Source organism: Heteronotia binoei, chromosome 1 (genome assembly GCF_032191835.1).
Source record: "Heteronotia binoei isolate CCM8104 ecotype False Entrance Well chromosome 1, APGP_CSIRO_Hbin_v1, whole genome shotgun sequence".
NCBI classification, from domain to species: Eukaryota; Metazoa; Chordata; class Lepidosauria; order Squamata; family Gekkonidae; genus Heteronotia; species Heteronotia binoei.
In genome coordinates, this window is record NC_083223.1 from 250355107 (window position 1) to 250423082 (window position 67976).

The 67976-nt window shown below is 46.1% G+C and overlaps 2 protein-coding genes across 2 annotated transcripts in view; one reads left to right on the forward strand and one right to left on the reverse strand.

Moving 5' to 3' along the window:
• The first annotated feature begins 5566 nt into the window (after positions 1–5566).
• LOC132587776 (uncharacterized) lies at positions 5567–39001 on the forward strand. Its single transcript, XM_060260147.1, has 12 exons — positions 5567–5603; positions 8744–8936; positions 11915–12070; positions 15529–15665; positions 19578–19723; positions 20036–20224; positions 31841–31930; positions 33563–33652; positions 34271–34393; positions 35985–36116; positions 37348–37464; positions 37948–39001. The coding sequence occupies exons 1-12, from the start codon at positions 5594–5596 to the stop codon at positions 38059–38061; spliced, it is 1497 nt and encodes a 498-aa protein (XP_060116130.1). The 5' UTR covers positions 5567–5593; the 3' UTR covers positions 38062–39001.
• Positions 39002–66209: 27208 nt separating this feature from the next.
• CD248 (CD248 molecule) overlaps positions 66210–67976 on the reverse strand; it is a 2031-nt gene continuing 264 nt past the window's right edge. Inside the window, exon 1 of the mRNA XM_060252209.1 lies at positions 66210–67976. This exon is cut by the window's right edge and continues 264 nt beyond it. Coding sequence (XP_060108192.1) covers positions 66271–67976 — 1706 coding nt within the window. The 3' untranslated portion in view covers positions 66210–66270.

Below are 67976 nucleotides of genomic sequence, written 5' to 3' on the forward strand. Positions count from 1 at the left end.
GTGTTCAGATCATGCAAAGTGATGGCATCACTTTACTCTGCTCTGGTTAGGCCTCACCTAGAGTACTGTATTCAGTTTTAAGCACCACAATTTAAGAAGGATACAGACAAGCTGGAGCACATCCAGAAGACAGCCACGAAGATGGTGAGGGGTCTGGAGACAAAGTCCTACAAGGCAGGTTGAAGGAGCTGGGTGTATTTAGTATGGAGAGGAGACGACTGAGAGGTGATATGATGACCAAGTACTTGAAGAGCTGTCATATAGGATGGTGCGGAGTTATTTTCTGTTGACCTAGAAGGTAAGACCAGAAGCACTGGGTTGAAATTGAATCAAAAAAGTGTTCGACTTAAACATTAGAAGAACTTCCGGACAAAGTGGTTCCTCCGTAAAACAGACTTCGTTGGGAGGTGGTGGGCTCTCCTTCTTTGGAGGCTTTTAAACAGAAGCTAGATGGACATCTGACAGCAATGCTGATTCTGTGAACTTAGGGGGAGGTATCTGTGAATTTCCTGCATTGTGCTGGGGATTGGAGTAAATGACCTGGAGGTCCCTTCCAACTCTGTGATTCTATTATTCTAATTAGAGATTCTGAGAGAGCTCTTCCCTGAAATTTGGATTTTACCCTCCCACCCTGTAGTTTCAGTAGTTTCCTCTAGGGTGGGTGGGGGTGCGTTAGAACATAAGAGAAGCCATGTTAGATCAGGCCAATGGCCCATCCAGTCCAACACTCTGTGTCACACAGTGGCAAAAATTTTTTTATATATTTATATATATACACACACACACACTGTAGCCAATAGCCACTGATGGAACTCTGCTCCATATTTTTCTCTAACCCCCTCTTGAAGGTGGCTATGCTTGTGGCCGCCACCACCTCCTGTGGCAGTTAATCACCCTTTGGGTGAAGAAGTACTTCCTTTTATCTGTTTTAACCTGTCTGCTCAGCAATATCATCGAATGCCCACGAGTTCTTGTATTGTGAGAAAGGGAGAAAAGTACTTCTTTCTCTACTTTCTCCATCCCATGCATTATCTTGTAAACCTCTATCATGTCACCCCGCAGTCGACGTTTCTCCAAGCTAAAGAGTCCCAAGCGTTTCAACCTTTCTTCATAGGGAAAGTGTTCCAGCCCTTTAATCATTTTAGTTGCCCTTTTCTGGACTTTCTCCAATGCTATAATATCCTTTTTGAGGTGCGGCGACCAGAACTGCACACAGTACTCCAAATGAGACCGCACCATCAATTTATAGAGGGGCATTATGATACTGGCTGATTTGTTTTCAATTCCCTTCCTAATAATTCGCAGCATGGCGTTGGCCTTTTTTATTGCAAATGCACACTGTCTTGACATTTTCAGTGAGTTATCTACCACGACCCCAAGATCTTTCTCTTGGTCTGTCTCTGCCAGTTCACACCCCATCGACTTGTATTTGTAGCTGGGATTCTTGGCCCCAATGTGCATTACTTTGCACTTGGCCACATTGAACCGCATCTGCCACGTTGACGCCCACTCACCCAGCCTCAACAGATCCCTTTGGAGTTCCTCACAATCCTCTCTGGTTCTCACCACCCTGAACAATTTAGTGTCATCCGCAAACTTGACCACTTCACTGCTCGCTCCCAACTCTAAATCATTTATGAACAAGTTAAAGAGCATGGGACCCAGTACCAAGCCCTGCGGCACCCCACAGCTTACCGTCCTCCACTGTGAAGACTGCCCATTTATACTCACTCTCTGCTTCCTATTACTCATCCAGTTTTTGATCCACAAGAGGACCTGTCCTTTTACTCCATGACTCTCAAGCTTTCTAAGGAGCCTTTGATGAGGAACTTTATCAAAAGCTTTCTGGAAGTCAAGGTAAACAACATCTATCGGGTCTCCTTTGTCCACATGTTTGTTCACCCTCTCAAAGAAATGTAACAGGTTAGTGAGGCAAGATCTTCCCTTACAGAACCCATGCTGAGTCTTCCTCAATAACCCGTGTCCATCAAGGTGCCTGCTCATTCTGTCCTTGATAATGCTTTCTACCAACTTTCCCGGTATTGAAGTCAGACTGATTGGCCTGTAATTTCCCGGATCTCCTCTGGAATCCTTTTTAAAGATGGGGGTGACATTTGCTACCTTCCAGTCCTCTGGAACGGAGGCAGATTTCAATGAAAGATTACAGATTTTTGTTACAAGATCCACAAGTTCAACTTTGAGTTCTTTCAGAACTCTCGGATGTATGCCATCCGGACTCGGTGACTTATTCGTTTTTAATTTGTCTATCAGTTGTAGGACCTCCTCTTTTGTCACCTCAATCTGACTCAGGTCTTTCAACACCCCTTCCAAAATTAGTGGTTCTGGGGCGGGCAAAAAGTTCTCATCTTCCACAGTGAAGACGGAGGCAAAAAATTCATTCAGCTTCTCAGCCATTTCCCTATCCTCCTTCAGTAATCCTTTTAGCCCATGGTCATCCAAGGGCCCCACTGCCTCCCTGGCTGGTTTCCTACTTCTAAGTGGTGGACTGGTTTTCCACCACTTAAAGGAGTCCTTCTTACCTTTTACAGCTTCCATTACTTGGTTTGTTAACCATGCAGGCCTTTTCTTATGCCTGTTTGTGCCTTTCCTAACGTTGTATGTATTTTATCTGAGCTTCTAGGATTATAGTTTTAAATAGTCTCCAAGCTTCCCCAAGGGTTTTGACCGTATGTACCTTTCCTTTCAGTTTCCTCCTCACATGCCTCCTCATCTCAGTGAATTTACCCCTTTTAAAGTTAAACGTGGTTGTGGCGGTCTTTTTGGACAACTCCCTATTTATACAAATGGTGAAATCAATAACATTATGGTCACTGCTCCCAAACTGCGCAATCACTTTTACATCTCTCACCAAGTCTTGGGCATTACTTGGGACCAAATCCAGGATCGCCCCACCCCTGGTAGGTTCTGAGACCATCTGCTCCATAGCACAGTCATTGACAGCATCAAGAAACTCAATCTCTTTCACCTTTAGCCCACTCAACCAAACAAAGAGCAAACAAAGAGCAGTTCCCCAGCTATCACAACTCAGAATTTTAGGCAGCCCCACAAACCTCAGAATGAAGTCTTTCAAAACTCAGAAATTCTCAACAACTTCTCCAGCTGTCTCAGCTATCAAAGCTGCTCTGCTCTGTTCTGCTCCTCTCAGACCTCTGTGAGATGTGCCTTATCATTAGCCCTGGCTATGAAAGAAGACAGGCCAATAATAGCAGCCATTTTTTTCCCTTCAAAAGCTAATCAGTGCAAGGAGATTGGTTTAAATTGGTGAAACTGTGAGAGAATGGTATGGTCTCTGACCTCTCCCACCCCTACGCTGAGCCTGGGTCGGTCTGAAACTGGGGTCTTGAAATAAACATCTAGTTAGGCACTGAGTGAGCAGATAGATACATCGAGTAGTGCATATCCCTGTAAATCCATCCATGCACATAAACCCTAAGACGTTATGCAATGCACAGCTTGTGAAATGTTGGAACATGTGAAGGGGGTGTGTGTGGTCTGACAGTATTAGTAACCAGAATGCCCAACTTCCTTCCTAAATGCTTGGATAGCATCCAGGAATCTTTTCTTGTGGTTTCAGAACCTTTTCTTCTGGGATGATTTCAGAGTGAACAGAGGGATACCCTTTGTACATGCTCAGATGCGTGGTTGCTTTTTGTAATCCTTGCCATGTGATCAAAACAATTCTACGATAAAACAATTTTAAAAGGAAATTGTGTGGTCTTATTTGCTCAGGAGATGGATGATTTAGGAACAGAGCTGATTTCATGCAAGCAAGTCTCTGTATAGCTTTCACAGGATTACCAACCTCCAGGTGGGGGCTGGAGATCTCCTGGGATTACAGTTGATGCAGATGGTAGAGATCAGTTCTCCTGGACGAAATTGCTGCTGTGGAGGGTGTAATCAGTGGCACTTAGGGTTGCCAGTTTCCTGGATCTCTACAGTCTGGAGATGAACTGTAATTCCAGGGACCTCCAGGTCTTACCTGGAGGCTGGCATCCCTAGGAGGGGAGGGACCTCAGCAGGGCATAATACCATATAGCCCATCCTTCAAAACAGCAATTTTCTCCAGGAAAGTGATCTCTGTTGTTTGGAGATCAGTTGGAATTTATTTATTTATCACTTTCAACTTTTATCCCGTCCTCTCCGCAAGCGGACTCAAATTCAAACAATACAATTGAAGTTTAGAACAATAAAATACAGTTTAAAACATTTGTGGTGCTATTTTGACTTTACTCCCTTCTATAGCCCATGCTTTCTGGTAGCCTTTACTCACAATCTTCTCTGCCATCTCTTTTGATCTTAGTCTTATAACAATGTCTCTTGGCAAACCTTTATTCTTTGCATATGCAGAGTTAACTCTATAGGCACCATCCAGCATCCTTTTGAATTCGTCAGGGTCTTCACCTAAGTATTCAGTGATGTTGTTCACCATGTATCCCATTAAGTCTGCCTCTTCCATTTCCGGTACCCCTCTCAGGCGAACTTGTGTTTCCATCATCTTACAGTCATGTATTATAACCTTCTCTTGCAGTTTTAACAAGGAGGAGGCCTGCACATCCACTTTCACCTCCACCTTCTCAACTCTATTTTGTATCTCTTCCTTGAAATCCTCTATATCTTTTTTAAGATCTCCAATTTCTTTTTTAATGTCTTTTTTTATTGCCACTTGCAATTTTTCCATAGCTTTTAACATTTTTGCCTCAAGAGCATCAAATTGAGACTGCATCTTGTCTAATGAATGGGTTCTTGCCCTAGTTGCTCTTCCTTCTGACATGGCCTCCGGGAGAGCATTTCACATTTCTGGTGCTGCCACTGAGAAGGCCCTTGCCCACGTAGAACACAGTCTGGCCTCTCTTGGTCCAGGGATGGACAGTAGATTTTGTGTCCCTGAACACAGTGCTCTCTGGGGAACATACAGAGAAAGGCAGTCCTGTAGATAAGCAGGCCCCTGACCATATAGGGCTTCAAAGGAATTCCAGGAGATCTCCCAGCCTCACCGGGAGGTTGGTAGCCCTACTTCTCCCCCCAAATCTCTAGAAGTTTCCCTACCTGGAGCTGGCAACTAGGGTTGCTAGCCTCCAGCTGTGGTCTGAAGATCTGGTTTTACAACTTATTTCCAGCTGGCAGAGATCAGCTCCCCTGGAGAAAATGGCTGATTGAAAGGTGAACTTTAAAGCATTGTACCATGCTGAGGCCCGTCCCATCCCATCCCATCCCCTCCCCAAACCCCACCCTCCGCTGGCTCCACTCCCAAAGTATCCAGGTATTTTCCAGCACAACCCTGCCTTCCAGCCCCAATTCTCCACTGGCCTCGTGTAGGTCTGAAAAGAATACTTGTGGGACTCCTTGCTGCAAGAAATTAGGATGAATTTGGGCATGTGGCTCTGGGAAACATTGCTTAACAAATCCAGAGCATGACATACATGTCTCCATGAGCTGAATGAGAGGCAGATCATACAGGTGAGTGGGTGATTCATCCCCACTTTTGCCAGCCTGCCCCTTTATCGGGATAATTGTTAATTAATGATTAATCTGCGGGGGTCAGGGAGCATTCAGACAGGAGCACGCTGGTCTCATGGCGCTGAGTGAGTGGAGGCTTCAGGGGATGGTCACTTTTTGGGGGGGAGATGCCTATATGGACTAGGATTTCCTGTTACAATTATTTGGGGGAAGGCCAGGTTGGGATCGGGGCAGAACTGGGCTATGAAATTTTTGTGCTGGGTTTTTGTGTGTGTCCCAGAGGGAGAGAGAAGAGAGTCTGCTGTTTCTCTCATACACTTCCTGAATCAGCCAAAAGAAACAAAGGTCTTAATTTAGGATGGTCTCAGTTGACAGAAGTAAAATTACTGATATCTGTAAAAAGCAAGAATTTCCACTAATTAGGAAATTTCTGAAGGGGATATGTGGGGAGATGACCTTCCCCACAGTCGAGTTGGACAGGTTTTATCTGCTTAAAGACAAGCTGGACAGGTTTCATCTGCTTACAGACAGCTATTTTATTTAAAAAAAAAAATCATAGCCGGCAGATGAAAAGCAGGGAAATACTTCCACAGGTTCTCTTTGCTCAAAGATCATGCCCATTTATAAGAATGAAATAGAGTCAAACAAAAAACGATTACTCAAATAGCAATTTTGAGATATATCTTAATATTGTGAGGAATGTTTACTATTTTAGAAGTATAATAATTGCATGGAGAGAACTTTCTCTTAATTTTTTTCATAGAGTTGAATACAGGTATTTATGATCACTACAGAATTATTTTATCATTTCATTCACTTATGATTTGTAAATTCTTATCTTTCTAATTTTAAAAAAAGAAAATACATATTGGACAAGGGAAAATCTAACTATCTCTCCAGAAATGTATTGTACCTATTTTTTTCAGTGGTTGCTTTGAATGTGTACCTATTTAGTAGCCCCATGATGTTATGGAGGGCACCCACACACCCCTAAAAAACCTACTAAGCCCTGCCCTCTCATTCTGACTTGAGTTGGAGCAGATTCTGTTTGCCAGGAGAAAGGAAAATGGAAATATTGTGCATGCTCAGAGATATCTATTTCTGTGCCATTATTTCATCTGGTCCAGCATTAAGCCCTGGCATTGAAAACTGATCTAAACCATGAAAGCAACTGATGTGGGAAGCAGTCTTCTGAGCCACACTTCATACTGCTCTGTAACTAACCATAACAGTCAGTGGAAACAGAAGGGACTGAAAAGGGTTCCTCTCCAGAAACTTGCATTTAACGGCCACTCTCTAGGCAGAAATTCAGAAGATGAAGATTTGCTTGCATGGTGAAGCTATGATGGGGGGCATGTTTTGGCATGGGCAGGAGAATCAAGATATCACAACAAAACAGCTGCTGGTGAACTCTGGAATAATGTGATCCTGCCCCCTCCAGTCATTCACAAGGTAGGGCCAGTTTACACCAGGGATGAGCAGATGCGTTTAAATCCACCTTTATTTGTCCTCTGGTTGCTATTCAGGTGCTGTGCTAAACTTTTACATGTAACTGTTTTTGTTTTTTTTATTTTCTTTCTCTTCTTATTAAACATTTTTTTCTGTTTTGAATGCTGGCAGTCAAACTCTGTACCACATAGATCCCAACCGCTTAGACCACGCAGCTTTATGAAGGGGGCCCCGGGGAAGGGGGAAGGCATGCAGTTGGATAAGGTGCCAATCCTCCAGGGGTTCCCCGAAGAAGTGCTGTGGTCTCTGTGATACCCAAGTACAGGGTGGCAGAGGACCTTGAGGCCTGGCCTCATAGCTGGAGAGGGGGATTGGGAGTCCTGTTCCTCTCAATCTGAACCCCTAGACTGAGCAGGTGGTGGCAGCGAGCCCAAGTGGCCGGAGGAGAAATAGTTCCCTCCAGGAGTTGGTGACTCTTGTGGATCAAAAACTGGCTGAGTAATAGGAAGCAGAGAGTGAGTATAAATGGGCAGTCTTCGCAGTGGAGGACGGTAAGCAGTGGGGTGCCGCAGGGCTCGGTACTGGGTCCCATGCTTTTTAACTTGTTCATAAATGATTTAGAGTTCGGAGTGAGCAGTGAAGTGGCCAAGTTTGCGGATGACACTAAATTGTTCAGGGTGGTGAGAACCAGAGAGGATTGTGAGGAACTCCAAAGGGATCTGTTGAGGCTGGGTGAGTGGGCGTCAACGTGGCAGATGCGGTTCAATGTGGCCAAGTGCAAAGTAATGCACATTGGGGCTAAGAATCCCAGCTACAAATACAAGTTGATGGGGTGTGAACTGGCAGAGACTGATCAAGAGAGAGATCTTGGGGTCATGATAGATAACTCACTGAAAGTGTCAAGACAGTGTGCGTTTGCAATAAAAAAGGCCAATGCCATGCTGGGAATTATTAGGAAGGGAATTGAAAACAAATCAGCCAGTATCATAATGCCCCTGTATAAATCGATGGTGCGGTCTCATTTGGAGTACTGTGTGCAGTTCTGGTCGCCGCACCTCAAAAAGGATATTATAGCTTTAGAGAAGGTGCAGAGAAGGGCAACTAGAATGATTAAAGGGCTGGAGCACTTTCCCTATGAAGAAAGGTTGAAACGCTTGGGACTCTTTAGCTTGGAGAAACGTCGACTGCGGGGTGACATGATAGAGGTTTACAAGATAATGCATGGAATGGAGAAAGTAGAGAAAGAAGTACTTTTCTCCCTTTCTCACAATACAAGAACTCGTGGGCATTCGATGAAATTGCTGAGCAGACAGGTTAAGACGGATAAAAGGAAGTACTTCTTCACCCAAAGGGTGATTAACATGTGGAATTCACTGCCACAGGAGGTGGTGGCGGCCACAAGTATAGCCACCTTCAAGAGGGGTTTAGATAAAAATATGGAGCACAGGTCCATCAGTGGCTATTAGCCACAGTGTATGGAGCACAGGTCCACCAGTGGCTATTAGCCACAGTGTATGTGTGTATATAACATTTTTTGCCACTGTGTGACACAGAGTGTTGGACTTGATGGGCCGTTGGCCTGATCCAACATGGCTTCTCTTATGTTCTTATGTTCTTAATAGGGAGTTGACGGGACCGGGTCTGAAGGCATAATCGGGCCAGTTCCGTCACATTGATTCTGGAGGACATGTTTCACACAGGCATTTTGCTTGGCTGATCTGGTCCTAATGAACTTGTTGGATTAGATTTTTAGGAGAGGGCAACAAAGTTGGGCCAACTGTAATATTAAGAATTCTGCTTAATTCTCCATGCACAGACAATCCAAACTCCGTCTCTCCTCGCATCTTGATGCACCAGTTCTGGCAAGAACACTCAAAGGCATCCTCGCTGGAAGAAATGATGTTGGACTCAAGTGCTCAACAATTCACGCAGGAGGATGTGGAGGAGATCCTTGCCCTTTTGCCCTCTGTAGAAGGACTAGACGTGTTGGAGCTGGGATCTGGGATTGGGTGAGAGGTTGAAGGAGGCGGGGCAGGGGTGATCTGGCTCATACTATTAGCAAGTAGGCCCTGCTTCCTCCCCAGAGATGCCCAGATGGTATCCAGGAAACTTACGTTGCAATCTTAATTCAAAATTAAGTCTAAGATCTAAATATTTTTTTGCTGTAATTTTTTTTTGTGGTGAGGAAAAAGAAACATATTCTGCACATGTTCATTGTCATGTCGAGTAATGCTTCAAGAGTGGCTATGGATTAGTTATTAATGTAGAAGTAGGGTTTCCAACCTTCAGATGAGAGATCTCCCAAAATTACAACTGATCTTCAGAGTACATGAATCGCTTAAAGCATCTTTAAGATCAATGAGTGCTAACATTTTAAACATGTTTTAAGTTTTTAAAAACAATATATTTGTGTTTGTGTCCATTATAAAGTTTATATCTCTGGTACCTAATCTTAAATAGGTACACACATGGCCTGGCCTGACATGGCTCGGCCCAACCCAACATGACCCGGCCTGATAAGGTCTCATTTAAGTCAGATCCAGCCCTCATAACAAAAGAGTTCGACCCCCCTGACTTAGAGTCTGGCAAGCCTGTTTTCAGGCATCTCACAAAACAAAAAAAATTAATATCATAGAAACAACAGCATAAGAATTGATCAATAATAAAACAAGTTGTAACAACATCACACAGCAACATCCAGAAGGCTAACAATTATAGTAATAAAACAACTCTCAGACTGGAAGCCGGTCGTAAACACCTGCAAATTATGGAACTCCTCAGGTAAAGCTTGAGTTTTTAAAAGTATTTTTAAAAATTATTTAGCCTGACACCTAAAGGACTGTAACACAGGCACCAGATGAGCCTCAAGGGGGAAGTAATTCCAATGGTAGGTTAGGGTTGCCAGGTCTGTGTTAGAAAATACCTGGAGACTTTGGGGGGGGGGGGGAAGCTGGGAGATGGCAGGGTTTGAGGAGAGGAGGGACCTCAGCATGGTACAATGCCATAGCGCCCACCCTTCGAAGCAGCCATTTTATCCAGGGGAGCTGATCTCTGCCAGCAGGAGATCAGTTGTAAAAGCAGATCTCCAGGCTCCACCTGGAGGCTGGCAATCCTAGTTGGTGTCCCCACTGAAAAAGCCCTGGATTGGATTGCCACCTGACTGCATCAGCAGAGAAAGGTGTAGAGATTAGGGTCAGAGGACAGGATCTTAACTATTTGGGTAGACAATGCGGGAGGCGGCACTCCTTCAACTACCCTGTCCTCAAACCGATTGAATTAGGGCCTTGAAGGAAAGAACTAGCAACTTCCAGTTGTGCTGAGACACAGACCGACAGCTAATGCACATCTTTCAGCAAAGTGGTAATAATGATCTCTGTATACATCTCCCAAAATAGCTAGCAGTTGCATTTTGGAGTAATTAAAATTTTCAGACACTTTTCAAAGGCATCACAGCGTAAGCACATTAATCTAACCTGGATGATCATGGATCACTGTGTCCCAGACATGCTTTCTGAAGAACAGACAGTAGTTATCATACCAGCCAAAGATAGCAAAAGGCACTGTGTGCTGTGGAGAAGACACGGGTCCCCAAAGAGAGGCCAAGACCCAGCAGCACTGCCAAGCTACAAACCTGTTCCTTTAGAAAGAATGCAACCCCAACCAGGACAGGCTGACTCAAGAGCACAAATTTGTGGAGGCGGGGGCAGGCTTTATTCAGCAACCTCCCTGAATATCCTCCAGGCCCCCAGTAGGGGTCAATCACCAGAGGTCGCCATGACTTCCAGGTACACACAAACACACACACAGATTTGCACACATAAAAAGTTAAAACAATACAAAAAAAGAGCATGAGCTTGTTCTCACCTACTGAAACAGCCTACGTATATGTAACTGACAGGAATGCAGATTCTTCCCTGGTTTATCCTTTTGATTATATTGTATGAAATGCCCTGCACACCGATGGCATATTTACTGTTGTTATGATAGCTCTGTTGGGTCTGTTGTTGTGATTTCTCTGTTTGGGTCTGCACTAGGGTTGCCAACCTCCAGGTGGTGGCAGGCAACAGAGATCAGTTCACCTGGAGAAAATGGCCTCTTTCAAAGGTGGACCCTATGGCATTCTACCCCACTAAAGTCCCTCCCCAAACCCTACTTTCTCAGGCTCCACCCCCAAAATCTCCAGGTATTTCCCAACTCAGAACCAATAACCCTAGCCACTGAAGAGCCAGAAAACAGTCAAAGAAGTAAAGCATCTTTATAGGTCCCTGCAACAGGTACCAATATAGGAGCAAGGAGTTCAGCAAGGCATGACATGGCTTCCCGGGGAGTCTCTGATGGCCTCTTTGCTATGGGGAGGGGCGCTTTAGGAAGATGTTTTTTGAAGCACCAAATTCTCCATACACAGAAGGTGCCGCTGAAACGTTTTAAGTAGTGGTCAAGAAAAAATCCCTGAAACGTTTTAAGTAGTGGTCAAGAAAAAAGCACTTCTTCGCATCTGTGAAATGCCTTTCTTTTGTCACTGAGGAGTAATCCTCTTGCACATCTGATGGGTGGGGGCTGGGGAAGCCTCTTAGGCCAAATGTCATTTCCACATAGGCTTGAGTTCCAGCTAGAATAGCCAGCCTCCAAGTGGGGCCAATAATTACAACTGATCTCCAAGCTTATGTAGAGATCATTTGCCTGGAGAAAATGGTGGTTTTGGAGGATGAAAAAAATCAGCCTCCTACCAGGGCCAACCCTGCCACAAAGCAAACGAGGCAACTGCCTAGGGCACCAGCCTTTTCGGGTCGTGGAATTGGGTATCCCTCACATGACTTGGTGATATTATCAGTGCTGGGGGTGGGGGGAGGAGGACTAGAAGTTAGCCTTGCCTAGGATGTCAGAAAGTCTAGGGCCAATCCTGCCTCCTACGGTGTGTATTAGAGAGATACTCCTGTCAGATTCCAGACCTGAGACCCTTCCTGCCTCAGCCTTTCTTTTTTTTCAGACGGTTCACTGGACCTCTTGCAGATCAGGCACGTCACATTACAGCTGTGGATTTCATGGAGAGCTTTGTCATGCATAACCAGAAGGAGAATGGGCACCGACCCAATGTGGTGTTTCTTCAGGCTGATGTAACCAGCTTGGAGCTGCCAAGCCAGAGGTGAGCTGACTGAGGCTGAATCTCACTCCAATTCCAGAATTTTAATTTAGATATTCATACCCCACTTTATTTTCTGATGGAGACCCAAAGTGGCTTACAACTTTCCTCTCCTTGCTCCTGTCCTCACAATAACAATTGTGTAAGGGGGAGGGAGAGAAAGAGATCCAAGGTCATTCAGCAAGCTTCCCAGGCAGAGTGAGGATTCAAACCTGGAACTTTTGGATCCAATCCAACATATATTGAGTAATGAGGAGCTGTTAACCCAGCAGGGCCTCTCATCTTGTGCATAGCACAACTCCCATCTCCACAACCTCCAGCAAACTTGCTCATGGGAGTTAAAATTTTACAAGGTATCACTTGGTAGGCAGGCCATAGGCTGTAGGGCTGGGTTGCAGAAATTAGCAATTCCGCACATCCCTCACTGGATGTGATAGAAGAATCCTGGAATCACCTAGATGCAGTCATTGGCTGAAACACCAGGAATCCCTCCTCTGGTTTAGGGTCACAACCTTATTGCTGCTGTTCTTCTGCCTTCAACAGAAGCTTGACTCTATACTGATCCCAAGGAGGGTTAGAACATAAGAGCATAAGAGAAGCCATGTTGGATCAGGCCAATGGCCCATCCAGTCCAATGCTCTGTCACACAGTGGCAAAAAACAAAGAGGTGCAATCAGGAAGACCACTAGTGGGGCCAGGGCACTAGAAGCCCTCCCACTGTTGCCTTCCTCAACCATCAAGAATATAGAGTATCACTGCCCTAGACAGAGAGTTCCATCTATACCCTTTGGCTAATAGCCACTGATGGACCTCTGCTCCATATCTTGCCAGCTGGTTTGGAGGAAAATGTCTTGTTCATCACCTGGTCAGTAACATCCCTTTAACTTTGTATTAAAGGGATGGGACATTTTGCTCCAAGCCTAGAATCATAGAATCATAAGAGTTGGAAGGGACCTCCAGGATCATCTAGACCAATCCCCTGCACAATGCAAGAAACTTACAAATACCTCCCCCTAAATTCACAGGATCTTCATTGCTGTCAGATGGCCATCTAGCCTCTGTTTAAAAACCTCCAGCGAAGGAGAGCCCACCACCTCCCAAGGAAGCCTGTTCCACTGAGGAACTGCTCTAACGGCCAGGAAGTTCTTCCTAATGTTGAGCTGGAAACTCTTCTGATTTAATTTCAACCCATTGGTTCTGGTCCTACCTTCTGGGGCCACAGAAAACAATGCCACACCACCCTCTATATGACAGCCCTTCAAGTACTTGAAGATGGTGATCATATCACTTCTCAGCCACCTCCTCTCAGGCTAAACATGCCCAACTCCTTCAACCTTTCTTCATAGGACTTGGTTTCCAGACCCCTAACCTTCTTCATTGCCCTCCTCTGGACCCATTCCAGCTTGTCTATATGCTGCCTGTTAGCAGCCTTTGTCATACTCAGAAGGGCTTTTTCTGCATGGGTTTTATTATCATTTCTGGTCCCATGCTACTTTGCTTTATCCCCTGATTTCCACATGCATTTTCTGCCTTTAGTTTCCATTTAAGTTTGTTTCCCTCCCTGAGTTCACCTCCCACCCCATTCTTTGAGACCACTTTTACCCTAATGTTTTTCTGGAAGCCCATTTAGAGACAGCTTTTTCCCAGTGCATAATGTTTCTATTTGTTTTCTTTGTCCCACCCACCTCTAACTCACAATTGGACTGTCATCATTATTAAGTCACTCCCTCTCCCTCCTGTCCTGAAGACAAATGATTTCAGGATTTTTTTTAAAAAAAAAATGGCACTAATATATCAATACAACTCTGTATTAAGACTCTAGTTTCTTCTCTTGCAGAGATATAAGGAAAAAGGCATATCTCCACACAAAAAAGAGAGAGAGTCTAGGGACTTTCTTCTTTAAAATATGAAAACTAGGAATTCAGAGAACCTGCTTAAATGATCAGCATAACACTAGAGCAATATTTTAGGGCCATTTTTAAAAATAAGGGGGTGCTTTGATGCTGCCAATAATGATACCAATGATGACAGCACCCTTCCTTGAAACTCTTCATTATCTAAGCCATGTGCAGAAGAAAATAAACTGACTCCACAACTGTACAGGGCAGGAAGACGTACAGAGGAGACCAGCTCAGGTCCTATATTCTTTAACCAATAAGCCTTGGTGAAAATGGACCAGAAGCAGCCAAGGTCTGTTCTGTGCAGCTTGTTGTTTCCATCTATACTTTTATTAGGACCATTGCCCAGTTTCAAGAAAGCTTTTTCCTTTTTTTGCTCCATTCCAGGCTCGCTCACACTAGTTTCTCTCCAAGGAAACACAATCCCACCGCTTAAACCAGCGTTAATGTGCCTGGATATTTGTGGTCCTTTGCTTTATTTATACATGTGTAAGTAGAATACAGACAAAGTTAGAGAGGCACTCTTAAAGGGCAGCAAATCTGCTAGTCCACTTCAGGTCTCCAGACAAACACACGAAACTGTCTTGTACTGAGATGGACCTTGCGCCTGTCCTCACAAGTCAGACTGGTCTGTCAAGGTTAGTGTTATTCAAAGTGGCCAGCAGTTCGCCAGCATTTCAGGTAGAGGTCTTTCAAATCACCTCCCTCCTACCTGATTAATTGAACTGGAGGTACCAGGGATTGAACCTGAGACCTTCTGTATGGCAAGAAGGTGCCCTACCACTGAGCCACAGCTCCTTCCCCAATGTATTGTGTATTACTCAAAGTTTTTGCCTGCCACAGCAGTTTTGTAACATAAGGCTACAGATAAAGTGTTCTCTCCCTCCCCCCCCCCCCCATATGTCTTCATTGATGCCAGGAAAAGCTTCACCTAATTAATTAGTTTTCTTTCTGTCAGGCTGTGTGCTAAATCACATAAGCAGAGACATTTATTTTTTTAAAGTAGCAACAGACTTAGCCTTTGACATTGGTCTCGAAGCCAGTATGTTTTCCTCCTGGCAGACATCCTGTGCCTTTAAGCAGCTGCCAGAAATGCAGAAGTACTTGCGGAATTTTTTGAAGTGGAACAAATATTTGCCAACACTGGAAATTTGACAAAATGTTGAGTTTCACCATTCTGAACACTTAAAAAACCTCTTTGGCCTCAGCCCTTGAAATCCAAACTGCTTTAATCTCATTGTCCTCTCTTTCTCTTTCTCTCTCTCTGGGGTGTTGTTGTTGTTGTTTTGCATGTTGTGTGTGCACCTATGCACATGTGTGTCCATGCCTGGAAGTCATCAGGGCCTCTGGCAACCCCTACTGGGGCACGGAGGATATTCAGAGAAGTGGCTTGAGAGCCTGCCTCTGCCTCCCTACTCTGGCATTCTCTGGAGGTCTCCCATCCAAATGTTTGCCAGGGTTGACCTTGCTTAGCTTCCGAGAGCTGACGAAATTGGGCTTGCCTGGGCTATCCTTGTTGACCTCTCTTGATGGTTTCCTCTTCTCCCCAACCCCACCCAATAGTTTTGACCTCATCTTCTCCAACTGGCTATTCATGTATCTCTCGGATGCTGAGCTGAGCAATCTGGCCCAGAAGATGCTAAGCTGGCTTCGTCCTGGAGGACACCTTTTCTTCCGGGAGTCCTGCTTCCACCAATCAGGTAAGTGTTCCAATGGATGGGACTTAAGTGTTTTTTAAAAAATATTTGCTGTATTTATAAGTGTGGGGACAAAGTGTGGGGGAACTCCTGCCAGGAAGCAGATCCCATATTCTTCCCTCAGAGAGTTAACCCCAAAGTGCTTAATACAAGTCGCAGCAGGAGTGGCCACATAAGTGACTCTGATCTGACATTCTCTGGGAATTCCAAGCTTGGAACTTTATTTCCAAGCAGGTGGAGAGGGGCCCAGTTTGAGACCATGGCACATAAGTGAGGTTGATCTCCCCCCCTCCCCAAGTCATTTTTCCAACCTGGTTGCCAGTTTCAAGGTCAGGCCTGGAGTACTCCAGAAATTACAGCTGCTCTCCAGATTACAGAGATCTGTTCTCCAAAGGGAATGGCAGCTTCAGAGGACAGACTCTATGGCTTCATATTACCAGTGTACACTCACTCCTTCCCTTTTCCAGACTCCACCCTCTCTGGGCACTGCCCCCAAATTTCAAGGAATTTCCCAAGATGGAGTTGGCCCTGGGAAATTGTTGTTTCCCTGTTTGGGAAAATATGTGTGTACTCAGGGGTCATTTTGTAGAAAAATAGATCGTGGAGCTCATTAGCATAACGCATTAGCATATGCCATCCCCCCCCCACCAGCCAAAAGTGACCCAACGCAAGAAAGGAAAGCCCTGGGCAAGTGAGGCCTGCTTGGGCTGGTGTCACGTTCTCAGGGTGCAGGCAGGCAGGAGTCCAAAGCCAGTCCAAGGTCAAAGTCCAAAATGTCAAGCAGGAGCCAAGTCACCAATGCAGAATCACAAACCGGAATCAGAAGTCAATGACCAAAAGCCAAAAAGTCAGGGTGCCAAGGAAATTAAGCAGGTCAGGATCAGGAATCAGGAAGGAGCGTGGATACAAGTCAGAGAATAGACTTGTTGCTTCCACAAGGTTACCAGGTCCTGGGTGGGAGCTATATGGGAGTCTCAATCAGCCTGCTCCCTGGGTGGCAGTGACTCTGCTAGAACTCAGGGCTGAGAGATCTGAAGCATCATCGTGCCTCATGTCTTCACTATGAAAGTTCTTTCCGGAGCCTGCTTCGAACTCTTGAGATGGGAGGAGGAGAGCTTGGAGGAGATTGATCGTCAACAGCTAACACTGGTGCCTGGAGAGTGATTGATGGGCTAGTTGCTGTTTGTTCAGCTGAGGAACTGGCTGGCAACTCTTCCAGGTCTGTTAACCCTTCCAGCTCCTCCTCGTCAGGGCTCATGACATCTGGCTAGAGATCCAGCCAGCCCAAGCAGGCCTTGCTCACCTGGTGCTCTCCTTGGCTGCCACCCCCCGCCAGTCAAAAGGCCAGCAATCCACCCACCACCCAAAATCACATAAGAAGTGGTGGCGCAGGCTTCTCCACGGGTTAATGAGGGCTGCTGGCGGTGTGGCAAAACTCCTGGTGGCTGGCTAGCTGCCCACTCTCCTAATCCAGGGATTGTTAAGCAGTTGCACCTACTATTTAATAGACAAGGTAGGTGGGGAGGAAGAGGGGGAACCATCAGAAAGTTTCTGGAGCTGTGCTCCTGTAAGCTCCTGCTGAATCTGAGGCCTGTGTATACTGATCAAGGCAAATAGTGGCTCCTGGGCCCAGTTCAGGCCATGAAAACAGCATGGTGAGGGCAGGATGCTTAAGCCTTCTCTCCCTGTGTGCTGCAGTCCCAATCCAAATGGGGCCTGTGCATGGCTGGAAAACTCCCTGATTGATGAGGACCCATGATGGCCACACGGGGGCTTTGTAATGGGTGCCAAGCTAGCCTGCATGAGCTTCCAGTTTGTACTTTATGGAAGGATCAATCAAGATGCACGAACTTCTATCTTGTGTGTCTGAACTAGGTTCTGTGCCCCCTTCCCTGCATAGAGCAGGAGGGTGGTGAGGAGGGAGCCCAGGGGTGTGACTGGCAATGGAAAGTGAGTTGAGTGCCCAGTGCAAGAGCTTCTTCCGCTTTCCTGCCTGAAGCCAGGCATATGAATGAGTAGTGAAGGAAAGCCATAGGAGCTAAAATGTTGGGGGCAGGGGAGCACCAGCAATGGGGAAGATGGAATGTTCTGCATGGGGGGGATGTAAACAGATGCCAAGTAATATAATGTTATATATTTCATAATTTTAAAATCTGAATTTAAACACATGTAACCCTGACCTCTGGCAGCAAGAAAGTTGGGGGAGCAACTCCAGAAGGATATGAATGGATCTGTTCAGCATTTTAAAAGTAGAAATATGAATTGGGGGAGAGGGGTTTAACCTTTCCTCTCTGGCACAGTTTTGCTAATCAAAACAAAACAGCACTACCCCAGCCATTAATAGAGCTGGAGGAGAGGAGAGAAGGACAAACAGGATTGGTGGCTTTGATTGGCAGAACCAGGTAATGACAAAGGATTAAACCTCTTTTCCCCTTACCCAAGTGGCATCCTTGCTTGGAATTGGACCTCTCAGAAGCTGATATTTGCATTTGGAATATGCTGGGCAGATCTAATCATGGATCTCCTGATGTTTTTGTTTAGTTTGGCTCTCAGTCCTGGAAGCTACCACAAGGCACGTCAATATTTAATCGGCACCATTCCTTGAGCAGTCTTTGCTACATCAACACGAAGATGATTTCATTCATTTGTCCAAATATTGCCCCTTTACTCCAGATGTAGCTATTGTTAACAGGCACCGCTCTTACTTCCTGAACAAACTTGAAAAGAGGCTTCATACAAAATCAGCTCCACATTTTTCCAAATAGGAATTTCCTTTAGTGGTTCCCAAACTTGTTTGAAGTGGGATCCACTTCTAAACTTTACTTTGTGGGGCACACTGGTGAAATAACTCCATGGTACTTTCCACCCTGACCATCCACAAAAGAGAACGCAAGAACTTCCCATTAGTAAATGCCGAACAAGTTTATATTCTGTTTTCAGTATTTATACATACACAGCTTTATTGAGCAACAGGTTATGGATGTTTCAAAGTCCGTCCGTCCTCCCCAAGCTCACCCTGTTCACAAGGACATAAGAGCCCTGCTGGATCAAACCAGGGGATCATTTGGTTCAACATCCTGTGTCTCACAGTGGCCAACCAGTTTATCATGAAGGTCCAATAACAAGGTATAGAGGCCAAGGTCAACCCCTGATCTTGCCTACTGACACTGATATTCAGAGGTTTACTGCCTTTGAATTTGGGGGCTCCCTTTAGTTACCATCAGTAGTAGCCATTGATGGACCTGTCCTCCTTGAAACTGTAATCCATCTATGCTTATGGTCATCACTAGTCTCCAGTTCACATCTTACAGAAACAAGGTCCTCTGACAACCAGGACTTCATGACTTTGGGGAGGGGCTGTGGCTCACTGGTAGAGCATCTGCCTGACATGCAGAAGGTCCCAAGTTCAATCTCTGGCATCTACAGTTAAACAAGCAATAGGTGATGTGAAGGACCTCACCCCTGCCTGAGATCCCAGAGAGCCACTGCCAGTCAAAGTAGATGGACCGATGGTCTGATTCACTATAAGGCAGCTTCATGTGTTCAATGATCATGTATTCTAGTACTGGAAACCAGTTTTTCATGAATGACAGGTCATATGTGACCAAATTTGTGTGCGTCAATGGCTTCCTACCTCCTGGGACTTCTTCCCAGTCCTTACCCAACCCCTGCATACAGTTGTAGTGCCAGCCAGAATGACATATTTTCCTTCCTCACAGTAGGCAAACTTTCATTCCCTGAATAAACAGAAGCCTCCACACCAGCTCAGTGCCAGAGACTTCTCAGCAAGTAGCACAATAGAAAATCCATTGTGTAGCAACTTTGCCAAACATTGTACAGCAAATCCCTAGCAGAAGTGGTTTCCTAAACTCAGAGTCCAATCCCCCGGCTCACGCTGACTTCCTCTTCCTTTAGGAGACAGCCCAAGGGCATTCAATCCCACCTTATACCGATCACCTAAAGAGTACAATTGCCTCCTCGCATCCGCCCAGAAGACCTTTGGAGACAAACTCTATGGCTTTGAGATAGTCTTGTCACGATCTGTGCAAACTTACATAAAGGTAACCATCTCTTCTATATTCATGCTGTGGAGTAATTCTGAGACTGCACAGAGTGCCCTTCTCTCACCATTAAGTAAGTATAGCCTGACCTGTCTTTTTGTGGGTAGAATTTCAGAGGATATGGGTACCAGCACTTTCTTTTAAATAAATCAACCATTATTCTTCTCTAAGGCCTTCACCAGAGCCTCACATGTTTGCCAAGATACTGAGGTCTGGAAACTTGAACATTTGAAAATAAAGTGAAATAAAATTCCAGTGGCCTGTTTCAATGCCAGTTACACTTAGCTCTGCTTTCACTCTTTTGCCACACAGAGGAAGCAAAACAGGAATCAGGTTTGCTGGCTTCTCCAAAAAGTCCTGCGAAACAGCATGTCCACACGTGGATATGACACCTTCCAGCAGTTCCTAGACAGTGAACAATACGCCAACCGTAGCATCCGGCGCTATGAATGGGTTTTTGGACCTGGCTTTGTCAGCACTGGAGGAATCAATACCACTAAGGTAACCACCACATGAACACATGAAGCTGCCTTATACTGATTCAGACCCTTGGTCCATCAAAGTCAGTATTGTCTACTCAGACTGGCAGCGGCTCTCCAGGGTCTCAAGCAGAGGTTTTTCACAACTATTTGCCTGGACCCTTTTTAGTTGGAGATGCCAGGGATTGAACCTGGGACCTTCTGCTTACCAAGCAGATGCTCTACCACTGAGCCACCGTCCCTCCCCTCACCATGTGGAGCAGAAGGGACAGAGGGGCTCAGTGGTAGATGATTTCCTGCTGTGTATGCAAAAGGTCCAGCCCTCAGCATCTCGACTTAAAAAGGATCAGGTATTAGGTGTGGTGGGTCGACCCTGCTGCCTGGCTAGACACCTGGTGGAGCTGGGAAGGATGGACAGAATCCCTCCTGGCAAATGTCCATGCTCTTGGACCACAGGGGAAGGAGAAAGAGATACCTGTTACTAAACAGGTCTGGTCATGCGTGGGGCTCCTAGGTTGGGAGAGGTTAGCTTGAAGGATGCCCTCAGCATGTGGGAACATACTTTTGACCTGACAGGGTGACCTAACAAGGCCAGAGAGCCCAAAGAGGGACTGGAACACAGCACATGCTCAAAAGAGATCGTAAAATGGCACCCCTACATGAGTTGAGGGAGGAAACAGGCATGAAAGGAGTGCAGCAGCTTCCTTTGGGGCGGGGCCAGCAAATGAGTAAACTTCACAGCACTGTGACTGCATATCAAGCAGAGAAAAACCAAGAGAACTGAAGAGACTACACATAGTCTTTGTATCTCCTTAGACCCCCCTAAGCTGTCCAGTAAAAGGGTTGCCAACCTCCAGATAGTAGCTGGAGATCTCCCAGAATTATAGTTGGTCTCCAGACAACAGAGATCAGTTCCCCTTGAGAAAATGACTTCTTTGTAAGGTGGACTGTATGGCATTATACCCTCCCATCCGTAAGTCCCCCCCTCTCCAGGCTCCACTCCCATAATCTCCAGATATTTCCCAGCCTAGACCTTAAATAATAATAATAATAATAATAATACCTTTTATTTATATCCCGCCCTCCCCGCCGAGGCACGCTCAGGGCGGCTCACAACACATAAATACAATGTACAATAAAACCATACACGATAATTACAATTATATAAAACCATCATTAAATCATTAAATCAACTTGTAGTAAAATTAACATTATGGTGCTATGACTCAGATCTTCTATAAAATTCAGTGGCTAAAACATATCCAGCGAAACTTTCTTAGCTCGGTATTAAGTGAAGGCTATTTTAAAGAGGTAGGTCTTGCAGGCCCTGCGGAATTGGTGTAAACCACAGAGTGAAAATAACTTTCCAGGCTCCCCTACCTCAGCCCTGGTCACAGTATGGTTTGTGAAAGACCTCTACCTGACAGCTTGGAGAGTCAATCAGAATAGACAGTACAGACACTGATAAACCAATGGTGTGGCTCAGTATAAAGCTGGTGTGTGTGAGAGTCCTAGTTACAGTCTTTCATAGATAAAAGTACTGCATAAAAGGAACTGCCATGTCCACAAATATGATACCTGGGAACACTGGAAACAAAGGCTGACCAGGCATCTCCGTTACCAAGCCACATTTGGGGAGTTTTCCAGTTGAGGCTTCTGTATGAGAGAGTAGAGCAGGGGTGTCAAATTAAAGCCCCACCCAGGGCTTTAATCAGACCCACAGGGCTCTTTTCTCCCCTCTCCTGTCCTCACATTTTGAAGCTCCAAGGCTGCCAAAGTTCCCAGCTCCTTCTTCCTTGTCTTTGCAGGCTGAAGCAGGAAGCAATTCTGGGCTTGCAAAGCTGCACAGAAAATGCAGAATGGATTTTTCATTAAGATCTCTGTGCCAAGACTTCTGGGAAGATGATGCAGTGACATGGAGGACTTGACTGAGAGCTCTCGGCAAGTATCCCCAATTACAAGCCTTAGAGGGGACTTCTTCATCGAGATACCCCTTAAAAGAGCGTCAGAAGATGCTCCGCAGCAAAGGGAGCTAGAGGGAACTTTGGAGGGGAAGTGGAGGCTTCCCTACTGGTTTCTGTCTTTCCCGTGCCGAGGCTTGTAAACGCCTTGTGCATTTTGAACTGGGTCCCCGGAGAATGAAGTAATAAGGATATCTGATAATTCCATCTATTTTTGGTGCATTGATAATTTGGGAAAAGCAGAAATAATTTAATTTGGACTATTAGAGACAAGTCAGTAAGGAATAAAAGACTGACTTACTTAAAATGACGAGATGAGACAAGGCAGAGCAGAGAGGAGAAGTGTGGCGGGTTCCAGAGGAGGATGGAGAACCGAGTTTAACATAGCGTTGGAGTGGAAAACGGATTTGAAAAGACTGAAAGTTTTAAAAGTAAGTGAAGTGGCAAGATCATGAGTGAGCGAGGAAGAGAGAGGAAAGAGCTAAAATAAAGACATGGTGTTGGATGGAGTCGGCGGGAGGTGGAAAGCAAGAGAAAGAGAGAAAACAAAGGAAATCTGAGAACGGGTGTTTTGGTGAAGAGAGGAAGAGAACGGAAAGAGTTGGTGAGAGATATATTTAAGAGACAGAGTTGAAGGTACAGGCAAGGAGGCAGAAGATAAGAGTGAAACAGAAGAGCGGAGAACGGAGAGCAGGGAATGAAGAGATGGAGTTTGAGGGCATTGGGAAAGGCGTTATTTTAGAAAGAATAAAAGGAGGAAGAGGCGGTTCTTAGCGGAGCCATGGCTGCCTCTTCTTTGAAGAGTGGTTGGTTGATTTGGAACGTCATGTCAAGAAAAGAAAAAGGAAAAGTGACATGAGAACTCTATACTGTATTGTACTTATATGGAGTGTGTAATGGAGATGCGGTGAATCTAAAATGGCATATTGAGAAAAGTTGGAAACTGAGACACAGAGGATCCTGGGAAGAAGAAGGAGGAAGAAGGAGGAACGAGATATAGTGAACTGAGATGCTCTGGCAGTAGAACTTACTGTTGTGGAGGAGGAAGTTAAACTGCTGTTAGCTAAATGAATGTGAATGTGGACTGTGACATAGGAACAGAATTGAAGTAGTGAATGCAATAGTGTGAATTGAATTGAGTAAGGATATTAATTGAGCCTATGAACTTAATTGGATGTCATTTAATTTGAGTGTATGAACTTAATTAAATAGAGTGATTAAGACTATTTTGTGAGTGATGAACTGTAAGTAAAGGATAAAAGTGTCTATGAAGTAAATAAGAATCAATTTGGGAAGGGAACTAAAGACTATATTGAGGATTAGAGACAAATAATAGAACTATGTGATATCTGGAGAGTGCTACAGTTAAAGTGTACTTTAGGTGATTTTTAATTATTGTAAAGGTAGTAAGGTGAAAACGGGAAGAAATATGGAAATAAAAAAACCAGGGCAGGACACCTCCCCAGGTGAGTAAACCAATGGCAGCTATTGAGAAGCTGCAGAATATAATGACGACAGGTTTTAAACAAAACCAAGAAGCTTTAGAGGAGATTAAACTTGAACTAAAAGAAGACATAAGGAAGACCAATGATAAAGTTGATGAATTTCAGAGACAACTCTTACTTAACAGTCAACAAAGACATAAATTATCAAATAAAGTTGATACATGATGAAAGAATGATAGCAATGTCTACCACAATTCAAGAATATAAGACTAAATACTCAGACACTGAGGACAGAACAGCAAAAGTAGAAATGGATAAGGCTGCGTATATTTTAAGGTTCCAGAACCTCCCAGAAGAGAAGGGGGAAGATATATGCAGGAAAATTAACAACCTTCTGACATTAGGTGAAGAAGAAGCCGTTAAAGATATTAAACAACAGATAGATTGGGTTAAAAGGATTGCCTCAGCCTATTCAAGATAAATAATTTACCAAGAGAAGTACATGTTAAATTCATAAAAGTTTCAACCTGTGAAGCAATTTTGATGGCTACCAGAGAAGTTGATTTAAAATGAAAAGATAACAGAATTAAAATTTTAAAAAAAGTACCATGGAGCATACGCCAGAGAAGAAGTGGTTATAAGAAACTGACAGTATGGCTGATTGAAAAGACTATTCAATTTAGATGGTTACTGCCAGAAGGTATTTTCTTTACATTTCAAGGTAAAAGATTCAACATAATATCAATATTTAAAGCACAAGAATTTTTGAATAAATATGCAGAAAAAGAAAGCCAAGAGTCAGATTTGGAGGAAGAGGAAAGGGAAGAAGGTCAAGAAGGAGAAGGAAATAAAAACAGAGGGAGAAGAAGTGTTAAAAAGGAAAAAGAAAGAAAAAATGAAAACAAGATCACAAACACAGAAAGAGCAAGGAAAAATAGTAGATAGTAATATATTAACAGAATAATGGGCAAGGCAGGACTACAAATTATCTCAATAAATGTTAATGGATTAAATGCTCCACAAAAAAATTTTCTGCTACTAAAAAAACTACAAGCTAACATAATATGCCTGCAAAAGACACACATTACTAAAAAAAGATGTAAAATATCTTCAAAAGAAAAAGTTAGGACAACTATTTGCTGATCACAAGAAAAAGAGAGGGGTGGCAACCTATATTAGAACTCAGATAGAGTCTAGATTGTTATATGCAGCTGATGAAGGTAGAGTATTGTTGACTGAAATAACACATAATGGGGAAAAAATATTACTTGGGAATATATATGCCCCGAATGAAAAACAAGAATTTTACAAGACTATCCATGATAGAATCATTGAATTGGACTATCAAGAGCACTATATTACAGGCGACTACAATGCAGTTTTTGAGGTGGATATGGACAAAAAAATTGGAAAAAAGATTTTAAAAAAATATCGTAGTCAACTGCCTAGAACTTTCCTCAAGATGGCGGACAAATTGAGTTTAATAGATTCTTGGAGGACAAAAAATCTTAAAAATAAAGATTTTACTTACTATTCAAAGGTACATGATTCTTGGTCCAGGACTGACATGTGCTGGATTTCAGCCTCCCTAACTTTGCTATTAGAAGATGTTATAATACTGCCCAAGACATTTGCAGATCATAATCCTTTACAGATTACATTACAAAGTTTGATTAAAAAGGCTCAGTGGACCTTGAATCTTCAGATCTTAAAAGGAATAAGCATTTGTGGAAGAAGCCAAAAAGGAAATCAAAATGTTTTTTAATCAAAACTTAGAAAAAGATACATCAATTCAAACAATATGGGATACCTTTAAAGCCTTTTTAAGGGGAATAACTATTAGATATTCCTCCAGGAGAAAAAGAGAGAGAATGAAAGCTTATAATCAACTGGTAGAAAAACTACATATACAAGAGAAAATGCAAAAAGAGAAAAACACAGTGGAAATTAAAATGAAAATCCAAAGTACCCAACATCAGATTAATTTATTATTAAAAGAAGAATTGGAGAAAAAACTGAAATGAACTAAACGAAATTTTTTTGAAAACGCCAATAAAGTTAGTAGATGGCTGGCCTATAGATTAAGGAAGGAAAGGGAGAAAAAAATGATAAAGTCACTGAGAAGAGAAAATCTGGAGGAGGTTTCGCAGAAAAAACAAATGGAAGAGATTATTAGGAATTTTTACCAAAAATTATATAAAAAACAGGAAAAATCAGAACTACAACAAAAAGAATATATAAAGAGGGCTAACATAAAGAAAATATCGAGAGAACAAAAAATTCTAAATAGCCCTATAACAGTACAAGAGATTGTGGACACGATAAGAAATAAAAAAAAATAACAAAACCCCAGGACCAAATGGTTTGCCAGTGGAATTTTTCAAATGTTTTGAAGAAGTGATATTACTCCCATATAAGAGAGTGATAGAAGGAATAAAATGAACATTAAAGGTTCCAGATTCATGGAAGGAAACATTGATCTCTTTGATACATAAAGAGGGATTGACTCAATGGATATAAAGAATTACAGGCCTATATCGCTGTTAAACCCAGATTATAAAATCTTTGCAGCTATTTTAGCACAGAGATTTAAGAAAGTAATTGCAGATGTTGTACATGAAGATCAATCAGGTTTCATTCCAAGAAGGCAGATGAAACAAAATATAAGAACCATCCTAAATATTTTGGAATTTTACCGGGAGCATCCAGATAAACAAATGGCCTGTATCATGTTAGATGCAGAAAAAGCATTTGACAATGTGAATTGGGAATTCACGTTAAAATGTTTAGAAGATATTGGTTGTGGAAAATATTTTGGTCGCTTAGTTAAAGCCATTTATTCAAATCAGAAAGCCAGAGTTAACATCAATGGAGAACCATCAGAATTAATTGATATCGAACAAGGTAAGGATGCCCACTTTCGCCATTATTGTTTATGACATTAGAATATTTGATTGACGCTATTCGAAATGATCAAGAGATAAGAGGAGCAAAGATTAAGGGAGAAAGCTTTAAAGGACAGGCATTTGCTGATGATTTGATGTTTATATTGGAAGATTTGATCAATTCAATTGAAAAGCTAAAAGAAAGGTTGAAACAGTTCGGTGATGTGGCAGGTTTTAAGGTGAATTACCAAAAAACGAAATTTATAGCAAAAAATATGTTAAAGGAACTACTTATTGAATTGGAAAATAAATCTGGTTTTGGATGTGAAAAAGGGTAAAATATTTGGGAATTCATCTAACAGATGAACTCTAAAAAATGATAATTTTGATAAGATTTTTAAAGAAATAAAAACGAACCTAGAGAAATGGCAAGATTTACATCTCTCATTGTTAAGTAGAATTGCAACAATTAAGATGAATGTCCTACCTAGAATGTTGTTCCTGTTTCAAATGATACCGATTATATTACCAACATCTTTTTTCCAACAATTGAATAAGATTGTCTCTAATTTTATATGGCAAAACAAAAGGCCAAGAAGTAAGTTGAAGACCTTACAGGAGAGTAAACAAAGAGGTGGATTTGCGCTGCTGGACTGGCAAATATACTATAAAGCATGTGGCTTGTTGTGGGCAAAAGACTGGATGCTGCTAGAGAACAAAAGATTACTGATTTTGGAGGGAGCAGATCTTCCTAAGGGTTGGCATTCTTATATTTGGTACCAAACACCTTCAAAAAATAGTCCAGTCCTTAAACGTGAAATTAGAAAATCTATTTATAGAATTTGGGCAGGAATGAAAGCGCAAATTTATAAATATACACCAAAATGGTTATCACCTGTGGAAGCTTCAGTACACCTCAATTCAATGGAAGAAATATATACCTATGAGTCCTTATGAGATGACAAAGGGAATTTAAAGATGGAAAAAAAATGAGCAATTAGATTGGTGGACAAAAATGCATATTAAATCCAGATATAAAGGTGACAAAGAATTTGGTTTTGAGAACAAGATGAATGAATTTGATGCTATAATTTTGGGATCTAAAGAGAAACTGATTACAAAAATTTACAATTTTCTGTTAGAGATTAAAATGCAGGACGAAATTATCAAGGAAAATATGATAAAATGGATGCAAGATATTGGACATACCATAGAGTTGGCAGAATGGGAGAAGTTATGGTAAGAAAATATAAAATTAACAAGATCGACCATCTTTAAGGAAAATTTGTACAAAATGATATATAGATGGTATATTACACCAGAAAATTGTCCAAGATATTTTTGAATACTCCCAACAAGTGCTGGAAGTGTAAAAGGGTAAAAGGTACATTTTACCACATTTGGTGGCAATGTAATAAGGCCCTGAAATATTGGGGACAGGTTAACAGTTGGATCCAAAAAATATTAAAAATAAATATTCAATATTCACCTGAATTGTACTTGTTGAACATGTATCCGAACTCCGTGTCTAAGTTAATAAAGAGATTCCTATTACATGTTGTAACAGCCGCAAGGCTGGTCTGTGCTAGATATTAAAAAACTCAGCAGATACCAAAAAGAGAGGCATTTCTTCAAAAATTGTATGAGACTGCAAAAATGCAAAGAATGTAAAGAAACTTGGAAGCCATTATATGAATGGCTGAAAGTTGTAAGTTAAATTATGAAATAGATAATGAGTAAAATAGTGATAGTATGACAAACAGAAAGAGCTGGAATATAAATAAATTTGTTAGAGGAAAAGTATGCTCCAAAAACAGACAAGGATGGAAGATTATATATGTATGCTAGTTTGATCCTTATGCTCCAGTGGATATTGTATTTTGTGTGTGTTTTGTTTCTCTTCTGTGATGTGTTAGTGTTATATAACAATAAACTGATAAAATTAAAAAAAGAAGATCTCTGTGCCGAAAAGACTACTCGGTTATCTGGGCACAGAGACCTTAATAGAAAATACAGGTTTTCCTTGCAGCTTTGTCCGTGCTACACTGTATTTTAATGGAGTGTAGCTCAGTTTCACTTTTCAGCATTTATATGGCCAGTTAGAAGCTGTTCCTTGCTGGAATTGTGTGACCTTGCAAATAAAGGGTTGATGCTTTGAGCCAGCATGTCTCTACTGAATGGATCTTAGAACTAGTGCCCAGTGAATACTCTAACCTGGGAACCCACAGCCAAAGGGGGATATTACACTGAAAAGCCATTGCTCATCTGAGTAGAACTGGGGCAGGGGGAGAAGTTTCCAGAGCCCAGCCATTTCATGTTTTCCTAAGCCCAGAGCATTTTTTTTGTTTATATTTTTAGTTTCTGCTGTGATCCTTGTGCTTTTTTTGGATGTTTTATTTTTAAAATTGCATTGCCAAATCTCCCGATCCCTCCACTTTTCATTTTAAAGAAAACATTGCAAGAGTTTTAAGCATGTTTGTCTTTTAAGTTAAAAAAAAATCTTTGTGTTTCTCTGTATCCTTTATAAAGTTTACATCTCCACTACCTGGCATTACATTTTATGATCTGTGTGGCCTGGCCTTACAAAGTCCATTTTATGTCAGATCCAGCCCTCATAACAAATGAGTTTGACACCCCTGAGGTTAATTAGGGTTGCCAGGTGAGTTTGACACCCCTGAGGTTAATTAGGGTTGCCAGGTGACGGTTGGAGATCTCCCACCCTTACAACTGATTGCCAGACAATAGAGATCAGTTGCCCTGGAGAAAATGGCTGCCTTGGAGGTTGGACTCTATGGCCTTGTACTCCGCTGAGGTTCCTCCCCTCTCTAAACTACTGCAATGCCCTCTACATGGGGCTGCCCCTGTGCCGAACCCGGAAATTGCAGCTGGTGCAGAACGCCGCCGCCTGGTTGTTATTAGGGCTCCCAAGGTGGGAGCACATTCAGCCGGGACTTCAGGCTCTGCACTGGCTGCCAATATCTTACCGAGTTCGGTACAAGGTGCTGGTTATTACCTTTAAAGCCCTATATGGCCTAGGACCTGCCTATCTGAGGGACCGTCTCTTCCCACACGTTCCCCAGCGAGCACTAAGATCGGGGACCCAAAACCTCCTGGTCGTCCCCGGGCCAAAGGAAGCCCGTTTGAAAGTTACAAGAGACCGGGCCTTCTCCGTAATGGCTCCATCTTGGTGGAACCAGCTGCCGGAAGAGGTAAGGGCCCTGCGGGATCTTACCCAATTCTGCAGGGCCTGTAAGACATCCCTCTTCCGGCTGGCCCACAACTAATCGGCACAGAGCACTGAGTACTGAACATCGAACACGGAACATCGAATATTGAACATGCAACCGATGAGTGTAGCTGTACGTCCGCTTTGTGATTTTAATGTCTATGTATATAACAAATGTTTAGATTTTTAACTATAACTTATGAAATGTTGATTTTAATGCTTAATTTTAGATTTTATGTTAGTTATATGTTGTAAGCCGCCCTGAGCCACCTAGTGGGAAGGGCGGGATATAAATCTTAGATAAATAAATAAATAAATAAAATAAACTCCTCTCCAGGTTCCATCTCCCAAATCTCCAGGTATTTCCCAATCCAGAGCCAGTAACCGTTAAAAGCTAGAAGGAATTTTGGTCTGACCAGCAAGGCAATTAATAAGTTCCTGCACAGTTCTGTGAGAGTGGGTGGGCTGCAACTGAGATTCACAAATACAAAATGGAAAAGACCCAGATAAAGCCGAGCTTTTGTTTTTTTGTTTTTGCAGATTTAGGTGAATTAAAATCTCGTTCCGCCCTTTCTCGTTTTATGCTGAGCAGCTGGCCCATTGAGGCTGGCAGGCCGCAATCCTGTGCACATTCACTGAACTCGGTCAACATGTGTTTAAGATCCATCAGGCTGCAGACTGAATGAGATTTTCCTTTTTTATGTCAGCAGTTTAACAATTGTGCTCATCTGAAATACATTCCAGATTTCAATGTCAAGCGTGCAATGAAAAAGCAAATAAATCCCAAAGTGAAAGCAGGCCTCCTCCCTTCCCAACCGCCCCCCCCAAACATCCCTGGAATTTGGGCTCCCCAAACAATTGCATGGCTTGGCTGGTGTTGCTTTGGAAAGGGTACTGGGAATGGAATGGTTGAGGCAGGCAGCTCTCCCCTCTGGCAGCATCTGAGGCCTGACTAAGGTTCCCAACTTCAAGGTGGGGCCTGCAGAATTCCAACTGATCTCCAAACTTCAACCATCAGTTCCCCTGGCCTAGAGGAATGGCAGCTTCAGTGGATGGGTTCCATGTAGGGTTGCCAAGTCCAATCCCAGAAATATCTGGGGACTTTGGGGGTGGAGCCAGGGGACGTTGGGGGTGGAGCCAGGAGACACTGGGGAGGAGCTAGGGGGAGGGGGAAAACAGCGCCAGGGAGCGTGGCAAGCCGCCCAGTCTCAGAGCGGGCGACGCCGCTGCGCAGCTGCCGCCTCTTCTCTGCTCGCCGTGGCTGCTCCTCCGAGATGGGCTCAGGCTGAGCCCATCTCGGAGGAGCAGCTGCGGTGGGGCGGGGGGGGGGGGCGGCAGTGGCGTGGCGGCCTCGCCCGCTCCACCTCTGGGGTGGAATCGGAGGGGGGGGAGGCGAGCCGGGGGCGTGGCGAGCCGCGAGTCCGGGTCCTAGAAGGGCCCGGATTCGTGGCTCGCCATGCTCCTGGCCTACCTCCACCCTTCCCTTCTCTGGTTTTGCCTGCGCTGCTGCCGCCTCTTGGCTGCTCCTCCGAGATGGGCTCAGCCTGGGCCCATCTCGGAGGAGCAGCTGCGGTGGGCGGGGAGGGGGCGGCAGCGGCATGGCGGCCTCGCCTGCTCCGGGATGGGGCAGCTCGCCATGCTCCCTGGCGCCATTTCCCCCCTCCCCCCGCTTTCATTTTTTTGGGGAGCGGGGGAAGAGGGTGGAAATCCTGGAGTCCCCCACCAGGGCGGGAGGGTTGGGAAGCCTAGTTCCATGACATATCCCCACTGAGCCCCCAAACTCAGCCTTGTGTTGGTGTAGTGGTTAAGAGCGGCAGACTTTAATCTGGAGAACTGGATTTCATTCCCTTCTCTTCCTCCAAATGAAGCCTGCTGGGTGATTTTGGGCCAGCCACAGTTCTCTCTCTCAGAATTCTCTCAGCCCCACCTACCTCACAAGGTGTCTGTTGTGGGGAGAGGAATAGAAGGCAATTGTAAGCCGCCTTGAGTCTCCTTACAGGAGAGAAAAACCAGATATAAAAATCAACTCCTTCTCTAAGCTCTGCCACCAGATCTCCAAGAATTTCCCAAACTGTAGTTGGCAACTTTAGACCTACTTAATCCTCTCCAATCTCTCCCTAGGAGTTGTTGTCCATGCTGGCACTGAAACCAGGTCAGAAAGTATTGGATGTTGGCTGTGGGCTTGGCGGAAGTGATTTCTACATGGCAAAGGTACTGGGCTACTAGAAGCTCACCCTCACCCTCTCAAATATTTCCCTGATCCCTTTCTTTTTCTGGGCACTGCTCCTGAGCCTAGGTTTGCCAACGTCCAGGCAGGGGCCTGGAGATCTCCTGGAATTACAAACAGATCTCCAGATGACAGAAGTCAATCCCACTGGAGAAAATGACTGCTTTGGAGGGCAGACTCTATGGTATTATACCCAGCTGAAGTCCCTCCTGTCCCCAGTCCCCACGCTCCTGAGGCTCCACGCCCCCCACTCCCTCAAAGCTCAGGGCTGGCAACTCTACATGGCCTCTAACAGTTGCCATACTGGCAGAAATTCACTGCAACTCCCTGCTGCAGAAAGTTGCCCCTGCTGAAATCTGCCTGTCATGTACCCAGCGCAGGGCCTATCTGGACTTCTGTTTGTCATACTTCTACCCCACCCTTTTTCAAGGTGGTCAGAGCATAAGATATCACACTCTTCTCCTCCATTCTATCTTCACAGTAACCCTGTGAAGTAGAAGGTCAGGCTGAAAGAAAGAAACTGGTCCAAGGGTCACCCTGTGGGTCTGACCGAGTGGGAATGTGAACCCAGTCCCATTGGACACACTAACCCCTACACCACACAGGTTTGCGAGTGGCCTTCCCTCACAGTATGGGGTGGATGCTGCACATTCAGATCTCTTTGGAAGTAGTTTAACTGCCAGAGCTTCCCTCAGGAACCTGTGTAGAGCCCAAGAACTTGGTGGTGCTGTATTATAAGACCTGTAACCTGTGAAGCCAATTGGAAACTGGTTTCATTTGAAAGTGTGGGCATAACAGGGAAATGCTGATCGTATTGGGATGTTTGGTTAATATAGCAGAGTTTGCCCATTCATAGAAGCATGGTATTATGTGCAATAAATAAATTCCCAAGAAGTATATTGCAAAAGTAAAACTTCCATTTATTCAGGTAGATTCAGTTCAGATTCAAGTTGAAGTTGAAAGGAGAGATAAGAAACTTAATCATCCCATATCACATTGCTTCTACCACAGAGAGCTGTAGATGCATCTAACGCCATGAAAAGCCATGTGAAGCAGTGGAGATAAAGCGCACTGGGTGAGAGGTGGGGTTAGAGAACAGCTCCCAGGTTAAGACACAGAGAGGCATCCCATTAAGGAGAGAACACCTATCCATGCTTAGAGCAATGTGTCCCCATCCAATGTTCAGGCATGTTGAGTTGCTTACCTCCAACAGATAGGTGCTATGGTTGCCAACCTCCAGGTGGGGCCTGGAGCTCTCCCAGAGATCAATTCTCCTGGAGAAAGCACCTGCTTTGGGGAGTGGCTGAGGACTGGGGGGCCACTGGTTTAGTTGGCTTCTAAAATGGGATTAAAAATGGGATTAAAATAGGTCCATCCACAGCTATTAGCCATGAGAACTGAACGGAACCTCAAACCTCAGAGGGAGTAACTTGCTGAGTACTGGTGCTGGGGGGCGGGGTAACCACAGCAGGGAGGCTTTGGCCTCCCCATGCCCCTGCTTCTGGGCCTCCAGAGGGGCATCTGGTTGCCATGGCAGTTCTCTCAAACAGGATGCTGATTTCAGTGGAACATCCCTGTGAGGTAACACAGCTACTTTTGTGCTTTCTTCTCCTCAGGAATTTGGTGTAGAGGTCTTGGGTCTGGATCTTTCACACAACATGGTGGAGCTGGCATTGGAGAGAGCCCAGAATGAGACTGAATCTCTGGTACTGATGAGGAAGGGCATTGGGGGAAAAGCAGAAGATCTTAAAGACAGGTGGGGTGGGATGGGGGGTTCCTATATGTCAAGGCTGCTGGATGGAAAATTGCTACCTGAGGCCCTTAGCCTAGCAACAGAAATGAGTGGAAAAACTGAGACAAGCATAAACCTGCTGATTATTTTATAAATGACACGGTATTTTACAAAGTAATATACAGGTCCCTGCCCCCAAGGAGCTTACAATTTACATTCTGACACTGGTGGAGAAAAGAAAAAGAGAGTCAAGAAACTGTGTGATAAGGGATGCAGATTGGCAAATGCAGTTTTGTATAGGTGGATTTTGGTTGGGTTTGGAGGCTGAAGAGTTAGGCCAAAGACTTTGTGATAAAGATGGATTCGAAGGAGAGAATTTGGGGGGTGGGGGGAGGGGTTTGCCTTCCAGGTATTCTGGGGGAGAGCTCCAGGCACAGAAGGCAGGAAGGGTACACAGTTGCCATTCACTTAAGTGTGACTTGAACAGGACAAATTCCTAGGCAACCAAGGCCTACATTCATTAGTGGGAGGGGATGACATTTTGTCTTCTCACCTCAGGCCCTACACTCTATTACTCCTCCTGTGGTTCTAGGTGCAATTTGAAGTTGGTGATGCCACCCGAAGGGTGTTTCCAGAGGGCTCCTTTGATTTTGTTTACAGCAGAGACACTATCTTGCATGTGGCAGACAAAAGCGCCCTCTTTCAGAGGTTCCTGGTAAGTGTCCCAAATTGTCTTCACCTAGGATTGCAAAAGGCTTGGAGAAAAATCTATTTTAGGGTTACCAGACATCCTCTTTTTAGAGGACATATCCTCTTTTTTTTTTTAATCTGTGCTCTTTTGGGCTCTTTTTTTTTAAAAAAAATGAGGAAAATGTCCTCTTTTGGGGTTAGAAGGTTAAGAATATTCCTGGGTACTAGCAGTTATCAGAGCTTAAATAGTAGGGGTATTTAAAATGAGGTTTGTCGTAGTGATCGCTTTTTTGAAGTAGTCAGTCAGGAAGTGTGTCCTCTTTTTTTGCTTTTCAAAATATGGTAACCCCAATTTATCTACATTATTTTACAAAATTTATATCCCACCTTTTTGCCTCACAAGGGCCACCAAGGTGACTAACAAATCAAAACATATATAGTAGACCTGTCTCTTTAATATAGACCTAATTTTCATGACGTTTTTGATGAACTGGAGGCCAATAACATTACTTGGTAAATAACATCCCATTAAGGCTGTATTAAAAAGATAAGAACAAAGCCTGAGTCCAGTGACACCTTCAAGACCAACTAAGTTTTATTCTGGGTATCGTTGGAAGAGAAGGACCATATTCTGTCCCTTAAGAACATAAGAGAAGCCATGTTGTATCAGGTCAATGGCCCATCTAGTCCAACACTCTGCGTCACACAGTGGCCAAAAAAACCAGGTGCCATCAGGAGGTCCATTAGTGGTGCTAGGACACTAGAAGCTCTCCCACTGCCCCCCCAAGCACCAAGAATACAGAGCATCACTGCCACGGAGAGTTCCATCAATATGCTGTGGCTAATAGCTCTCTTAGCCTCAGCCTCCAGAGGGGGGTTATGAGAGGCAGATAAATAGACAAACTGGATGGGTTTCCTTCCTGTTAACCCTTCTGCTTCTGTCCCTTTGATATTTAGTCAGATACTTCTGAGGGAAATTGCCTGCCTGCCTTCTGTTCCCACTTCTCTCTCGCACACACACAAAGAAGGAGGCATGTTGCTCTCCATATTTTCAACATGGAGGTAACCTCCATCTGTATCCATCCAGTCTGAAAATTATTTAGATGTGACTGTTTTGAAATAGTTGATCTTTGATTGTAATAAATGAATGTATCTATCTAGGTAGTTGGAATTGCTAGATCCTGTCTCCATCTCTCATCCTTACTGTCTTATTAGTTTGAAACTGACAAGTGGCTCTATGTACCTCTGTAACTGGCTAGTGCCCTCAAAACAAAGAATAGATCTGCTGTGTTTAGCACTAAAGTGCACTCTGTTACAGTAAAATACAGATTACTGGCTTATCATACCAATGAATCTATCTGTCAGGTATAACCTTTCATGTTGGTCTTAAAGGTGCCACTGGATTAAAACGTTCTACTGCTTCAGACCAACATGGCTACACCCACCTGAATTTTAAAAGATCAGGCATTTCCCCCCTGGTAGTTGGCAAACCTACCCTCAACCTGCCCTTGTAGAATCATAGACCTCCAGGGTCATCTATCCAACCCCTTGTATCCCTCTTCTAAAGCATTGTGAAAGTGTGCTCCTGCCTCAGTCCTACACATCTGTTTCCCCAGTTGTGGTTGAAACCAGGTGGACAGCTCCTCATCTCTGATTATTGCTGTGGGCCACGCCCATGGTCAGAAGTTTTCACTAAGTATGTCGAACAGAGGGGATACAGCCTGCTCGTGCCTTCGGAATATGGCCAGGTATGGAATGGAAAATTATCCCTGTAGAGGTCAGTAGCAGGCCAAATTAGACCTTTCCCTCCATTTGGATCAAATGACTAAGTGATCTTCACTTAGATCAAATGACTCAGTCATCAAAATTATATGTATTTTACTCAATTTCTACCCTGCCTTTCTTGCTGAGACTCAAAGTGGATTACAAAATATGCATAAGAAAAGCAAATCAGAAAGCAAAAGATGTCCAATAAACATTGCAAGAGGTCTAAGACTACAGAATTAGAAATCGGTGCAAACAAAAAACTTAGGTATGATATACTGTAAGCAATGCAGAAAGTGGATTGCAAACACAGAAGCAGTGGTGGAAAATGTCATCAGGTCATAGCTGACCTACCGTGACTCTGTAGGGTTTTCAAGCCAAGAGACATTCAGGGATGGTTTGCCATTGCCTGCCTCTGGCTTGTGACCCTGTCTTGCTCAGTGGTCTCCCATCCAAATACTAACCAGGGCTGACCCACTTAGCTTCCTAGATCTGGTGAGATCAGGCTAGTCTGGGCTATCCAGATCAGGCCATAAACACAGAAAGCCATGCAGTAAAATCAAGATAAGACAATAAACTTTTCAGTAGTGCACATTTCCAGGCTAATGGTCCAATAAGGAAGCTCAGCAGCTGTGGTTGTGGGCCAGTTTATGAATTCCTTCCCTGAAATAACGGTCCCTGTCCCCAATTTTCATGTTAGCTGGATGCATGTCAGAAGGGTCTCCCCCTGTCTTCTCAAATACCCTATGGAGCCCCTGGAACACCGTTGTGTGCAAGCAAGGGAAATGAGAATATGAAAAGCCCAAAGCAATGTAATATTGATTTGACTGCTAGAGGGAGCAAAACACATGCAGAACAGGGGAAAATCCTTGAAGCAACAAGAACACACAAGTGAGGAAAATGAGAATGCAGAAAAGCCCACAGCTGTTCTACCTTAAATGGAACTGCTGTTTCCTAAACTGTTACAGAAAAGGCACTACAGAAGCTCAGGTAAGGCTATAACTGTCTACAGAAAAAGGACACAGATTTCACACCTTGTAGTGACATTTCCCTGTTTAAAAAGAATTACCAAAATAAAATTAGTTAAGGGGTGCAGGGAATGGTGGTAGAAGTAGATGAGAGAGCCATGAGAGAGGCAGCTTTTGCATAGGGTGTATGCGAGGTTCCTCTTTCTTGCCTCCTGCTAATACCCTCCTCTCTGCTGAATTGCCACAGGTACTACAGAAAGTTGGATTCAAAGGTGTCCAGGCCTTGGACCACACAGAGCGGATGCTGTCAGCACTAACCCAGGAGCTGCAAGAACTGGAAAAAAGTCAGGAGAGTTTCATTCAGGTCAGCTGGGGAAAGGGGGGGATAGGTATGAAACTAGAACACACCTCTGTGGCACAGCCCCCACCCACCCTCCCAGTCTGGAGACTGCCATGAGCTACTTTACCCTGACATCAAGCAATTAAACCACTCTGGCTGTATTTTGAGACCCATGGATTGTTCTGCAGTTTTGTTGGGTCCAGGTAAGGAAGAAGTTTGGTGGCAGTTGCCAGGCATCCAAGCACAGCTTCAACTGCCTGTGCTCCTTCATATGGACCAAAAGTAAAGGGGCACAGATATGAAGTGACTCTTGGCTGCCCCAAATGACCAGAGTCGACCTTTTGCTTTGAGGTGTCTTTCTGTCTCAGCTGTGGTAGGAGTGGGAGAATTTCCCTTCATTTCCTGTACACTGCAGGGGCGCTATAAAAATTGTTTTCTTGCTTTCTGGTAGGTAGCATGAAAAATGCCTGTCTTTTCTTCCCGCACCCCCATCCTCACACACTGCAGGAGTTCTCCAAGGACGAATTTGAGGCCATGGCCTCTGGATGGAGAGAGAAGCTTGAACGCTGTGCGGATGGGGACCAACGTTGGGGGGTTTTCTGTGCGGTGAAGCCATTGTAGGCTCTGCTGCAGCCAGGCCAGTGAGTCCCAGCCAGCCAACTTCAAAACCTTTCCATCGTTCTAGCATTTAATAGCATTTACAAATGTGAATAGGTTTGCTTTTCTTTTCTCCTGCTTTTTTTGGGTCAAGTTTCAAGCCTGGATCCTAGACACAGAGGCTTGGAAGAAATGTCAGTTCTGAGTATGGACTTGTGCTGGCCTTTGATACAGACGATTTGGCTTTGATTAATTCCAAATCTGTCTGGAGAAGCAGAACGCTTTCTTGCTTTCTGTAATCTTTCTTTCTTTCTTTCTTATATGGTAGGAACTGAGCAATTGTTCCACTTCTCTGCATACCTCTTTTTGTCTCTGTGCTCCCAAGCACTGATGGCTCTCTGAAGAAGAGTAAAACTTAGTGCTGTTTCCTGTCAAGTTTGCAGGGAGAAGGAGGAAGGGACAAACTATTTCAGGTTTCCCAAATGTGTCTCTTCTCTTTAGCTTTTTGATGGTTTCCCTCCCACTCCTCTTGGCATGCAAAACAGTTCAGGAGAAGGTGGGCAAACAGATTTGCAAATGTATGGGTAGATTCTCAACTTGTATAATGCCTCAAAGTCTTTAGGAGTTCTCTGACTGGAATTCCAAGTTTGTACTTTGGATTTAGGGGTGCCAATCCACATTTGGGGGCAGGGGATCCCTTGGTTTGAAGGCCTTCCCCCCACTTCAGGGTCATTAGAAAGCAGGGGGGGGGATGTCTTCTAGGCACTCCATTATTCCCTATGGAAATCCATCTCCATAGGGTATAATGTAGAATCAGACATTGGGTATCTGGGGCTCTGGAGGGGCTGTTATTTGAGGTAGAGGCACCAAATTTTCAGCAGAACATCTGGTGCCCCTCCTCAACTCCCCCCCCCCCCCAAGTTTCAAAAAGATTGCAATCCAGGAAAAAAATGCAAAGGAAAAAGAATGAAGCTCTCTTTTCCCCAGCGCTGCAGCCCCCCATCCATATGGGGCTTTCAGAGCTCGCCCCCTGCAAATTCCCATTGTTAACTACAACCTGAGTTGCACTGAAATGTTGCGATCCTGTCAGCAGAGGGCAGCACCTTCCCATCTGGTTTATAGCTTGGTGGTGCCCTACCATGCCAAAGCAATGCCTTAGAACTTCAGATCTCAGTTGCAATTTGGAGAGTGTGTCCATGTCCTGACAAGAATGTCTCATAGGCTTGTTTTCACACAGTAATATTCTGTGTAGGGAAAAGCATGAGCCTATATTTAGATAGCAATAGATCGATCGCATTAGGTTTCTTATGACTGACTGATGATAGCACCATTCATTTGCATTTAACAGATGGGGAGGAGGTTTGTTGAGGTGGGGGAGATTTTAGTGCCACTTGGTGCCACTGGCAGAAAATCCCCCAAACACTTAATTTTAAGGGGCACAATCCACTGGGAAATGCTCCAGTTCAAGGTTGGATTCTTCCTAGAAACTAAAATGACTAAAGCGTTTGTACTTTGGTCACATTATGAGAAGACCAGGCTCACTGGAAAAAAATAATAATGCTAAGAAATGTCGAAGGCAGCAGGAAAAAAGGTAGACCCAATATGATATGGATAGACTGAACCCAGGAAACCCTGGCTCTCAGTTTGCAAGACCTGAGCAAGGCTGTTAATGACAGGGCATTTTAAGCCCTGGATAGCCCAGGCAAGCCCAATCTCAGATCTCAGAAGCCAAGCAGGGTCAACTCTGGCAAGTACTTGGATGGGAGACCTCCTTGGATTACCAGAGCTAAAGGCAGGGGCAAGCTTTATTCAGCCACCTCTCTAAATACCTTCCATGCCCTCAGTAGGGGTCAGTCACAGAAGTTGCCATGACTCCCAGGTGCACGCACACACACACACATATGCACATTAACCCCCCCCCCCCAAATAGAGTATTTTAGAGGTCATTCATTTATAAGTAGGGCTGCCAATCCTCAGTTGGGGCAGGGGATCCCCCAGTTTGGAAGCCCTCCCCCACTTCAGGATTATTGGGGGGGGGGGTGTCCGCTGGGCACTCTATTATACCATATGGAGACCAGTTCCCATAGGGTATAATGGAGAATTAATCTGTCTCCATAGGGTATAATGTAGAATCAGACACTGGGTATCTGGGGCTCTGGAGGGGCTGTGTTTTGAGGTAGAGGCACCCAATTTTCAGCATAGCATCTGGTGCCTCTCCTCAACCCCCCCCCCCCCCCAAGTTTCAAAAAGATTGGGCCAAGGGTTCCAATTCTATGAGCCCCAAAAGAAGGTGCCCCATCTTTCATCATTTCCAGTGAAAGGAAGGCTTTTAAAAGGTGCATGGTCTCTTTAAATGTGATGGCCAGAACTCCCTTCGGAGTTCAGTCATGCTCATCGCAACCTTGCTCCTGGCTCCACCCCCAAAGTCCACAGGTACTTCTTGAGCCATACCTGACAACCCTATTCATAAAGTTAGCATAGGTTGGAAGCTACTTGACAACATCTGACACCACACAAACACACATAGCTGTGCTCTTGCACAATTTCCATCCACTTCCACGGGATGCAACATGAAAACTTCCTGCTAGATTGGGACCAGGGAATCGGTTCTGATGATCTCTTGCTCTGCTACCTTTACTGGGGTCGTTGACAAATTGCCTCCCATTATCTCAACACAGGTAGTGCTGTTCCTGTGTTCCTGCTTTTTTATTTACAATAATAATAAATCTAGTTTTCATTTCTGCTTTTGCAATATTGATGTGATTGGTTGTGAGTTCTGCTGGAACAGAGGGGAAGTGCACAGCTTCCAGAAGAATGTCTTAAGGAATAAAATGTGGGTGGTTCTACACTGGGGCAATTTTCCACAATCAAGTTGTTGCTGCTTTGGCATGTGAAGTTAGAACAAAGGATCCAGCGTATCAGTGTGCTTCTGAAAGCATTTAACTCCCTGATCTTCCCAGCTGAACAGGAGATTGTGTTCCAATATCCTCATGAATCCACTTCCTCTTCTGTTTACAAACGTCAGCAGAGGTATATTTCCAAAATGTTTTTTTCTGGATTGAGCACCTTAGTGCTATAATGTCATGACACCCAGGTCTATTACCTAAGAGTAGAAGAGAAATAGAGCTGATGGCATGAATAGAGCAATGATGGCACACTCCCCCCACCCCCGATAATCCTGAAGTGGAGGAGGGCCTCCAAACTGGGGGATCCCCTGCCTCCAACTGAGGATTGGCAGCCCTACTTATAAATGAATAACCTCTGAAATGCCCTATCATTTTTGTGGTTTTTTATTTTTTTAATATGCATGTGTGTTTGTGTGCACCTGGAAGTCATGGCAACTTCTGTGACTGACCCCTACTGTGGGCATGGAAGGTAAACTTGATCAGCCATGGTTAGAACTTGGATGGCCAAGCCAGCCAGAACTGCGTTCCTGTGCGTTCCTGTTCAAAAAAAAGCTCTGCCTCTCATCATTACCATGGCCAAGTCTGGGCACTGCCAGCACCACTGGACCCCAACTCACTTTGTCAGTAACCCACCAAGAACTTTCCCGGTAAAGGAAGGAGCCAATTTGCCCCTTCCAGCCCCAGCCCCTGAGTGTGTGGGAAAATCTTGTGGAGAAACAGCAATGTAGAAAAATAAAATTAAAATTAAATTTAGCCCATTGCCCAAATCTTTGCTTTCTTGCCCAGGAAATGGAGGGGGGAACCCCACACATGGATAAATTAGCGAACAGTTCCTAAAGATGCTGACTTTGCCAGACAAGCCAGAGAAAGTAAAGAAGTCTTTGGCCAAGATCTGTCAGCAGGGTTCTCCAACACAAGGCACAAATGAGTTTGTTTTTAAATTTGACTATCTTCATTACTAGCTCTATTTTACTGAGTCTTAGTTAGGGTTGACAATTTTGGCTTGGGAAGCCCCTGGAAATTTGTTGTGGAGCTTGGGGAGGGCCGGGTTTCAGGAGGGGAGGTATATCAGCAGGGTGTGATGCCATAGTCTGCCCTCCAAAGCAGTCATTTTCTCTGAGGGAACTGGCCTGGAGATCAGTTGTAATTCTGGGAGATCTCCCGGTCCGACCTGGAGATTGGCAACTACAGTGCTAGCAGCATCTTATGACTGACAAGGAGACAGAGATGCCCCTCGCTCACCAGTTCTAAATACACATTTCACCTCAGACTCCCCAGACATTCAGTGCAGACATTTTCTTTGAAGACAGCCTACACAAAGAAATGTCTAAAGGCCCAAAGTGTGCTGCCAATTCCCAGTTTTGGGGAGTATGTGTGGGACATTGATGGCACTGTTGCAGCCTCGATATGTTAAATATTTTTGTCTGTGGGCTCTGTGCAGATGTGATACCCACATGAGGACATCCGCTTGGCTTGAATCACACACAATCCTGAAGCTTCACCGTAGTTCATCCAAATCGGCCCACACAGAATAGCTGGTTTTTCCTAGGCATAAATTCAAAAGTTCACTCCTATGAGTCAATGTGGTATAACAGTTAGAGCAGCAGACTTGGATTCAAAACCACCATTCTGCCATGATCCTGGGCCTGCTATTCTCTGCCTCACAGGGCTGCTGTGAGGATAAAATTGAAGGGGGGGAATATAATATGCTGCCCTAAGTTCTTTTTTGTTGTTCTTCAGTCGCACAGTCGAGTCTGACTCTTTGCGACCCCATGGACAAAGTCACGCCAGGCCTTCCTGTCTTCTACCATCCTCTGAAGTCTGCTCAAATTTGTGTTAGTTACATCAGTAATGCTGTCCGGCCATCTCATCTTTTGCCGTCCCCTTCTTTTGCCTTCTGTCTTTCCCAGCATCAGGATCTTCTCCACTGAATGCTCCCTTCTCATTTGGTGACCAAAGTATTTGAGCATCAGCTTCAGTATCTGACCTTCCAGTCAGGGTTGATTTCCCTTAGGACATAGGAGTTCTTAAAAAGGTAAAGGTAGTCCCTTGTGCAAGCACCAGTTGTTTTCGACTCTGGGGTGACATTGCATCACAACGTTTTCATGGCAGACTTTTTATGGGGTGGTTTGCCATTGCCTAGCCCAGTCATCTACACTTTCCCCCCAAGCAAGCTGGGTACTCATTTTACCAACCTCAGAAGGATGAAAGGCTGAGTCAGTCTCAAGCTGGCTACCTGAACCCAGTTTCTGCTGGGATTGAACTCAGCTCATGAGCAGAGTTTAGGACTTCAGCTTTACCACTCTGCGCTATGGAGTTCTTAGGAGGATAAAAAAAAAATGTTAGAAAAATTAGATGGGTGAAGGCATAAACTTGTTTTGAAAACCCTTTTCCCTTTTTCCTAACTGTGGAAACTTGGAGTTATCAGTCAGTAGGGTTAGGATTAGGGTTGCCATCTCTGGGCTGGGAAATACCTGGAGATGTCAGGGGTGAAGCCTGGGGAGGGAGGGTTCAGGAAGGGGAGAGACCCTATCAGGATATAATGGAATAGAGTCCACCCTCCAGGGCAGCCATTTTCTCCAGATGAACTGATCTTGGTCATCTGAAGAACAAGCGTAATAGCAGGGGATCTCCAGGCACCACCTGGAGATTGGCAACAGTAGTTAGGGTAGGCATCCTGCACATGCTCAGAGGCAATTCCAGATGGACAACCATGTTAGACTGTAGTGGAGAAATAAAACAAAAGTCCAGTAGCAGCTTAAAGACTGACATTTATTTCAGCATCGGCTTTTGTGAGTCAGATGCATTCATCATAGAATCCAGGGATCTCCAGAACAATGCTCCCTCTAAGTTGTAGAGTCTTGTGAGCAAAAATTCTGCTTTGTGAGCTACTGACATTAAAGTTGTGAGTGACTGCATAAATTAGTTTGCTCTCGGGCCATACTTCCTGAGCTAAGACAAAAATTTGTGAGACAGAAGCTGAAAACCTGTGCGCTAGCTCAGCTTAGAGGGAACACTGCTCCAGGGTCATCTAGTCCAACCCCCTGGCACAATGCAGGAAATTTACAAATACCTCCCCCCCGCCGCCCACACACACACAGTGACTCCTGCTCCATGCCCAGAAGATGACCAAACCCCCTCCAAAAACACATCCAGGATCCCTGGCAAAACTGGCCTGGAGAAAAATTGTTGCCTGACCCCAGAGTGGTGATCAGCATTTCCCTCATCATATAAGAAAGGGCTACAAGAACTAAGCACTGAAGTGGCCAACCATTGTGTATGTGTGAAAAATGCCATCAGGCCACAGATGACTTATGTCAACCCCATAGGGTTTTCAGGGCAAGAGACAATAACAGAGGTGGTTTGCCATTGCCTTCTTCTGCACAGAGACCCTGGAATTCCTTGATGGTCTCCCATCCAAATACTAACCAGGGCCAACCCTGCATTCTACCTAATGGCTGAAACCTTCATGCATCTGCTGAAGTGAGCCACTGGCTCACGAATGCTGATGCTGGAATAAATTTTGTTAGTATTATGATATCCCTAGACTTCTTGTGCAAGTCAGGCGTTTTACAATTGCTTCCTAGCTTCTGAGGCTCTCCTGACAGTCTTGGCTGATCAGCCCTGGTGAAGCTCTGGCTCTAATTAAGCCTTGATAGATTTCCTTGAGAAAAAAGTTCCCTGCTGAAGCCACGTGGTCCCCTAATTTAGGTTGGAAAGCTGCCATTAGCCAGTGGGGTCTACTGTGTACAGCCAAACCTCTGCTGGATCAGCTCAACTGCTCAGGGGACGAGACTAGTTGCTTGTCTTATGATGCCAAATGAAGCAACCTCCAAAGTGAAAAAGAGGCACCAAGATACTCAGTGAGGGTGTCTGAGGGTAGCCTCTGGGTGGTGCCCCCAACTTCCAGACTGTACCATACCCCTTGTGATGTCACCTGCCTTTCAACATATTCACCCCACTTTCCCTTTGTGCAGTGAACGCTGCTCTGGCTAGTCCAGATCTCTAAAAAGAGAAGGTAGCCTTTGCCAGAATGTTATAACAAAAAACGCAGATAGTTTTTTTCTGTTCACCATCAAAGTCCCTGCTGAGAACAGGAGTGGGGGGGTGAGAGAGACAGATAGAGAGAGGACATCTCTTTCTTCCCATCCCTCCTTCCGCCCCCACTCCAGTCTCAGGGACACACAGCTGTGCAGACGACATTTCTGGCCCCACTTCCGCAGAATCCTTTTGACCATCTTGCCCCCATGCCCCACAGCTGCAGTGGGAACTATGTCCCATGGGAGAAAGGATCCGGTCTGCTTAGCACTTAGTACATCTTGTCCCCTGGAGAAAGGGAAATGGGAAGGGTTCCAAAAGATGCTGGGAACCAGACTGGGCTCCATCACCAGCTTTGGCAGAGCAGTAGAACCTAATGGCTGGATTAAGACGAGGATCAGTTCCCCTGGAGAAAATGGCAGCTGCAGAATGCAAACTCTATGGTGTACCATAGATTGGGTGGCCAAACTGTGGTTCGGGAGCCACATGTGGCTCTTTCACACATATTGTGTGGCTCTCAAAGCCCCCACTGCCCAGTTGGCTGTCTTGGAGTAGGCATTTCTTCACTTCTCCAAGCCAAGCCAGCTGGCAGCTCAGAGAATGCATTTAAAGTTTAAGTTTCTTTCTTTCCACCTCTCCCTCCCCCACCTATTTTCCTTCCTTCCTTCTCTCAAACATCTGACATTCATGTCTTGTGACTCTCAAACATCTGATGCTTATGCTATGTGGCTCTTACATTGAGCAAGTTTGGCCTGCCATAGATTCTAGGAGAAATCCCTCCCCAATTATCCTCTCCTCAGGCACCATCCTCAAATCTCCAGGAATTTCTCAGGTTGTGGTTGGCAACCCTATGTGGGGAGGGGAGGGTTTGGGGAGGGAAAGGACCTCAGTGGGATATAACACCATAGAGTCCACTCTCAAAAGCTACCATTTTCTCCAGGGAACTAGTCACTGTAGTTTGAAGACCACTGCTAATTACAAGATATTGGCCACTCTAGTTACCAACCTCAAAGTAGGGCTTGAATTTTTCCTGGAATCTCCAGATTACAGAAATCAGCTTCATTTGTCTGTACACCGCAAAGAAAGCAAAACAAACTACCTAAAAGTTCACAGAATTTATAAAAAGGAATCCTGGGAAGGGAACAATTTTCTATAAATTTTGCAGGTGGGGAGAGTTTATGTACTATATTTACGGGTCCTTCTTTTTGGTGAGAATCAAAGTGGATTACAAAATTCTTTCTCCCCAAAGCTACGGCCCCAATTCATATTTTTCACCAACCACCAAACACAACCCTACTTTTTGCTGTAGATACAGAGGGGTCAAACTAATTTGTTACAAGGGCAGGATCTGACATAAACGTCACTTTGTCAGGCCAAGTCATGTGTGCCATAAAATTGAATGCCAGGTACAGGAAATATAAACTTTATAAAGGATACAGGCAAACCCAATTAACAATATTAATTTTTGTTACTCAAAATGCAAACATGCTTAAAACATTAACACACTTACAGTATTACCTTACAGTAACTCCCTGATGCCCCTCCTCCCATTTCCACCGCTCTGGAACAGGATACAGGGGCATCATGCACAATCCCTGTCCTCTGGCAATGAAGAACATAAGAGAAGCCATGTTGGATCAGGCCTGTGGCCCATCCAGTCCAACACTCTGTCACACAGTGGCCAAAAAACCCAGGTGCAATCAGGAGGTCCACCAGTGGGGCCAAGACACTAGAAGCCCTCCTACTGTGGCCCCCCAAGCACCAAGAATACAGAGCATCATTGCTGAGACCGAGATTTCAATCTATGACCAGTTGCTTGTGTGCTGGATATGAACCCTGGATGGGCCAATTCTACTAAATTATATGCTGGGGGATCTATCTGATCATGGATCCCCAGGGATACATGTGCGTGAAGCGCCCTCAAGACACAGCTGATTTATGGCAACCCTGTAGAGTTTTCAAGCAGGAGAATTCAGAGGTGGTTTGCCATTGCTTCCCTCTGCATATCAACCCTGGAGTTCTTTGGTTGTCTCTGATCCAAATACTAACCAGGACAGATGCTGTTTAGCTTCCAAGATCTGAGACTGGGCTAGCCTGGACCATCCAGGTCAGGTTGAGATACATGCCGGCAGCCTTCTATGCACTGAACATATTCTACAAAGGACCTAGTTCAGGGGGATTACAGATTTACATTGAAATGGATCTAGGAGCAAACAAAGCTGCTTTCTGCTGAATCAGTCACTCTCAGTCCAGTGTAGTTCAGAAGTGACTAGCAGATGCTCTCCAAAGTTTCAGGCAGAGAGCCCCATGCTGTGCGTTTCAAGAGGCAGAAACCCTAGGTCAGGGATGGCCAAGCTTGCTTAACGTAAGAATCACATAGAATAAACATCAGATGTTTGAGAGCCACAAGACAGGAAGGAAAGCAGGAAGGCAGGCAAATAGATGGGTGAGGGAGAGGTGGAAATAAAGCAACTTTAAATGCATTCTCCAAGCTGCTGCTGGTTTGGCTTGGAGAAGTGATTTAAATGCCTTTTCCAAGCCGGCCAATGAGGCGGTGGGTCTTCAAGAGCCACACAATATGTGTGAAAGAGCCACATATGGCTCCGAGCCACAGTATGGCCACCTCTGCACTTGATATGGGTGAAGTGAGGGACTGATTCTGCAACTTTCTGCACACAAAGCATGTTCTGCTCTGCACCTTGTGCCAAAAACAGGCCCTTGGTGCATTTAACTGAGAACTGTCTGATCTAACTGGCAATGGCCCTCTACATTGTCAAGCCCATGCCTACTCAAGAATCTGATCTTTCTTTCTGGAGATGCCGTGGGGAAAAGGCAGGAACTGGCCAATAAGCAGTGCATGACTGGCTCTGGAAATGATTAATATCTATGAAGATGAAATTCAAGTGTGAGCAATAACTCTCCAGGCTAAGTCACAAATCCTGCCAAGATCATTCTTGTTGTCTGTGTTAAACATACAATTACACTTTGCACATGTGTAGAAGCACTCTTTTTATTACTCTGTCACATGTTGCACGGGTTGAGCCCTTGGCACTAAAAACAGATTGGGGAGGGGGGGTTAACCACAGCTCAGTCCCAGTCTTCTTATATCTGGAGACAGTTTGCTATGAGAGCAGTTTGCTGTGGGATCTTGAGGAGAGACCTGGAGCAAAAACAGGCTTGTCTTCTAGAGACATGGATGCCACAGCAGGGAGACAGGGATGGCAGGAGAAAAACAGACAGAAGAGGGTTGCACAGTAAACAGAGCTGGGGAAGCAATGGTGCCTAGTGGCCAGAGCCAGTCAGGGAGTTGTAAAGCGAGAGGTCACATGAAGAATAAGGTCAATGAGAGCAGAGAATTGTAGCCAGGTTGGACAGTAGGTTTACGCAGAGTTGGTCCAGCTGTTTCTCTGGGTCAGCTTGGCTCCTGGCCTCTGGAAGAGGGAGCTGGCCCAGGGTGGGGCCCCTACTGTGGGGACAGAGCAGATGAACTCACCAGATTCTTCCCAGGCTGACTCACCTCCCAGGGGGTGGGGAGGTGGGAGAAGAGGCTGACAAGAGCCCCGCCCTTCACCCACATCCACCTGGCTCTAATCACAAGACCCCGATAACTCTCCCACGCCCACAACCAAGTCCAGAAACCCGGGAGACTGAACAGCACCCACACGTGCATGCAACCCCTGCAACACACACACACAACTACAGGGCTCCATTCCTTTCACAAGTTTGGGAAATGGAACTCAAGACATCTGTGGCCCAGCTTTCCCCTCCCTGACCCAGACATGGAGGAAGGAAAGAGCCCAGGGAGACCCAATCTAGCAATATTCTCTTACAAAAGGAGATTCACACAGAATTGGCCGCCCCCTCCCACCACTGCTGCTATCTCCTGAGCCAGTTTAAAACCAAAGATGCCCTCTTGACATTCCAAGAACGTCGTGTGCCTAGGACCATAGCCAGGATTTAAAATCTGGCGGGGCCGCAGGCAGGATTTTTTGTTTAGGGGGGCCAGGCTCTCAGTGTCAGCTCTCAAAATATCCTGTGAATGTCCCTTAAAAAAACAAATGCAACATCCCTTTTATTATCAAAATTTTGCACGAGCTTTCATCGTCCCCTGCACTTTTTATCAGGCTGGGGTGGAAGGGGGGAGGAGAAAGGGGTTAAGCTGTGGCAAGCAATGGGGGACTGATTGGTGGGGCCAGAAAGGTTGCTCATGGGGTTGATTGGTGGGCCTGGACCCCTCTGTAGTTACAGGACTGTGTGTGCCACATAAATGTGCCCATAATGCAAATCAGGGGAGGTTTTGTACAAAAAGCCCAGCAGGAACTGATTTGCATATTAGGCCACACCACCTGATGTCACCATTGTTTCACACAGGGCTTTTTGTAGAAAAATTCCAACAGGAACTCATTTGCATATTAGGCCACACACCCCGGCACCGAGCCAACCAGAACTTCATTCCTGTGCGTTCCTGTTCAAAAAAAGCCCTGATGCAAATGATGCCAAAGTATATGGGAAGGACAGATCCTTAGTGGTTAAGAAGTTGCAAGGAAATTGAGGAAAAGAGGACAATCTCAGGGCTTTATTGAGCGGGAATGCACAGGAATGTAGTCCCAGCTGGCTTGGTGTCAGGGGGTGTGGCCTAATATGCATATAAGTTCCTGCTGGGTTTTTACTACAAAAAAGGCCTGGAAAATCTAATTAATGGGCTCCCTTGCCATCTGATCTTCCTCTAAATACAGAGGAATGTAGGGGCATTGACATTATTCCACGGTAAGAGAAGGCATTCTGCTTATACTCAGAAGCCCTCAGTTGCAATAACTTAACTGTTTCTAGCTTGTTTTTCTACTGTAAGTGTTCACAGGGATATTTTGCTTAATGGTTCATTTTTGCATGTGATTGACTCCTGGGCTCATGCCAGCCTGAAACTCACACCTAATAACTGAAATATTATTGTAGTGAGGGACAGGCACTCTGCATATGTTTGCAGACCATCTTCCCTTATGAACATATGAGCATATGAAGCTGCCTTATACTCAATCAGACCTTTGGTCCATCATAATCAGTATCGTCTACTCAGACTGGCAGCGGCTCTCCAGGGTCTCCAGCTGAGGTTTTTCACACCTGTTTGCCGGGACCCTTTTAGTTGGAGATGCTGGGGATTGAACCTGGGACCTTCTGCTTACCAAGCAGATGCTCTACCATTGAGCCACCGTCCCTCCCTTGTCCTTATGTGGAGTGTTCTGGCTCAGGTGAAGTCTTTTACTCTGCACGTGCTCAAAAGCTGCTCTCTTTATCATGAGTCACATTGCATGTTCCCCGCAACAGTGATGCTCAGACAACCCCCTTGGCTTCATTTTGTGTCTCCTCCAAGCAACCCAGTTTGAACTGTGCAACACAGAACATTTCTGGCACTGCCACTGCTGCTCCCCAGATGTTTTCGGTCTCTGCGCGTCAAGTCATCTGCTGGTTAAATCAGCTTCAACTCTGCACTGAGCTGCAATAAATTCTTTTTGCTGTGGACAAGCCCTCAGAGACAACTATGGGCCTTTGCTGGAGAGTCACAAGTTCTTTGACGTGGATCTCTTGCTTAGTGACAAGTCATCCAGTTCCACACGTCTTCACTGTTTGGGAGGGGGGGCATGCTCTGCCCCTGGAAGCTAACAGAATAGGGTATTTAAATTCCATGGTATGTTTTCTTGTTTGTTTCTAATTCATATCTGGTATGGGAATGAGATGAGATCATGCAACTCCTCATCCAAATTCATTTTACATTCACTTGAGGTTCAGCCCGATTGCCAAAACATGGCAAACGAAATCCTATTTTTCTCTCATTAGAGTTGACAAAATGAGCACAATCTTTTGCCCATTTGTGTGTGTGTGTCAGTGAGTGTGCCTGCCAAAGCATCATGTTTGAGCTCGGTGATCAGAAACACGCTTCATAGTAATTCCCATAACTGCAGTGGCACTTCCCCCACTAGTAGGATTAGAGACAGGGCCAACCCTGCCACTAGGCAACTGCCTAGGGTGCCAGCCTTTTGGGGGCACCGAATTGGTCACCCCCCACGTGACTCAGTGATGTTATTAGTGCAGTGGGGGGGGAGAGGTGTTAGAACCGGCCTAGGATGCCACACAGTCAAGGGCCGGCCCTGATTAGAGGCTTGCTGCAATTAAAGAGTGATCGTGAGTCATAGTGATTCTGGGTGTTCTTTTTCCTACCTTTTTGGTCAGTGAAAAGGCTGTTCCAAGGGTCCCCAACATTGTGGCCACAGATGCCATGGTGCCCAACACCTTACCTGGTTGCCCACCAAGAGTTTTTAGAAAGTGAGTGAGGCCTTTTCCTAGCAAGACTTCTGACTGGCCACTACAGATCTGATTGGCTGTGCAGACTTTTAAAAACATTGCTTTTGCAGTAGCTACCGCCACAGCGCAAAGATCATAGAATCATGGAGTTAGAAGGGACCTCCAGGGTCATCTAATCCAGCCCCCTGCACATCGCAGGAAATTCACAAGTACCTCCCCCCAATGCACACTCAGCGACCCCTGCTCCAAACTCAGATGGCAAAAAATCACCAGGATCCCTGGCCAAACTGGCCTGCAGAAAATTGCTGACTAACCCAAAGTGGCGATCAGTATTTCCCTGGGAGTGTACGAAAGAGCCACAAGAACTAAGCACTGATGAAACCCTTCCTGCCCTTCCTTTTTACAGAATCAGCATTGCTGTCAGATGGCCTTCTAGCCCAGGGGTGTCAAACATGTGGCCAAGGGGCCGAATCAGGCCCCCAGAGGGCTCCTATCAGACCCCCCCAAGCAACTGGCTCTTGTCTGCTTCCTTCTCCCTCTCTCTTGCTTCCTTTTGCATCACAGCTTGCTTTGCCAGGCTTGCTCAATAGCACAGGAGCTACAGAGCAAAACCTCTATTTTCTCAATTGATTGAGGCTCTTCCATCCTCCCCCTCCTGATCCCCTGGGGAAGGAGGGAAAGAGCCAGAGCTTCCTTTGCCCAGTTCCCTGAATCCAATGGGAGAAATACAAAGTAAGCACCTTTAAGATCAAGTGCTAATGTTTTAAGCATGTTTTAAGTTTTTAAAAAAACCTTAATTGTGTTTATCTGTGTCCTTTATAAAGTTTCTCTCTCTGCTACCTAATCTTAAATAGGTACACACACGGCCCTGCCTAACAAGGGCTGGCCTGACAAGGTCTCATTTGTGTCAGATTTGGCCCTCGTAACGAATGAGTTTGACACCCCTGATCTAGCCTCTGTTTTAGAAACCAACAAAGAAGGAGAGCCCAAATCTTCACTGTGTGAGTGAAAGTAAACTGCAGCAGCCATTTTGTGGCTGGCTCCACCACTGAGGTAGCTATTTCTTGGCAGCAACTTTGTGGCTGTGCCCACCATGTTATCTCAAAATTCCAAAAGTGCCTCCAGGCTCAAAAAGGTTGGGACCTCTGTTTTGTTCTGCTAAGATGTTGCTTTTGTTCCTTTTTCTCATAGTAATGAGCCAGATTGCATGCAGACATCACAATAAACCAACTGTGGCTTGCTTAAACCATGGCTTGAGCAACAATATCTGGTTTGTTTACCAAGCATAACATACCTTACTTTGGCACTCCTCACCTGTCTCCTATCTCCCAGTACATATATGAACACATGAACATATGAAGCTGCCTTATACTGAATCAGACCTTTGGTCCATCAAAGTCAGTATTGTCTTCTCAGACCAGCAGCGGCTCCCCAGGGTCTCAAGCTGAGGTTTTCCACGCCTATTTGCCTGGACCCTTTTTTTGAGATATGAGGGATTGAACCTGGGACCTTCTGCTTCCCAAGCAGATGCTCTACCACTGAGCCACCGTCTGGCTCAGTACTTTGCACCTCTCTGGTTAGGGTATACAGGGAGGAATGCTACTCAACTGTGGCTTGTGAATTCAGACATCACAAGAAAGCCCAATGAGCATAAAGTGTGGCTAACAAACCTAAAGTCCTGACCAGTGTTCCCTCTAAGCTGCAGAGTTGTGAGCAAAAATTCTACTTTGTGAGCTACTGGCATTAAAGTTGTGAGCTACTGCATAAATTATTGTGCTCTGGGGCCATCCTTCCTGAGCTAAGACAAAAATGTGTGAGCTGGAGGCAAAAGATCTGCGAGCTAGCTCATGCTAACTCAGCTTAGAGGGAACACTGGTCCTGACCTGGATGGTCTAGGCTAGCCTGATCTTGTCAGACCTCAGAAGCTAAGCAGGGTCAGCCCTGGTTAGTGCTTGGATGGTAGACCACCAAGGATGTCCTATGCAGAGGACAGGCAATGGCAAACCATTGCCTTAAAAACCCTACATGGTTGGTGTAAATCAGCTGCAACTGAATGGTGCTTTCCACCACTGACAAACCAGCTACAAACACAAGTTTGAAATCCTGGTTAGATGCTAACCAACAACACCCCCTCTTGTGGGTTTGCATTTAAACACCCCAGGCTAACTGGAGTTTAATCAAGCCAGAGTTTATAAATTGTGACATCCAGTTTGCAGGGTTGGCCCTAGACTCTTTGGCACTCCAGGCAAAGCTAACTTCTGGCACTGATAACATCACTGAGGCACAGGGGGGGGGGGGGTGCCCAATTTGACACACCCAGAAGGCCAGCAATTTGGCCTGGGATTAAAAATTCTGAAAGCAGAAGACTAGGGGCTCAAGAATGCCTCAATGCTTGTGGACTCTTCTACAGATATAGAGGTTGGTTGGTTGGTTGGAGGAGAAATTCTTTCTTCTTCCCTTCCTTCGTTGTACGGAACAATTTTATCACTTAATTCTTCAGTACATTTCCACCCTGCCTTTCCTCTAATGGGCTTGGGGCAGATGACATGGTTCTTTCCACTGCTTCGTGTTATCTTCCCTGTGAGGTAGATTAGGCTGAGCGTGAGCTGTTGGCCTATAGTCATCCAGTTTGTTTGATAACAAGTAGGGGTTTGAACCTGGGTCTCCCAGCTACTAGTCTGACACTCTAGCCATTACGCTGTGTTCCGGGGAAGAACCCTGCTTAGCCACTGCTCATCCTGAATGCTGGGTTTTGGCCTTTGCGGACATCTTTCATACGGCAGATGTGGACTCTGCTCTTTCCAGGAACCCTGCAAAGGGGAAGTTGATCACTTCAAACTGGCCCATTAGAGCAGTGGAAGGCGAAATCCGAATAACAGGAACAGCCTGTTCTGTGCCTGATGGACCCTGGGGTCTGAAATAATTCTTTCTTGGGACTGTTAGGATGATTATTTATCTTTGATATATCTATTGCATACAAAGCAAAATGTGCAGAGGGCAGTTAACATCATTGTCCCCGGAGCTTTCATTAGTCACCACACACACATAAAATCTTTACTATATCTAATTTCCCTCCTCTTATCATGGGCCATATGTCATTGACATAGAGGTGACCTATTTAACCAGTCACAAACAGAATAAAAACAGGTTGCCTGTAGACAGAGCTGTTTTTGTAGAAAAAGCTCAGCGGGAACTCATTTGCATATTAGGCCACACCTCATAATTGTTTCACAGGGCTTTTTGTAGGAAAAAGCCCAGCAGGAACTCATTTGCATATTAGGCCACACACCCCTGCTGCCAGGCCAGCCAGAACTGTGTTCCTGTGTGTTCCCGCTCAAAAAAAGCCCTGCCTGTAATAATAATGATAATAAGTTTTATTTATATCCCGCCCTCCCTGCCGAGGCAGGCTCAGGGCGGTAGATAAGGTAGGCGGTCTCTATATACTCAGAGAACTCCCCAGGAATGCAGGATAATATGACTGTGAATTAGGGTTGCCAATCTCCAGGTGGGGCTTGGAGTTCTCCAGAAAGTACAACTGATATCCATGCTACAGTGATCAGTTCCCCTGGATAAAATGGCAGCTGCAGAGAGTGGGCTCTACTGTGCTGAGTTCCTTCTCCCCCCACCACCACCTTCATCCTTAAATCTCCAGGAATTTCCCAACTCTAGACCCCTCCCATACAAAAAAAAAGGAGCAGGGTTTTTTTGTAGAAAAAGCCCAGCATGAACTTATTTGCATATTAGGCCACATCCCCCGATGCCAAGCCAACTGGAACTGCATTCCTGTGCGTTCCTGCTAAAAAAAAAAGCCCTGCTCAGGAATATGCTCCTGATATGTGGGTCCCTGACATACATTCTCTGAATGTTTGATTATATTTGTCAAAACTTTGATGTTGGCATGAGAACGGAAATATTTGTTTTATGTGCCTTTTGACAGCATTTTATAGTTGGCATGCAATGGCATTTCATATTTAACTGTATCTCATATATCAGATTTCATATTTGACAAAATCTTGAAGCCATGAAATCTAAAGCACTTAAATTTTACATTCTGAAATAAAGTTCCACATGCTAAATGTAAATGTCACATCTAAAAACTGGCATTCTAAATCTAAACAATACAAACAGAACTATTGCCAAGCCTCTAATAATCACAAGCTGTTCCCTCCCCCAGCAGATTTGTGAGATTGGCCTCTTAGATCCATTGTGGTGTAGTGGTTAGAGTGTTTGACTAGGATTCAACCCCTACTCCCCGGAGTGGGATTGGCGGTTAGGGTGGGAGACTTGGGTTCAAATCCTCACTCAGTCATGGATGCTCACGGGGTTCCCATGTGGACCTGTCACTCTCTTTCTGCCTAACCCACCTCACAGGGTTATTATCATGAAGATAAAATGGAGGAGGAGAGAAAAATGTTGTAAACTGCTTTGGGTCCACAAGTGGATTATAAATATATAAATAAAAATATTTTTCCTGGCTCACAGACATGGAAAGCTAATTCTGTCACATCAGCTACTTGATCTTTCCCTTCTTAACCTGAACTGACAACTTGTTTAAACAGAAGATGTACAGAATTCACAAGCAAAACACGATGTGAATATCTGAAAGATGCTGCAATCATTCTGGAAGATGCAGGGGCTCTTCTTAGGCAAACATGGTGCAGCTTTATTGACAAGGCCCAGCACAATGCTTCTCAGCAACCTCCCCAACCAGTTACCCACAGCCCTAAGTAAAACTTCTGGAGTGGAACTGCTTTGGATTCTAGTACCCCAGAACTATAATAAAACAAGAACTGGGTATCTAAATATTACAATATCCATCATATCCATCATCTGCTTTTAGCTTTCAGCAAACTGATTGCTACATGATCTGGGCTTTTTAACATGAAGGTTGTGTCTAACAGCCACAAGCAGGCTCCTCCAGGAGTGCAGACTTTGATTTGGCTCCTTTTGATTCTTTGGCACGGGACAGTCGAATAAACAAGATAAACAAGAGAGTTCCTAGGCATGAACAAAGTGGTTTTCCCTTACACCATTGCATAGTTATATCCATCCCCCTCAGGCATGTTTGGGATGAAGCAAAAAGGTTTCTGTGTTGCTATTTTGTTGTTGTTAGAAAAGCGGATGGAGATGGTTGTGTCCCTCCCGAGCTGCTTAAAGCCCGTATTTCCATTCTGTCTCACCCCCCCCCCCTTCCGCCCCAGCTCTTGGCTCTATAGAGCCCAAGTCGTTGGGAAAGATGTGTCAGGAACCCCACCCTCTTGGGCCCCCTTTGCTGATGTTTACGAGGGTGGGAGCTTGCTGGAGCTGGACGTGTTGGGAGGGACCCAGCTCGCGTTTCTGGACGTCACTGGCAGAGAATCAGTACAAGGTCCAGAGGGGTAGATGGGGAAGAGGGGGTTCTACATTTCGGGGCTTTTTCCGGGGAGCGGGGGTTGGAGGAAGCGTGTGTCTCCCAACTCCCATTTCCTTAGTTTCTGGACTGAGGTCTGCATGCGGGAGTTTGCCAGGGCCTTGGGACGGTCAGCCAGACTCTTTTGTCCACAGGCGAAAATTCAGCAGGGAAGTCCCCTTTTCTGGCGTAGCAACCATCGGTTGCATTTCTGACCGTGCAGCTGACTCAAGATTCGGAGGGGAGGACTGAGGGCAGCCAACCAGGCAAAAATGATGGGGTAAACTGAGCCCCCGAGTGGTGGCTGTAGGCAGCTTAGGCGGTAGAATACAACACCTGTTTTGGATCCAAAACTCCCAGACGGGGTCTGTTCCCGGAACCTCTTGTTAAGGAAAAGTATTTACATGGATGAATCAACTTGGCCTGACTAGGTTATAAGGCAGCGTCATGTTTTTAAGACTGCCCTTTCTCAATAATACATATTACAGTATTCCTCCCCCATTCCCCGCTTGCTAATGGGCTGGCTAAAGTAGTGCCTCTGAACATGCGTAAAGCGCACTTCCTTTTCACATTAAGCTTATCAAGGCAGACTTGCAAGCGTGAGGATCTATTACAACTAAAGGTCGTGCGTGTGTGTGAGAGAGAGTGAGTGAACTCCAGGTGGGTAGTCGTGTTGGTCTGAAGCGACAGAATTAAGTTAAGAGGCCGATAGAGAGAGAGAAGACGACATTTAGATTTCCCCCGCCTCACAAGTAGGCTCCACGTCCCCAAAAGGCCTCGGGCTTTGGCTTCCCCTCCCCCTGCTCCTTCTGGAGGCCCATGTCGGCTTCTATTTCAGCAGGGGGTTGAGACGGCTGTCTGGATTGTGTGAGGGGGTGGTAGCTGAGAAGAGGGTCTCCACGCCCAGAAAAGGTGGGAGAGAAGGAACGTGCGCCGCGTCCCCCGCGCAACCCCAACCCCTGTGGCGCACGATGGCCCTTCCTTCCACCCTTCTCGCGCGAGAGAGAGCCAAGTGGGGAAATGGTTTTAACTAGGCGAAAGCGGGAGAGGAGGACCCAGCAGTCCTAGCGCTCAGCTTCTCTCTGAGATGGGGGAACAGGAGAGTAGCACCCCCCCCCCGGGGCACACACACGTCGGCCAAAAACGGGAGGGAAATACGGGATGTGGGGAATGGTAGCTTCCAACTTACCGTTCCCTTCTAGTGTCTCTCCAGAATGCAGAGACAAGAGTATTCTGCTCTGACTACTGCACCTCACTCTTTTCCGTAGAAGGCCAGGAGTCTTGACTCTTGTCTGTGCAAGCTGAAATTCACCTGGTCACAATCAAGCCTGGTTAAAGATGGTAAGGGCATCTTCACCTGTTGAATGCATGCCTGTTCTGCAGCTGTTGAAGATAAGGAAGCCCATCCAGGAAACAAAAAGAAGGGGCAGTTTTTCCATTTCAGAGATAATGAGGCTGGAATATGTATGCCTTATTAAAATGGACACTATCAGCCAGGTATTAAAGAACTGGGGGTGTGGGGGGTGAACCATAAAGCAAGGTAAGAGGCTCCCAAGAAGGTGGAGGAGGGTAAAAGAGAGAGACGTGTGATTGATCCACAGGACACAGTCTACCAGGAAGTTCTCGTGCTCAGCTGCAAAAGTTCAACATTTGGAATTTCTTTTCATCTGATAAGAGCCTGCTTTGGACCTGCACATCTTGCTGTCATCTGGTAGTCTGCTAGTGCAATAGTGCCAGGATCAAGTGCCCCAGACCTCTCCGAGCCCCACCCTTTCTCATGCTTGTAAGTGGAATGGAGGCTTCACTTCCCACAACAGTGTTCTTTCTAAGCACTCCAGAGAAAATACTGTGGGCATGTAGAGTGCTTTTCTCTTGCTGCTGAGTAACCATAACCAAGGTCTTTCATTTTGAAAGAATTGAAGTGCTGGCTGCAAGGTCTCCTGAGGGAGTGGTGTACAGTGATCAGAGCAAGGGACATGAGAACTCTTGTCACCAAAGCCTTCGTGTACTCTAAAAGCTTGGTGCTAGTAAGTCCTGCAAAGGAGTTGAAATGTACAGTGGAAGAGGTAGAACAGGATGAAAGAAAACAGACCAAAGTGTCTTCCTTTCCCAGACTATAATTCAGTCCCCTAAGCTTTCAATTTGGGTGGAGACAACCCTCTCCACTAACAACCCTGCTGTCTGTAGAAGGGACTCAGCGTTCCTGACCTTACAGCAACCCGACCAGAAAGAACTGCCAACGACAGACTGTCTGCTTTCACCTTCCTTTAGAAAGACAACCCGAGAGGAGACTGACCTGCTGTGCTCTAATTACTGGACACCACAGCCTCACCCAATGTTGGAGTAACCAGTTTGGTCTCTTAAGGATCCCTCTGCCACACTGTGCTCTAACCACTAACATCCAATGGGACGAAGAAATTCAGCACTGTTGTCTGGGTGAGGTGTATCTGTCCCTGTTGAACTTTCCCAGCCTGCAGCAATTAAAGGTACAGGAACTCAGTTTGGGGGGCTGGGGTGTGGATCCTATAAAAGACTAGACCTTATTATTCTCTCCCACCTGTCCAGTTTATGCCAACTCCCCCAATTTACTTCATCCTGTCCACTTTTTAAAAAATATACAATTCTATAATTACTGCACTTTACTCTCCTTTCAGCAGTGCAAAAATAACTGGAAATCAGCTTCCTAGCAAATGCTCTATTGACATACAGCAACAACCCTCAGAACTTGAATAAAACTTTGTTGGTCTTAAACGTGACATTGAATTCAGACTTAATCCTCTGAACTGCTTGACCTCACTGCTGTTCCCAGATTCCAAAAAGGAACCCTGGTGTCCCCGTTCCCAAGGTTTACCCGCCCACCCCATTCCTGGCTCGCTTATGGCCTTTTTGTGTGTGTGGGCCGGATGGTGAATTTCCCATCCAAGCACTGTGTGTGTGTTTGTGTAGCCAGTAATGCTGGGGGTCTTAGAACACTTCCCAAGTTTCATTTCTCTGAAGGATAGATTTCCCCTAACCTGCAACAAACAAAGAGACCCCCAATGGAGAGAGGAAACTAAGCAGCAGTAAAAGGGGGTGGGGTTGTCTGCAGCTGCAAAAATGGAACTTCTCAAGTTCTTTGTTTAAAAAAATCCCCCCATTCATGACTCAGTTTCAAAAAATGAGAGGTGTGGGGGCTCATGGCTGCCTGGCACTTGTGGATGGTCTTGATCTTAATCTCAGATGATGCTGGGAGGACTGACTGAGATCGATGAGAAGACAGCATTCTGCACGTGTTCAGAGATAGATATCTTTTTGTTTCACATATAATATTCTCTCTTGTCTCAGTTCTGTGGCACAGGCGGCTAGAATGGCTGGCCTCAGAGAATGGTTGGGAGGAACATACTTGAACCCAAGACCACCAGAGTAGGGTATAATCAGCAGGCAACTTGCATTCTTCCAGGATAGCCAGTTTGGTGTAGTGGTTAAGTGAGTGGACTCTTATCTGGGAGAACCAGGTTTGATTCCCCACTCCTCCACTTGCACCTGCTGGAATGGCCTTGGGTCAGCCATAGCTCTGGCAGAGGTCCTTGAAAGGGCAGCTGCTGTGAGAGCCCTCTCAGCCCCACCCACCTCAAAGGGTGTCTGTTGTGGGGGGAGAAGATAAGGAGATTGTAAGCCGCTCTGAGTCTCTGATTCAGAGAGAAGGGCAGGGTATAAATCTGCAATTTTTCTTCTTCTTCTGAGAGTGCTTTTCTCTCCCTCCCCACGTGTGCATCTGGAGTCTGGACCCTTCCAAGTAGCATACGATTTCTTAATCAAACAATGATGCAAAGCACAGTCTTGAGACCTCTGTTATAATCACAGTTGTACTCCAAGCACTCTGTAGATGCTCAGGGGAACACTCTTCTTTGGAGTTACTTCTTTTATTCTTGGGCTCAGCACTGAAAACAGGGACTCGTGTTGTTGCTAGCTATAATTAAACCTTGGCTCCAAGCCTCGGATAGATGAAAATGTTCAACCAAATCAGTGTTAATGGGATCTATACCTGCTTCTACCTTAGTAAAGATGACCAAAGGCAGCTAAGGTTCTCAGCAAAGGCAGATCCAGTGACAGAGATAGCAATGGTGGGTCCCGACACAAGGAATAGTGTTAATACTCTCTACTATGCTATAGATAAGACTGAGGTCACACTAAACTCTTTGCCAAGCAGAAGCTGATGAGGGTCTCTACATGATGGAGGATGTGTGCAGTTCCAAAGTTTGCATGACTTCTACACTGACTAAATTGGATTAAATAAATTCTGTGATCCCGTCAACCCCCAAATTTAACTGAAAATGGCTTGGCAAATGCATCTGCTGCTAATCCGATTTTTAAAATTCCAATTATTGCATAATGGGATTTCAGAGATACTGGATTTAAACTGTTTTGACAAGTTTTTTTATTCATATTATCCCTTTAATATGCATTGACAATGCTTGAGGATGCTTTTTAAAGGATCCCTGAAATTGAAACGTCACTGTCCACAACTCCAAACTTCAACTGACCATTCAGACTTTCGTGCAAGCTAGAATTGTGGCTTGATACTGGATGGAAAGAGAAATGTGGCAGAAAGCGAAGCCTGAAGCCTGGTTCATACAGGCAAAAGCATGAGGAGAACTCAATTTCTGGCTTAAGCTGTTGGGGTCCCTCTTAGAAGGCTCCCTGGCTTTAAAAGCTTCATGCAAATGTGGACTACAGGGGAAAAGGTCCACTTGCTGGGCTGGTTTTCTGTTGGGGGACAGAAAGAGGTTAATACAAGGGAGCAATCCATTAACATTCATCTTCGCAACTACATCACTGCTGCTTTCTCACTGTGGGTGTCCCTGTTAAGGGCATGATGACCAGACTCCCTCATGACAATGTCAAAACACTTATCTCTGAGTGTGTGTATGTGTTTCCTTGTACACAGGGCTTTTTTGTAGCAAGAGCTCCTTTGCATATTAGGCCACACTCTCCTGATGTAGCCAATCCTTCAAGAGCTTACGGTAGGCTCTGTACTAAGAGCCCTGGTGTGTGGCCTAATATGCAAAGAAGTTCCCGCTACAAAAAAAGCCCTGCTTGTACATATGTATGTATGCTAGCTGCTGATCTCTTAGGAGACTTCAAAGACCTGTTCTTTTTCCACCCCTCTGGAATCAAGCATCACCAGGGCATTGTTCGCATGTCTTTAGGAGCGGGGGTCAGCCTTAGATGATGCACAGTATTATTGTTGTATATAAATACTAGAGTGCCTCTGAGCATGAGGGGAGGGGCCAGAACAGTAGGGCATCTGCTTGGCCTTCAGAAGGTCCCAGGTTCAGTCCTCGGCATCTCCAGTTAAAAGCTCAGGTAGTGGGTGATGTGAAAGACCTCTGCCCAAGACCCTGGAAGCTGCTGCCAGTTTGAATAGACGATACTGATTTTGAAGGACTGATGGTCTGTTCCAGTATAAGGCAGCTAAATGTGTACAGCGCTTTCCTTCACCATTGGGTAGCAATTTATTTATTTATTACGTTAAGCTTATATCCCACCCTCTCCGCAAGCGGACTCAGGGCGTCTCACAACATCAAGAGAGCAAGAGACCACCTTATATATCAGAGATTTAAGAATCAGGCCCTGCAACATCAGTGTGGTGCAGTGGATAGAATATCAAACTAGGGTCTGGAAGACCCAGGTTTAAATCCACACTCTGCCGTGGAAGCTTGCAGAAGAGTGGCCATTTATTCTTTCTTTGTCTAATCTACCACATTGGTGTGACAACAAAAAGGAGGAAGGAAGCATAGTCTGGGCTTTGTCTACTAACCTGATCCTTTTCAAACTGGAGATGCCAGGGGCACCTTCTGTATGCCAAGCAGATGCTCTCCCACTGCACCACAGCCCCTCTCCTTAAGGTAATTCCCAGGCTCTAACTAGATGCTGGGATGGGCCTGAATCTGATGGGACCAGGACCAGCCCTAGACTGTCTGGCACATTAGGCAAGGCTAACTTCTGGCACCCTCCCCCTGAACTGATGACATCACCAAGTCACATGAGGGGCACACAATAGGGTGGGACCTTCGGCATGCAAAGCAGATCTGTACCATCGAGCCATGTTTTCAGAGCTCAGGTCAGGAACGTGAAATAAAACAAATGATTCCAAGCTTGTTGAAAAGCCCTTTCTTTTACTACCATAAAATAATTAGAACTGGTCCTGACATGGGAACTCATCCATCCGGTAAACATCTGGGATTAGACAGCAGGAACAAATCTCACTACATCTTTATTTCTGGAAACTAAGCTGCATCTAGATATGTCCTCTTTTCCCTTCCTCTTAGAGGAGTTTCTGTGATATTAAGAGCTGCACCACCAGCAGATATCTCCCCCATGCTGGAAACAGTGCTCTACCTATTGCTGCACTTAACTCACCAAATCTTTCTAAGGAGGAGAAGAGGCAGCAACTCTGCTAGGGTGGGCCTGAAGAAGGGATCTATAGGGGGGCACTGGGACAAGGGTTGCGTGGGGAGGGGGCAGCCCATCCTGTCCTGCAGATGCCACCCCCATCTGTTCCTTGTTAAAACTCTGCAGAAAGCTCAAATTCCTTAAGCTGATATTAACTCTTTCCATGCCTCACTCTTGCTCACTCAGCCTAACCACATTCCTATCAAGGCTTTCCCGCTTCTAAAAAGTGTGCAGAGGGTCAGCTCCGGCCCCCTCCCCAGTTATTTCCCACTTTAGCCCAGTTCCAACTTTAAATTGGTCTGGGAGGTGTGTGTTTCCTGAGGGAGGGAAACAGATGCCTTTCTTGTACCGTATTTGGCTTAAAGAAAAGGATGTGTGGGGTGGGGAGGAACAATATGGGAATGCTTGTGGAAAGCCTCCCCTATATATACACACTTGATTTTTTTTTTTAGAACTTCTGGTTGGTTGTGAAGCCAAGCAATAGAGGAAAGGAATGGTCCCCTGTGCAAACACCAATCGTTTCCGACTTTGGCAGACTTTTTTACAGGGTGGTTTGCCATTGCCTTCCCCAGTCTTTTACACTTTCCCCTCAGCAAGCTGGGTACTCACTTTACCAACCTCGGAAGGATGGAAGGCTGAGTTAACCTTGCGCCGGCTACCTGAATCCAGCTTCTGCCGGAATCGAACTCAGGTCATGAGCAGAGAGTTCAGACCACAGTACTGCTGCTTTACCACTCTGCGCCATGGGGCCACTTAAGCAATAGAGAGGAATGTGTTAACTGGAGTGGCTCTATCAGCATTTTTGATTCCCAGACTCCCCCCCCCCCACCTTCTGTTCAGCCAGCAATTGTTTCCAACTACCTAAACTGGTATCTCCCCCCGCCTCAGGACAGCAAAGGGTTAATTTTCCAGGCTTTGCTGGGGTACCCCATAGCACTCCCCCCCACCAGGCAGGATGCCAAGGTGTCACCACGCCCATCAATACAAGGGAGAGCCAGAACTCTGCTCACGTTGACTCATGAGAGAGCAGAGAAAAGGAGGGGGGAGCACATAGCGATGATGTTGGGGGTGATGGGATGCTTGTGGGGGAGGGGGGGGAGTTTGGGCTTTGCATTTGTGCTGACTTCAATTCTGGCAAGCTTTCTCTAACAACAAGCACCAGCCAGTCCTCCCTAATGGGGGGGGGCTCCATGCTGAAACTCACTTCCAAAGCCAAGCTGAGGAAAGTAAAGAAGAGAGTGCCTCTAGGCACAAGCAGAGTGATTTCCCATCACCACTCAGTTATCCCAATCAGTCACCTTTGAGATTAAGAAAGGCTTCCATGGTACCAAAAGTGATTTCTGTTAAGATTTCAGTCCCTGCATATCTCTGGACTTGATCATCACACCAAGCCATTAACCTTCCCCCACCCCAATTTTCTATGCTGTCCCTTTAATAATGTGCAAAACTGTGACAGGCTCTTACTAAACCCAGCAGTCTGTTCTCAGTTTTCTGCCACACCTGGACTCTCTTCATTTCCACCAGCTTCCCTCTTTCTCTAGACCTGGCACAGGAAAAGTACAGACAAGGCCAGGCAGAATGGTAATTTAGTGGTAAACATCTTGGGAGAGACGGCTAAGTCAGTGGTTGGAGTTTCCAGAAACCTAGCCTTTAATCATCTTGAAGTTAGAGGCTGGCCACAAAAACAGACAGTTATCTCGCTGTGGGTGCTCTCAGCCCCCAGGGGCTTGTTTCAACACTTCCCACAAATTCGCTGGACATCCTGTCTGCCCCTCCCCCAAAATATGCTTCCCAGATAATTAATTAGAGAGTTCGAGAGGTTTCCCCCCCTCTAACCCACTTCACTCCATAACTGAAACAGTTGTGAGTGAACTTCTGCCCTCCCTTCTCTTCCCTTTCCAGAGTGGGGAACATAATCTTCATATTTGGTCCTCCTTCCCCTTTTATTCAAGCCCACTAGTCCTCATGGCTCTGAAATTGCTGGGAACAGGGAGTCCCCAGCTCTGCTTCTCAGTGAAAAATGAGGGATCCATTTTAAGCCCCCCCTTCCCCCTTTTGACTCCAAGTGGAGTATTCTTATTAGGCAGGGCCACCCAGGCTGGATCTTGGAAGTGAAGCAGGGTCAGCCCTGTTTAGGACCTGGATGGGAGACCACCAAGGAAGTTCAGGGCTGCTACGCAGAGGCAGGCAACGGCAAACCACCTCCCTTTGTCTCTTGCCTTGAGAACCCTAAGCGCTGGCCATAAATCCTCCGCAACTAGAGGGCGCTTTCAACCACAGACCGATCCTGCTTTCTGTTTTGCTCCAAAGGTACCACCAGGGCTGTCACACCCTAAACACACGGGTCACGCCCTCTCATGGAAGGGATAGGATTCTTCTCTCATTCCAACCAGGCGGAGGCGCCAGTCCCTTTATTGGACACACGCGCGCACACACACAAAATGGGGAGGGGGAGACAGAGAACAATTCCCCCGCAAAGGCCAAGTACATCATCCCTCACGATGGATGCCGCTCTGCTCTGGCATGCTGGATCTGTGCGCTGTGCTTCCCTGCAATGACCTCCACCGCCCCACACACACCCCAAACTCTTCGCATCCCCACTGCCTTGCCCAGTAGAAAAAACTGGCCCCTGAAGCCCCCTCCCCAATGTATGGTGAATGGAATTTATATCACTGGGGGTGAGGGGGGGCGGGTTTGAAGGGCAGGCGCTGCGGCATCAACTGCATGGCATGTGAGCCCCATTCCAGCCAGGGCTTGGTCAAAAAATAACCACAAGTTCCCTCCTGGGCACAGCTTGCAGGGGGTCCCTGTTATGTCCTGGATGGAGACTTGGGTCTAAGAGTGCCTCTCCTGGGACCAGCTGGGGGAAGGCGGCAGTGGGGGGGGGGTCCTCCATCTGCCCCCCACTCTTTAGAAGTCACGTTCCACTTGAGGGCCTGAGGTTGCACCCAGGTGGGCTCCAGGAGAGACCCGGTGGTCCAGTTTCCGGCCTCTCTGTGCCGCCAGCAGCCTTCCTTCTGGGCCCCCCAGCCAAGGGTCCCGGCTTCCCCGGGAAGATCTGCAGTCCCAGGGGATCTGGTCCCAGCAAGGGCTGGTGGTTCGTGCTGAACGAAGTCTGTTGGGTGGGCTCTGTCTCCAGGCGCCAGCTGAGCCTGCCCAGGCGGCGGCTCAGACGCTGGTTCGGCAAGTGGCCGGCTGGCCGGGCCTGGAGGCAGGTGAGGCGGCCCCCTTGGCCGCCGAGCTGCCGCCGCTGCTGCTGACCCAGCGGTAACACTGCGTGATGCTCCGGCTCTTGGCTTGAGCCCCGCAGCGGGTGCAGTAGACGATGCCCAGGGCCAGCATGATGACCAAGAAGACGCACATGGGCACCAGCAGGGCCACCAGCAGCCAGCGGTCGTCTCGCCGACGGCGCGGCAGCCCCCCTTCGCCCGGGGCCGGGCTGGGGGCGGCGGAGGCCGGGAGCAGCGCTCTGACTCCCCCCATGACAGCGTCGCCCGGAGCCGGAGGGGGCCCGGGGGCAGAGGCGGTGGGGGCCAGCCACAGAGACGGGAGCTCCGTCGGGGGAGGGTCACTGGGGGAGTCTTGCCGGGCGACCCTTTTGGTAGGATGGGGGGAGCGAGGTGGGGAAGAAGCGGGGCTGCTGCGGTCGGGGAGGCTGGCAGGCTCTTGCCCCAGGGGGAGGGAACTGGAGGCCCAGGGGGCAGTGCTGGGCTCGGGGGGAGGCAGAGAGGCGTCCCTGGGAAAGACCCCCTCGAAGTCCGGGAAGACTGGGAAATGGTCCGTGAGAGCCAAGCCGTGCTCCGCCAGGTCGTCGATCTCCCGGGGCCACCCGTGGCGGTCCCCGAAGTGCTGGAGGAAGCCGTCGCCTCCCCGGTGGCTCTGGGCGGTGGCCAGAAGGGGCGGGTGGCCCACGGGGCTGCAGCTGATGCCGTCGGGCTCCAGGTCGTAGCCTTCGGTGCAATAGCACTCGAAGCCCCCCACGTAGTTGACGCACATCTGCTGGCACACGCCGGGGATCTGGCACTCGTCGGTGTCAGTGCAGTGCCCCGGCTCGTCCTCAGACGGGCTGAAGCCCAGGTGGCAGCGGCAGAGGTAGGAGCCGTCGGTGTTCTCGCACTGGTGCTCGCAGGGCGCGTCGGCGCACTCGTCCAGGTCCTCGCAGTGGTGGTCGTCGCTGCTCAGCTCGTAGCCCTCGGGGCACTGGCAGTGGTAGCCGCCCTCCTCGTCGGGCAGGCACTCGAACTGGCACGGCTGGTCGCGGCAGGCGTCGCTGGGCGCGCAGGAATGCCCGTCGGGCATCAGGAGGTAGCCGCTGTGGCACTCGCACGAGTAGCCGGGCCCTTCGTCGAGGCACAGCTGCTGGCAGCCGCCGTTGTCGCCCTCGCACCAGCTGTGCTGGTAGCCGTGCTCCCGGCAGAGGGGCGCCTCCTTGGACCAGCCCACCGTGCCGTCGTCCTTCTGCAGGCACAGCACCGAGACGGCTGGCACGGCCCCGCCGCACGTCACAGCCGCCACCGTGCCAAAGGGCACATAACGCAGGCTGCGGCCGGCCGGGCCGAAGGGGGTGGTGTAGGCCACCGGCCCGCCTTCCTCGTCCAGGCCCGGGCACATGCCCTGGAAGGCGAAGCGGCAGAGGTAGCCGTCGACTGGCACGGTGCACGAGCCCTCCAGCCACTGGCCCTGCTGGTCGTCCAGCACCACGCAGCGCGGAGCGGCGCAGCTCCCGCCGCCCGCCTCGACGGCCGGCCGGGCCCAGTTGGTGTAGAAGGTGTCCTGCTCGCCCGTGATCCACATGAAGCCCCGCAGCGGCCGCAGGGGAAAGCACTGGCGCGGCTGGCGCTGCAGGCCGATCCAGAAGAGGCGCGGGCTCTGCT

Excerpts from the sequence above, each read along its gene's own strand:
- LOC132587776 (XM_060260147.1), top strand. Across the intron at positions 12,071-15,528 it reads TTGGAGCTGCCAAGCCAGAG|TTTTGACCTCATCTTCTCCA; the intron begins GTGAGCTGACTG and ends CCCACCCAATAG. Across the intron at positions 33,653-34,270 it reads AGAATGAGACTGAATCTCTG|GTGCAATTTGAAGTTGGTGA; the intron begins GTACTGATGAGG and ends CTGTGGTTCTAG.